This window comes from Capricornis sumatraensis, chromosome 3, assembly GCF_032405125.1.
Source record: "Capricornis sumatraensis isolate serow.1 chromosome 3, serow.2, whole genome shotgun sequence".
Taxonomy (NCBI): Eukaryota; Metazoa; Chordata; class Mammalia; order Artiodactyla; family Bovidae; genus Capricornis; species Capricornis sumatraensis.
This window is the reverse complement of record NC_091071.1, coordinates 43,826,181-43,893,966: the sequence shown is the minus strand read 5'-3', so window position 1 is coordinate 43,893,966 and position 67,786 is coordinate 43,826,181.

The following is a 67,786-nucleotide window of genomic DNA, read 5'->3' as shown; positions in this document are numbered from 1 at the left end:
ATTGCCTCTAATAGAGCCCTCACTGCTGGAGCGCTTGGCAGTGTGCAACCCACCGGCAACTAAGCCCTCCACAAGAAGGCCTGGGGACTAGGTGCAAAGGCAAGGCAGGAGTGGAGCTGAGGCCAGGAAGGCGCCAGTAGCATCTCCCAGTCTCGCGCAGCCTGCTCTTTCCTGGACTCGAAGCCTAGCCGCGAGGCAAGTCTGGGCAAGGCTCGCCCAGGGCAGAGCAGCCTCACGCCAGCAACTCTACCAGATTAGGCCTCTGAGCAGACCTGGAGCTCTGCCGTACTGGGGGCGCACTCGGCTCCGCCCAAGAAGTGATTTCAGCTGCACGCAGCTGGGCTGCCTCCTCTTCCCCCGAGGAGGCTCGCTTCCCGCATGCTGTGCACTAGGCTTCCAGGCGGGGGCGCCCCGCGCCTCCTACAGGTCTTGACTCAGGAGCTGCTTCCCTGAGCTGGGGCTGAGGACCGGAGCCCAGACACGCAGGGGCAGGCCCCAACCACCTGCACACGTCTCTGCTGGGGAGGAGAGCACTAGGGAAATGACGTCTGTCAGGCACCTGCTGGGAGCTCACGGAGTCAGCCGCCCGGTGTGTGGGGCTGCAGACCCTAGCCAGGGGCACTGTGAGCCTTGTGCTCTCCGTGCTGTGCTGAGTCAGGGCGGTCAAGCGACCGCTGGAGGAGCCCTGCAGTTGCCCTCCCATTGCCTCTAATAGAGCCCTCACTGCTGGACCTCTTGGCAGTGTGCAACACACCGGCCCCTAAACCTTCCAAAAGGACGCCTTTGAACTAGGTGCAAAGGCAAGGCAGGAGCGGAGCTGAGGCCAGGAAGGCGCCAGTGGCCTCTCCCAGCATCGCACAGCCTGCTCCTTCCTGGGCAGGAAGGCTAGCAGCGCGGCAAGCCTGGGCAAGTCTCGCACTGGGCAGAGCTGCCTCGCGCAAGGAACCTTACTAGATCCAGCCTCTGAGCAGAGCTAGAGCTCTGCCGTACTGGAGGCGCACTCAGCTCCGCCCAAGCAGGGATTGCAGGTGCAAGTGGCTTGGCTCCCTCGACTCTTCCCAAGGAGGCTCGCATCCCCGCGTACTGTGCACATGGCTTCCCGACAGGGAGGCCCCGCGCCTCCTGAAGGTCTTGGCTCAGGGGCTGCTTCAACTGAGCTGGGGCTGTAGGCGGGAGCCCAGACACGCAGGGGCAGGCCCCAACCACCTGCACACGTCTCTGCTGGGGAGGAGAGCACTAGGGAAATGACGTCTGTCAGGCACCTTCTGGGCTCTCACGGAGTCAGCCTCCGGGTGTGTGGGGCCGCAGACCCCAGCCAGGGGCCCTGTGAGCCTTGTGCTCTCCGTGCTGTGCTGAGTCTGGGCGGTCAAGCAACCGCTGGAGGAGCCCTGCAGTTGCCCTCCCATTGCCACTAATAGAGCCCTCACTGCTGGAGCGCTTGGCAGTGTGCAACCCATCGGCAACTAAGCCCTCCGCAAGGACGCCCGGGGACTAGGTGCAAAGGCAAGGCAGGAGTGGAGCTGAGGCCAGGAAGGAGCCAGTCGCGTCTCCCAGTCTCGCGCAGTCTGCTCCTTCCTGGTCAGGAAGCCGAACTGCGAGGCAAGTCTGGGCAAGGCTCGCCCAGGCCAGAGCAGCCTCACGCCAGGAACTCTGGCAGATCGGGCCTCTGAGCAGAGCTGGAGCTCTGCCGTACTGGAAGCGAACTCGGCTCCACCCAAGCAGTGATTTCAGCTGCACGCAGCTGGGCTGCCTCCTCTTCCCCCGAGGAGGCTCGCTTCCCGCATGCTGTGCACTAAGCTTCCATGCGGGGGCGCCCCGCGCCTCCTGCAGGTCTTGGCTCAGGGGCTGCTTCCCCTGAGCTGGGGATGGGAGCGGGAGCCCAGACACGCAGGGCCTGGCCCCAACCACTTGCACACGTCTCTGCTGGGGAGGAGAGCGCTAGGGAAATGACGTCTGTCAGGTAACTTCTGGGCGCCCACGGAGTCAGCCTCCGGGTGTGTGGGGCTGCAGACCACAGACAGGGGCCCTGTGAGCCTTGTGCTCTCCGTGTGGCGCTGATTCTGGGCGGCCAAGCAACCGCTGGAGGAGCCCTGCAGTTGCCCTCCCCTTCCCTCTAATAGAGCCCTGACTGCTGGAGCGCTTAGCAGTGTGCTAGGCACCAGCCCCTAAGCCCTCCCCAAGGACGCCTGAAGCCTGGGTGCAAAGGCAAGGCAGGAGCGGAGCTGAGGCCAGGAAGGCGCCAGTGGCCTCTCCCAGCATCGCACAGCCTGCTCCTTCCTGGGCAGGAAGGCTAGCAGCGCGGCAAGCCTGGGCAAGTCTCGCACTGGGCAGAGCTGCCTCGCGCAAGGAACCTTACTAGATCCAGCCTCTGAGCAGAGCTAGAGCTCTGCCGTACTGGAGGCGCACTCAGCTCCGCCCAAGCAGGGATTGCAGGTGCAAGTGGCTTGGCTCCCTCGACTCTTCCCAAGGAGGCTCGCATCCCCGCGTACTGTGCACATGGCTTCCCGACAGGGAGGCCCCGCGCCTCCTGAAGGTCTTGGCTCAGGGGCTGCTTCAACTGAGCTGGGGCTGTAGGCGGGAGCCCAGACACGCAGGGGCAGGCCCCAACCACCTGCACACGTCTCTGCTGGGGAGGAGAGCACTAGGGAAATGACGTCTGTCAGGCACCTTCTGGGCGCTCACGGAGTCAGCCTCCGGGTGTGTGGGGCCGCAGACCCCAGCCAGGGGCCCTGTGAGCCTTGTGCTCTCCGTGCTGTGCTGAGTCTGGGCGGTCAAGCAACCGCTGGAGGAGCCCTGCAGTTGCCCTCCCATTGCCTCTAATAGAGCCCTCACTGCTGGAGCGCTTGGCAGTGTGCAACCCACCGGCAACTAAGCCCTCCACAAGAAGGCCTGGGGACTAGGTGCAAAGGCAAGGCAGGAGTGGAGCTGAGGCCAGGAAGGCGCCAGTAGCATCTCCCAGTCTCGCGCAGCCTGCTCTTTCCTGGACTGGAAGCCTAGCCGCGAGGCAAGTCTGGGCAAGGCTCGCCCAGGGCAGAGCAGCCTCACGCCAGCAACTCTACCAGATTAGGCCTCTGAGCAGACCTGGAGCTCTGCCGTACTGGGGGCGCACTCGGCTCCGCCCAAGAAGTGATTTCAGCTGCACGCAGCTGGGCTGCCTCCTCTTCCCCCGAGGAGGCTCGCTTCCCGCATGCTGTGCACTAGGCTTCCAGGCGGGGGCGCCCCGCGCCTCCTACAGGTCTTGACTCAGGAGCTGCTTCCCTGAGCTGGGGCTGAGGACCGGAGCCCAGACACGCAGGGGCAGGCCCCAACCACCTGCACACGTCTCTGCTGGGGAGGAGAGCACTAGGGAAATGACGTCTGTCAGGCACCTGCTGGGAGCTCACGGAGTCAGCCGCCCGGTGTGTGGGGCTGCAGACCCTAGCCAGGGGCACTGTGAGCCTTGTGCTCTCCGTGCTGTGCTGAGTCAGGGCGGTCAAGCGACCGCTGGAGGAGCCCTGCAGTTGCCCTCCCATTGCCTCTAATAGAGCCCTCACTGCTGGACCTCTTGGCAGTGTGCAACACACCGGCCCCTAAACCTTCCAAAAGGACGCCTTTGAACTAGGTGCAAAGGCAAGGCAGGAGCGGAGCTGAGGCCAGGAAGGCGCCAGTGGCCTCTCCCAGCATCGCACAGCCTGCTCCTTCCTGGGCAGGAAGGCTAGCAGCGCGGCAAGCCTGGGCAAGTCTCGCACTGGGCAGAGCTGCCTCGCGCAAGGAACCTTACTAGATCCAGCCTCTGAGCAGAGCTAGAGCTCTGCCGTACTGGAGACGCACTCAGCTCCGCCCAAGCAGGGATTGCAGGTGCAAGTGGCTTGGCTCCCTCGACTCTTCCCAAGGAGGCTCGCATCCCCGCGTACTGTGCACATGGCTTCCCGACAGGGAGGCCCCGCGCCTCCTGAAGGTCTTGGCTCAGGGGCTGCTTCAACTGAGCTGGGGCTGTAGGCGGGAGCCCAGACACGCAGGGGCAGGCCCCAACCACCTGCACACGTCTCTGCTGGGGAGGAGAGCACTAGGGAAATGACGTCTGTCAGGCACCTTCTGGGCTCTCACGGAGTCAGCCTCCGGGTGTGTGGGGCCGCAGACCCCAGCCAGGGGCCCTGTGAGCCTTGTGCTCTCCGTGCTGTGCTGAGTCTGGGCGGTCAAGCAACCGCTGGAGGAGCCCTGCAGTTGCCCTCCCATTGCCACTAATAGAGCCCTCACTGCTGGAGCGCTTGGCAGTGTGCAACCCATCGGCAACTAAGCCCTCCGCAAGGACGCCCGGGGACTAGGTGCAAAGGCAAGGCAGGAGTGGAGCTGAGGCCAGGAAGGAGCCAGTCGCGTCTCCCAGTCTCGCGCAGTCTGCTCCTTCCTGGTCAGGAAGCCGAACTGCGAGGCAAGTCTGGGCAAGGCTCGCCCAGGCCAGAGCAGCCTCACGCCAGGAACTCTGGCAGATCGGGCCTCTGAGCAGAGCTGGAGCTCTGCCGTACTGGAAGCGAACTCGGCTCCACCCAAGCAGTGATTTCAGCTGCACGCAGCTGGGCTGCCTCCTCTTCCCCCGAGGAGGCTCGCTTCCCGCATGCTGTGCACTAAGCTTCCAGGCGGGGGCGCCCCGCGCCTCCTGCAGGTGTTGGCTCAGGGGCTGCTTCCCCTGAGCTGGGGATGGGAGCGGGAGCCCAGACACGCAGGGCCTGGCCCCAACCACTTGCACACGTCTCTGCTGGGGAGGAGAGCGCTAGGGAAATGACGTCTGTCAGGTAACTTCTGGGCGCCCACGGAGTCAGCCTCCGGGTGTGTGGGGCTGCAGACCACAGACAGGGGCCCTGTGAGCCTTGTGCTCTCCGTGTGGCGCTGAGTCTGGGCGGCCAAGCAACCGCTGGAGGAGCCCTGCAGTTGCCCTCCCCTTCCCTCTAATAGAGCCCTGACTGCTGGAGCGCTTAGCAGTGTGCTAGGCACCAGCCCCTAAGCCCTCCCCAAGGACGCCTGAAGCCTGGGTGCAAAGGCAAGGCAGGAGCGGAGCTGAGGCCAGGAAGGCGCCAGTGGCCTCTCCCAGCATCGCACAGCCTGCTCCTTCCTGGGCAGGAAGGCTAGCAGCGCGGCAAGCCTGGGCAAGTCTCGCACTGGGCAGAGCTGCCTCGCGCAAGGAACCTTACTAGATCCAGCCTCTGAGCAGAGCTAGAGCTCTGCCGTACTGGAGGCGCACTCAGCTCCGCCCAAGCAGGGATTGCAGGTGCAAGTGGCTTGGCTCCCTCGACTCTTCCCAAGGAGGCTCGCATCCCCGCGTACTGTGCACATGGCTTCCCGACAGGGAGGCCCCGCGCCTCCTGAAGGTCTTGGCTCAGGGGCTGCTTCAACTGAGCTGGGGCTGTAGGCGGGAGCCCAGACACGCAGGGGCAGGCCCCAACCACCTGCACACGTCTCTGCTGGGGAGGAGAGCACTAGGGAAATGACGTCTGTCAGGCACCTTCTGGGCGCTCACGGAGTCAGCCTCCGGGTGTGTGGGGCCGCAGACCCCAGCCAGGGGCCCTGTGAGCCTTGTGCTCTCCGTGCTGTGCTGAGTCTGGGCGGTCAAGCAACCGCTGGAGGAGCCCTGCAGTTGCCCTCCCATTGCCTCTAATAGAGCCCTCACTGCTGGAGCGCTTGGCAGTGTGCAACCCACCGGCAACTAAGCCCTCCACAAGAAGGCCTGGGGACTAGGTGCAAAGGCAAGGCAGGAGTGGAGCTGAGGCCAGGAAGGCGCCAGTAGCATCTCCCAGTCTCGCGCAGCCTGCTCTTTCCTGGACTGGAAGCCTAGCCGCGAGGCAAGTCTGGGCAAGGCTCGCCCAGGGCAGAGCAGCCTCACGCCAGCAACTCTACCAGATTAGGCCTCTGAGCAGACCTGGAGCTCTGCCGTACTGGGGGCGCACTCGGCTCCGCCCAAGAAGTGATTTCAGCTGCACGCAGCTGGGCTGCCTCCTCTTCCCCCGAGGAGGCTCGCTTCCCGCATGCTGTGCACTAGGCTTCCAGGCGGGGGCGCCCCGCGCCTCCTACAGGTCTTGACTCAGGAGCTGCTTCCCTGAGCTGGGGCTGAGGACCGGAGCCCAGACACGCAGGGGCAGGCCCCAACCACCTGCACACGTCTCTGCTGGGGAGGAGAGCACTAGGGAAATGACGTCTGTCAGGCACCTGCTGGGCGCTCACGGAGTCAGCCGCCCGGTGTGTGGGGCTGCAGACCCTAGCCAGGGGCACTGTGAGCCTTGTGCTCTCCGTGCTGTGCTGAGTCAGGGCGGTCAAGCGACCGCTGGAGGAGCCCTGCAGTTGCCCTCCCATTGCCTCTAATAGAGCCCTCACTGCTGGACCTCTTGGCAGTGTGCAACACACTGGCCCCTAAACCTTCCAAAAGGACGCCTTTGAACTAGGTGCAAAGGCAAGGCAGGAGCGGAGCTGAGGCCAGGAAGGCGCCAGTGGCCTCTCCCAGCATCGCACAGCCTGCTCCTTCCTGGGCAGGAAGGCTAGCAGCGCGGCAAGCCTGGGCAAGTCTCGCACTGGGCAGAGCTGCCTCGCGCAAGGAACCTTACTAGATCCAGCCTCTGAGCAGAGCTAGAGCTCTGCCGTACTGGAGGCGCACTCAGCTCCGCCCAAGCAGGGATTGCAGGTGCAAGTGGCTTGGCTCCCTCGACTCTTCCCAAGGAGGCTCGCATCCCCGCGTACTGTGCACATGGCTTCCCGACAGGGAGGCCCCGCGCCTCCTGAAGGTCTTGGCTCAGGGGCTGCTTCAACTGAGCTGGGGCTGTAGGCGGGAGCCCAGACACGCAGGGGCAGGCCCCAACCACCTGCACACGTCTCTGCTGGGGAGGAGAGCACTAGGGAAATGACGTCTGTCAGGCACCTTCTGGGCTCTCACGGAGTCAGCCTCCGGGTGTGTGGGGCCGCAGACCCCAGCCAGGGGCCCTGTGAGCCTTGTGCTCTCCGTGCTGTGCTGAGTCTGGGCGGTCAAGCAACCGCTGGAGGAGCCCTGCAGTTGCCCTCCCATTGCCACTAATAGAGCCCTCACTGCTGGAGCGCTTGGCAGTGTGCAACCCATCGGCAACTAAGCCCTCCGCAAGGACGCCCGGGGACTAGGTGCAAAGGCAAGGCAGGAGTGGAGCTGAGGCCAGGAAGGAGCCAGTCGCGTCTCCCAGTCTCGCGCAGTCTGCTCCTTCCTGGTCAGGAAGCCGAACTGCGAGGCAAGTCTGGGCAAGGCTCGCCCAGGCCAGAGCAGCCTCACGCCAGGAACTCTGGCAGATCGGGCCTCTGAGCAGAGCTGGAGCTCTGCCGTACTGGAAGCGAACTCGGCTCCACCCAAGCAGTGATTTCAGCTGCACGCAGCTGGGCTGCCTCCTCTTCCCCCGAGGAGGCTCGCTTCCCGCATGCTGTGCACTAAGCTTCCAGGCGGGGGCGCCCCGCGCCTCCTGCAGGTCTTGGCTCAGGGGCTGCTTCCCCTGAGCTGGGGATGGGAGCGGGAGCCCAGACACGCAGGGCCTGGCCCCAACCACTTGCACACGTCTCTGCTGGGGAGGAGAGCGCTAGGGAAATGACGTCTGTCAGGTAACTTCTGGGCGCCCACGGAGTCAGCCTCCGGGTGTGTGGGGCTGCAGACCACAGACAGGGGCCCTGTGAGCCTTGTGCTCTCCGTGTGGCGCTGAGTCTGGGCGGCCAAGCAACCGCTGGAGGAGCCCTGCAGTTGCCCTCCCCTTCCCTCTAATAGAGCCCTGACTGCTGGAGCGCTTAGCAGTGTGCTAGGCACCAGCCCCTAAGCCCTCCCCAAGGACGCCTGAAGCCTGGGTGCAAAGGCAAGGCAGGAGCGGAGCTGAGGCCAGGAAGGCGCCAGTGGCCTCTCCCAGCATCGCACAGCCTGCTCCTTCCTGGGCAGGAAGGCTAGCAGCGCGGCAAGCCTGGGCAAGTCTCGCACTGGGCAGAGCTGCCTCGCGCAAGGAACCTTACTAGATCCAGCCTCTGAGCAGAGCTAGAGCTCTGCCGTACTGGAGGCGCACTCAGCTCCGCCCAAGCAGGGATTGCAGGTGCAAGTGGCTTGGCTCCCTCGACTCTTCCCAAGGAGGCTCGCATCCCCGCGTACTGTGCACATGGCTTCCCGACAGGGAGGCCCCGCGCCTCCTGAAGGTCTTGGCTCAGGGGCTGCTTCAACTGAGCTGGGGCTGTAGGCGGGAGCCCAGACACGCAGGGGCAGGCCCCAACCACCTGCACACGTCTCTGCTGGGGAGGAGAGCACTAGGGAAATGACGTCTGTCAGGCACCTTCTGGGCGCTCACGGAGTCAGCCTCCGGGTGTGTGGGGCCGCAGACCCCAGCCAGGGGCCCTGTGAGCCTTGTGCTCTCCGTGCTGTGCTGAGTCTGGGCGGTCAAGCAACCGCTGGAGGAGCCCTGCAGTTGCCCTCCCATTGCCTCTAATAGAGCCCTCACTGCTGGAGCGCTTGGCAGTGTGCAACCCACCGGCAACTAAGCCCTCCACAAGAAGGCCTGGGGACTAGGTGCAAAGGCAAGGCAGGAGTGGAGCTGAGGCCAGGAAGGCGCCAGTAGCATCTCCCAGTCTCGCGCAGCCTGCTCTTTCCTGGACTGGAAGCCTAGCCGCGAGGCAAGTCTGGGCAAGGCTCGCCCAGGGCAGAGCAGCCTCACGCCAGCAACTCTACCAGATTAGGCCTCTGAGCAGACCTGGAGCTCTGCCGTACTGGGGGCGCACTCGGCTCCGCCCAAGAAGTGATTTCAGCTGCACGCAGCTGGGCTGCCTCCTCTTCCCCCGAGGAGGCTCGCTTCCCGCATGCTGTGCACTAGGCTTCCAGGCGGGGGCGCCCCGCGCCTCCTACAGGTCTTGACTCAGGAGCTGCTTCCCTGAGCTGGGGCTGAGGACCGGAGCCCAGACACGCAGGGGCAGGCCCCAACCACCTGCACACGTCTCTGCTGGGGAGGAGAGCACTAGGGAAATGACGTCTGTCAGGCACCTGCTGGGAGCTCACGGAGTCAGCCGCCCGGTGTGTGGGGCTGCAGACCCTAGCCAGGGGCACTGTGAGCCTTGTGCTCTCCGTGCTGTGCTGAGTCAGGGCGGTCAAGCGACCGCTGGAGGAGCCCTGCAGTTGCCCTCCCATTGCCTCTAATAGAGCCCTCACTGCTGGACCTCTTGGCAGTGTGCAACACACCGGACCCTAAACCTTCCAAAAGGACGCCTTTGAACTAGGTGCAAAGGCAAGGCAGGAGCGGAGCTGAGGCCAGGAAGGCGCCAGTGGCCTCTCCCAGCATCGCACAGCCTGCTCCTTCCTGGGCAGGAAGGCTAGCAGCGCGGCAAGCCTGGGCAAGTCTCGCACTGGGCAGAGCTGCCTCGCGCAAGGAACCTTACTAGATCCAGCCTCTGAGCAGAGCTAGAGCTCTGCCGTACTGGAGGCGCACTCAGCTCCGCCCAAGCAGGGATTGCAGGTGCAAGTGGCTTGGCTCCCTCGACTCTTCCCAAGGAGGCTCGCATCCCCGCGTACTGTGCACATGGCTTCCCGACAGGGAGGCCCCGCGCCTCCTGAAGGTCTTGGCTCAGGGGCTGCTTCAACTGAGCTGGGGCTGTAGGCGGGAGCCCAGACACGCAGGGGCAGGCCCCAACCACCTGCACACGTCTCTGCTGGGGAGGAGAGCACTAGGGAAATGACGTCTGTCAGGCACCTTCTGGGCGCTCACGGAGTCAGCCTCCGGGTGTGTGGGGCCGCAGACCCCAGCCAGGGGCCCTGTGAGCCTTGTGCTCTCCGTGCTGTGCTGAGTCTGGGCGGTCAAGCAACCGCTGGAGGAGCCCTGCAGTTGCCCTCCCATTGCCTCTAATAGAGCCCTCACTGCTGGAGCGCTTGGCAGTGTGCAACCCACCGGCAACTAAGCCCTCCACAAGAAGGCCTGGGGACTAGGTGCAAAGGCAAGGCAGGAGTGGAGCTGAGGCCAGGAAGGCGCCAGTAGCATCTCCCAGTCTCGCGCAGCCTGCTCTTTCCTGGACTCGAAGCCTAGCCGCGAGGCAAGTCTGGGCAAGGCTCGCCCAGGGCAGAGCAGCCTCACGCCAGCAACTCTACCAGATTAGGCCTCTGAGCAGACCTGGAGCTCTGCCGTACTGGGGGCGCACTCGGCTCCGCCCAAGAAGTGATTTCAGCTGCACGCAGCTGGGCTGCCTCCTCTTCCCCCGAGGAGGCTCGCTTCCCGCATGCTGTGCACTAGGCTTCCAGGCGGGGGCGCCCCGCGCCTCCTACAGGTCTTGACTCAGGAGCTGCTTCCCTGAGCTGGGGCTGAGGACCGGAGCCCAGACACGCAGGGGCAGGCCCCAACCACCTGCACACGTCTCTGCTGGGGAGGAGAGCACTAGGGAAATGACGTCTGTCAGGCACCTGCTGGGCGCTCACGGAGTCAGCCGCCCGGTGTGTGGGGCTGCAGACCCTAGCCAGGGGCACTGTGAGCCTTGTGCTCTCCGTGCTGTGCTGAGTCAGGGCGGTCAAGCGACCGCTGGAGGAGCCCTGCAGTTGCCCTCCCATTGCCTCTAATAGAGCCCTCACTGCTGGACCTCTTGGCAGTGTGCAACACACCGGCCCCTAAACCTTCCAAAAGGACGCCTTTGAACTAGGTGCAAAGGCAAGGCAGGAGCGGAGCTGAGGCCAGGAAGGCGCCAGTGGCCTCTCCCAGCATCGCACAGCCTGCTCCTTCCTGGGCAGGAAGGCTAGCAGCGCGGCAAGCCTGGGCAAGTCTCGCACTGGGCAGAGCTGCCTCGCGCAAGGAACCTTACTAGATCCAGCCTCTGAGCAGAGCTAGAGCTCTGCCGTACTGGAGGCGCACTCAGCTCCGCCCAAGCAGGGATTGCAGGTGCAAGTGGCTTGGCTCCCTCGACTCTTCCCAAGGAGGCTCGCATCCCCGCGTACTGTGCACATGGCTTCCCGACAGGGAGGCCCCGCGCCTCCTGAAGGTCTTGGCTCAGGGGCTGCTTCAACTGAGCTGGGGCTGTAGGCGGGAGCCCAGACACGCAGGGGCAGGCCCCAACCACCTGCACACGTCTCTGCTGGGGAGGAGAGCACTAGGGAAATGACGTCTGTCAGGCACCTTCTGGGCGCTCACGGAGTCAGCCTCCGGGTGTGTGGGGCCGCAGACCCCAGCCAGGGGCCCTGTGAGCCTTGTGCTCTCCGTGCTGTGCTGAGTCTGGGCGGTCAAGCAACCGCTGGAGGAGCCCTGCAGTTGCCCTCCCATTGCCACTAATAGAGCCCTCACTGCTGGAGCGCTTGGCAGTGTGCAACCCATCGGCAACTAAGCCCTCCGCAAGGACGCCCGGGGACTAGGTGCAAAGGCAAGGCAGGAGTGGAGCTGAGGCCAGGAAGGAGCCAGTCGCGTCTCCCAGTCTCGCGCAGTCTGCTCCTTCCTGGTCAGGAAGCCGAACTGCGAGGCAAGTCTGGGCAAGGCTCGCCCAGGCCAGAGCAGCCTCACGCCAGGAACTCTGGCAGATCGGGCCTCTGAGCAGAGCTGGAGCTCTGCCGTACTGGAAGCGAACTCGGCTCCACCCAAGCAGTGATTTCAGCTGCACGCAGCTGGGCTGCCTCCTCTTCCCCCGAGGAGGCTCGCTTCCCGCATGCTGTGCACTAAGCTTCCAGGCGGGGGCGCCCCGCGCCTCCTGCAGGTCTTGGCTCAGGGGCTGCTTCCCCTGAGCTGGGGATGGGAGCGGGAGCCCAGACACGCAGGGCCTGGCCCCAACCACTTGCACACGTCTCTGCTGGGGAGGAGAGCGCTAGGGAAATGACGTCTGTCAGGTAACTTCTGGGCGCCCACGGAGTCAGCCTCCGGGTGTGTGGGGCTGCAGACCACAGACAGGGGCCCTGTGAGCCTTGTGCTCTCCGTGTGGCGCTGAGTCTGGGCGGCCAAGCAACCGCTGGAGGAGCCCTGCAGTTGCCCTCCCCTTCCCTCTAATAGAGCCCTGACTGCTGGAGCGCTTAGCAGTGTGCTAGGCACCAGCCCCTAAGCCCTCCCCAAGGACGCCTGAAGCCTGGGTGCAAAGGCAAGGCAGGAGCGGAGCTGAGGCCAGGAAGGCGCCAGTGGCCTCTCCCAGCATCGCACAGCCTGCTCCTTCCTGGGCAGGAAGGCTAGCAGCGCGGCAAGCCTGGGCAAGTCTCGCACTGGGCAGAGCTGCCTCGCGCAAGGAACCTTACTAGATCCAGCCTCTGAGCAGAGCTAGAGCTCTGCCGTACTGGAGGCGCACTCAGCTCCGCCCAAGCAGGGATTGCAGGTGCAAGTGGCTTGGCTCCCTCGACTCTTCCCAAGGAGGCTCGCATCCCCGCGTACTGTGCACATGGCTTCCCGACAGGGAGGCCCCGCGCCTCCTGAAGGTCTTGGCTCAGGGGCTGCTTCAACTGAGCTGGGGCTGTAGGCGGGAGCCCAGACACGCAGGGGCAGGCCCCAACCACCTGCACACGTCTCTGCTGGGGAGGAGAGCACTAGGGAAATGACGTCTGTCAGGCACCTTCTGGGCGCTCACGGAGTCAGCCTCCGGGTGTGTGGGGCCGCAGACCCCAGCCAGGGGCCCTGTGAGCCTTGTGCTCTCCGTGCTGTGCTGAGTCTGGGCGGTCAAGCAACCGCTGGAGGAGCCCTGCAGTTGCCCTCCCATTGCCTCTAATAGAGCCCTCACTGCTGGAGCGCTTGGCAGTGTGCAACCCACCGGCAACTAAGCCCTCCACAAGAAGGCCTGGGGACTAGGTGCAAAGGCAAGGCAGGAGTGGAGCTGAGGCCAGGAAGGCGCCAGTAGCATCTCCCAGTCTCGCGCAGCCTGCTCTTTCCTGGACTGGAAGCCTAGCCGCGAGGCAAGTCTGGGCAAGGCTCGCCCAGGGCAGAGCAGCCTCACGCCAGCAACTCTACCAGATTAGGCCTCTGAGCAGACCTGGAGCTCTGCCGTACTGGGGGCGCACTCGGCTCCGCCCAAGAAGTGATTTCAGCTGCACGCAGCTGGGCTGCCTCCTCTTCCCCCGAGGAGGCTCGCTTCCCGCATGCTGTGCACTAGGCTTCCAGGCGGGGGCGCCCCGCGCCTCCTACAGGTCTTGACTCAGGAGCTGCTTCCCTGAGCTGGGGCTGAGGACCGGAGCCCAGACACGCAGGGGCAGGCCCCAACCACCTGCACACGTCTCTGCTGGGGAGGAGAGCACTAGGGAAATGACGTCTGTCAGGCACCTGCTGGGAGCTCACGGAGTCAGCCGCCCGGTGTGTGGGGCTGCAGACCCTAGCCAGGGGCACTGTGAGCCTTGTGCTCTCCGTGCTGTGCTGAGTCAGGGCGGTCAAGCGACCGCTGGAGGAGCCCTGCAGTTGCCCTCCCATTGCCTCTAATAGAGCCCTCACTGCTGGACCTCTTGGCAGTGTGCAACACACCGGCCCCTAAACCTTCCAAAAGGACGCCTTTGAACTAGGTGCAAAGGCAAGGCAGGAGCGGAGCTGAGGCCAGGAAGGCGCCAGTGGCCTCTCCCAGCATCGCACAGCCTGCTCCTTCCTGGGCAGGAAGGCTAGCAGCGCGGCAAGCCTGGGCAAGTCTCGCACTGGGCAGAGCTGCCTCGCGCAAGGAACCTTACTAGATCCAGCCTCTGAGCAGAGCTAGAGCTCTGCCGTACTGGAGGCGCACTCAGCTCCGCCCAAGCAGGGATTGCAGGTGCAAGTGGCTTGGCTCCCTCGACTCTTCCCAAGGAGGCTCGCATCCCCGCGTACTGTGCACATGGCTTCCCGACAGGGAGGCCCCGCGCCTCCTGAAGGTCTTGGCTCAGGGGCTGCTTCAACTGAGCTGGGGCTGTAGGCGGGAGCCCAGACACGCAGGGGCAGGCCCCAACCACCTGCACACGTCTCTGCTGGGGAGGAGAGCACTAGGGAAATGACGTCTGTCAGGCACCTTCTGGGCGCTCACGGAGTCAGCCTCCGGGTGTGTGGGGCCGCAGACCCCAGCCAGGGGCCCTGTGAGCCTTGTGCTCTCCGTGCTGTGCTGAGTCTGGGCGGTCAAGCAACCGCTGGAGGAGCCCTGCAGTTGCCCTCCCATTGCCTCTAATAGAGCCCTCACTGCTGGAGCGCTTGGCAGTGTGCAACCCACCGGCAACTAAGCCCTCCACAAGAAGGCCTGGGGACTAGGTGCAAAGGCAAGGCAGGAGTGGAGCTGAGGCCAGGAAGGCGCCAGTAGCATCTCCCAGTCTCGCGCAGCCTGCTCTTTCCTGGACTGGAAGCCTAGCCGCGAGGCAAGTCTGGGCAAGGCTCGCCCAGGGCAGAGCAGCCTCACGCCAGCAACTCTACCAGATTAGGCCTCTGAGCAGACCTGGAGCTCTGCCGTACTGGGGGCGCACTCGGCTCCGCCCAAGAAGTGATTTCAGCTGCACGCAGCTGGGCTGCCTCCTCTTCCCCCGAGGAGGCTCGCTTCCCGCATGCTGTGCACTAGGCTTCCAGGCGGGGGCGCCCCGCGCCTCCTACAGGTCTTGACTCAGGAGCTGCTTCCCTGAGCTGGGGCTGAGGACCGGAGCCCAGACACGCAGGGGCAGGCCCCAACCACCTGCACACGTCTCTGCTGGGGAGGAGAGCACTAGGGAAATGACGTCTGTCAGGCACCTGCTGGGCGCTCACGGAGTCAGCCGCCCGGTGTGTGGGGCTGCAGACCCTAGCCAGGGGCACTGTGAGCCTTGTGCTCTCCGTGCTGTGCTGAGTCAGGGCGGTCAAGCGACCGCTGGAGGAGCCCTGCAGTTGCCCTCCCATTGCCTCTAATAGAGCCCTCACTGCTGGACCTCTTGGCAGTGTGCAACACACCGGCCCCTAAACCTTCCAAAAGGACGCCTTTGAACTAGGTGCAAAGGCAAGGCAGGAGCGGAGCTGAGGCCAGGAAGGCGCCAGTGGCCTCTCCCAGCATCGCACAGCCTGCTCCTTCCTGGGCAGGAAGGCTAGCAGCGCGGCAAGCCTGGGCAAGTCTCGCACTGGGCAGAGCTGCCTCGCGCAAGGAACCTTACTAGATCCAGCCTCTGAGCAGAGCTAGAGCTCTGCCGTACTGGAGGCGCACTCAGCTCCGCCCAAGCAGGGATTGCAGGTGCAAGTGGCTTGGCTCCCTCGACTCTTCCCAAGGAGGCTCGCATCCCCGCGTACTGTGCACATGGCTTCCCGACAGGGAGGCCCCGCGCCTCCTGAAGGTCTTGGCTCAGGGGCTGCTTCAACTGAGCTGGGGCTGTAGGCGGGAGCCCAGACACGCAGGGGCAGGCCCCAACCACCTGCACACGTCTCTGCTGGGGAGGAGAGCACTAGGGAAATGACGTCTGTCAGGCACCTTCTGGGCGCTCACGGAGTCAGCCTCCGGGTGTGTGGGGCCGCAGACCCCAGCCAGGGGCCCTGTGAGCCTTGTGCTCTCCGTGCTGTGCTGAGTCTGGGCGGTCAAGCAACCGCTGGAGGAGCCCTGCAGTTTCCCTCCCATTGCCACTAATAGAGCCCTCACTGCTGGAGCGCTTGGCAGTGTGCAACCCATCGGCAACTAAGCCCTCCGCAAGGACGCCCGGGGACTAGGTGCAAAGGCAAGGCAGGAGTGGAGCTGAGGCCAGGAAGGAGCCAGTCGCGTCTCCCAGTCTCGCGCAGTCTGCTCCTTCCTGGTCAGGAAGCCGAACTGCGAGGCAAGTCTGGGCAAGGCTCGCCCAGGCCAGAGCAGCCTCACGCCAGGAACTCTGGCAGATCGGGCCTCTGAGCAGAGCTGGAGCTCTGCCGTACTGGAAGCGAACTCGGCTCCACCCAAGCAGTGATTTCAGCTGCACGCAGCTGGGCTGCCTCCTCTTCCCCCGAGGAGGCTCGCTTCCCGCATGCTGTGCACTAAGCTTCCAGGCGGGGGCGCCCCGCGCCTCCTGCAGGTGTTGGCTCAGGGGCTGCTTCCCCTGAGCTGGGGATGGGAGCGGGAGCCCAGACACGCAGGGCCTGGCCCCAAACACTTGCACACGTCTCTGCTGGGGAGGAGAGCGCTAGGGAAATGACGTCTGTCAGGTAACTTCTGGGCGCCCACGGAGTCAGCCTCCGGGTGTGTGGGGCTGCAGACCACAGACAGGGGCCCTGTGAGCCTTGTGCTCTCCGTGTGGCGCTGAGTCTGGGCGGCCAAGCAACCGCTGGAGGAGCCCTGCAGTTGCCCTCCCCTTCCCTCTAATAGAGCCCTGACTGCTGGAGCGCTTAGCAGTGTGCTAGGCACCAGCCCCTAAGCCCTCCCCAAGGCCGCCTGAAGCCTGGGTGCAAAGGCAAGGCAGGAGCGGAGCTGAGGCCAGGAAGGCGCCAGTGGCCTCTCCCAGCATCGCACAGCCTGCTCCTTCCTGGGCAGGAAGGCTAGCAGCGCGGCAAGCCTGGGCAAGTCTCGCACTGGGCAGAGCTGCCTCGCGCAAGGAACCTTACTAGATCCAGCCTCTGAGCAGAGCTAGAGCTCTGCCGTACTGGAGGCGCACTCAGCTCCGCCCAAGCAGGGATTGCAGGTGCAAGTGGCTTGGCTCCCTCGACTCTTCCCAAGGAGGCTCGCATCCCCGCGTACTGTGCACATGGCTTCCCGACAGGGAGGCCCCGCGCCTCCTGAAGGTCTTGGCTCAGGGGCTGCTTCAACTGAGCTGGGGCTGTAGGCGGGAGCCCAGACACGCAGGGGCAGGCCCCAACCACCTGCACACGTCTCTGCTGGGGAGGAGAGCACTAGGGAAATGACGTCTGTCAGGCACCTTCTGGGCGCTCACGGAGTCAGCCTCCGGGTGTGTGGGGCCGCAGACCCCAGCCAGGGGCCCTGTGAGCCTTGTGCTCTCCGTGCTGTGCTGAGTCTGGGCGGTCAAGCAACCGCTGGAGGAGCCCTGCAGTTGCCCTCCCATTGCCTCTAATAGAGCCCTCACTGCTGGAGCGCTTGGCAGTGTGCAACCCACCGGCAACTAAGCCCTCCACAAGAAGGCCTGGGGACTAGGTGCAAAGGCAAGGCAGGAGTGGAGCTGAGGCCAGGAAGGCGCCAGTAGCATCTCCCAGTCTCGCGCAGCCTGCTCTTTCCTGGACTGGAAGCCTAGCCGCGACGCAAGTCTGGGCAAGGCTCGCCCAGGGCAGAGCAGCCTCACGCCAGCAACTCTACCAGATTAGGCCTCTGAGCAGACCTGGAGCTCTGCCGTACTGGGGGCGCACTCGGCTCCGCCCAAGAAGTGATTTCAGCTGCACGCAGCTGGGCTGCCTCCTCTTCCCCCGAGGAGGCTCGCTTCCCGCATGCTGTGCACTAGGCTTCCAGGCGGGGGCGCCCCGCGCCTCCTACAGGTCTTGACTCAGGAGCTGCTTCCCTGAGCTGGGGCTGAGGACCGGAGCCCAGACACGCAGGGGCAGGCCCCAACCACCTGCACACGTCTCTGCTGGGGAGGAGAGCACTAGGGAAATGACGTCTGTCAGGCACCTGCTGGGCGCTCACGGAGTCAGCCGCCCGGTGTGTGGGGCTGCAGACCCTAGCCAGGGGCACTGTGAGCCTTGTGCTCTCCGTGCTGTGCTGAGTCAGGGCGGTCAAGCGACCGCTGGAGGAGCCCTGCAGTTGCCCTCCCATTGCCTCTAATAGAGCCCTCACTGCTGGACCTCTTGGCAGTGTGCAACACAAAGGCCCCTAAACCTTCCAAAAGGACGCCTTTGAACTAGGTGCAAAGGCAAGGCAGGAGCGGAGCTGAGGCCAGGAAGGCGCCAGTGGCCTCTCCCAGCATCGCACAGCCTGCTCCTTCCTGGGCAGGAAGGCTAGCAGCGCGGCAAGCCTGGGCAAGTCTCGCACTGGGCAGAGCTGCCTCGCGCAAGGAACCTTACTAGATCCAGCCTCTGAGCAGAGCTAGAGCTCTGCCGTACTGGAGGCGCACTCAGCTCCGCCCAAGCAGGGATTGCAGGTGCAAGTGGCTTGGCTCCCTCGACTCTTCCCAAGGAGGCTCGCATCCCCGCGTACTGTGCACATGGCTTCCCGACAGGGAGGCCCCGCGCCTCCTGAAGGTCTTGGCTCAGGGGCTGCTTCAACTGAGCTGGGGCTGTAGGCGGGAGCCCAGACACGCAGGGGCAGGCCCCAACCACCTGCACACGTCTCTGCTGGGGAGGAGAGCACTAGGGAAATGACGTCTGTCAGGCACCTTCTGGGCGCTCACGGAGTCAGCCTCCGGGTGTGTGGGGCCGCAGACCCCAGCCAGGGGCCCTGTGAGCCTTGTGCTCTCCGTGCTGTGCTGAGTCTGGGCGGTCAAGCAACCGCTGGAGGAGCCCTGCAGTTGCCCTCCCATTGCCTCTAATAGAGCCCTCACTGCTGGAGCGCTTGGCAGTGTGCAACCCACCGGCAACTAAGCCCTCCACAAGAAGGCCTGGGGACTAGGTGCAAAGGCAAGGCAGGAGTGGAGCTGAGGCCAGGAAGGCGCCAGTAGCATCTCCCAGTCTCGCGCAGCCTGCTCTTTCCTGGACTGGAAGCCTAGCCGCGAGGCAAGTCTGGGCAAGGCTCGCCCAGGGCAGAGCAGCCTCACGCCAGCAACTCTACCAGATTAGGCCTCTGAGCAGACCTGGAGCTCTGCCGTACTGGGGGCGCACTCGGCTCCGCCCAAGAAGTGATTTCAGCTGCACGCAGCTGGGCTGCCTCCTCTTCCCCCGAGGAGGCTCGCTTCCCGCATGCTGTGCACTAGGCTTCCAGGCGGGGGCGCCCCGCGCCTCCTACAGGTCTTGACTCAGGAGCTGCTTCCCTGAGCTGGGGCTGAGGACCGGAGCCCAGACACGCAGGGGCAGGCCCCAACCACCTGCACACGTCTCTGCTGGGGAGGAGAGCACTAGGGAAATGACGTCTGTCAGGCACCTGCTGGGCGCTCACGGAGTCAGCCGCCCGGTGTGTGGGGCTGCAGACCCTAGCCAGGGGCACTGTGAGCCTTGTGCTCTCCGTGCTGTGCTGAGTCAGGGCGGTCAAGCGACCGCTGGAGGAGCCCTGCAGTTGCCCTCCCATTGCCTCTAATAGAGCCCTCACTGCTGGACCTCTTGGCAGTGTGCAACACACCGGCCCCTAAACCTTCCAAAAGGACGCCTTTGAACTAGGTGCAAAGGCAAGGCAGGAGCGGAGCTGAGGCCAGGAAGGCGCCAGTGGCCTCTCCCAGCATCGCACAGCCTGCTCCTTCCTGGGCAGGAAGGCTAGCAGCGCGGCAAGCCTGGGCAAGTCTCGCACTGGGCAGAGCTGCCTCGCGCAAGGAACCTTACTAGATCCAGCCTCTGAGCAGAGCTAGAGCTCTGCCGTACTGGAGGCGCACTCAGCTCCGCCCAAGCAGGGATTGCAGGTGCAAGTGGCTTGGCTCCCTCGACTCTTCCCAAGGAGGCTCGCATCCCCGCGTACTGTGCACATGGCTTCCCGACAGGGAGGCCCCGCGCCTCCTGAAGGTCTTGGCTCAGGGGCTGCTTCAACTGAGCTGGGGCTGTAGGCGGGAGCCCAGACACGCAGGGGCAGGCCCCAACCACCTGCACACGTCTCTGCTGGGGAGGAGAGCACTAGGGAAATGACGTCTGTCAGGCACCTTCTGGGCGCTCACGGAGTCAGCCTCCGGGTGTGTGGGGCCGCAGACCCCAGCCAGGGGCCCTGTGAGCCTTGTGCTCTCCGTGCTGTGCTGAGTCTGGGCGGTCAAGCAACCGCTGGAGGAGCCCTGCAGTTGCCCTCCCATTGCCTCTAATAGAGCCCTCACTGCTGGAGCGCTTGGCAGTGTGCAACCCACCGGCAACTAAGCCCTCCACAAGAAGGCCTGGGGACTAGGTGCAAAGGCAAGGCAGGAGTGGAGCTGAGGCCAGGAAGGCGCCAGTAGCATCTCCCAGTCTCGCGCAGCCTGCTCTTTCCTGGACTGGAAGCCTAGCCGCGAGGCAAGTCTGGGCAAGGCTCGCCCAGGGCAGAGCAGCCTCACGCCAGCAACTCTACCAGATTAGGCCTCTGAGCAGACCTGGAGCTCTGCCGTACTGGGGGCGCACTCGGCTCCGCCCAAGAAGTGATTTCAGCTGCACGCAGCTGGGCTGCCTCCTCTTCCCCCGAGGAGGCTCGCTTCCCGCATGCTGTGCACTAGGCTTCCAGGCGGGGGCGCCCCGCGCCTCCTACAGGTCTTGACTCAGGAGCTGCTTCCCTGAGCTGGGGCTGAGGACCGGAGCCCAGACACGCAGGGGCAGGCCCCAACCACCTGCACACGTCTCTGCTGGGGAGGAGAGCACTAGGGAAATGACGTCTGTCAGGCACCTGCTGGGCGCTCACGGAGTCAGCCGCCCGGTGTGTGGGGCTGCAGACCCTAGCCAGGGGCACTGTGAGCCTTGTGCTCTCCGTGCTGTGCTGAGTCAGGGCGGTCAAGCGACCGCTGGAGGAGCCCTGCAGTTGCCCTCCCATTGCCTCTAATAGAGCCCTCACTGCTGGACCTCTTGGCAGTGTGCAACACACCGGCCCCTAAACCTTCCAAAAGGACGCCTTTGAACTAGGTGCAAAGGCAAGGCAGGAGCGGAGCTGAGGCCAGGAAGGCGCCAGTGGCCTCTCCCAGCATCGCACAGCCTGCTCCTTCCTGGGCAGGAAGGCTAGCAGCGCGGCAAGCCTGGGCAAGTCTCGCACTGGGCAGAGCTGCCTCGCGCAAGGAACCTTACTAGATCCAGCCTCTGAGCAGAGCTAGAGCTCTGCCGTACTGGAGGCGCACTCAGCTCCGCCCAAGCAGGGATTGCAGGTGCAAGTGGCTTGGCTCCCTCGACTCTTCCCAAGGAGGCTCGCATCCCCGCGTACTGTGCACATGGCTTCCCGACAGGGAGGCCCCGCGCCTCCTGAAGGTCTTGGCTCAGGGGCTGCTTCAACTGAGCTGGGGCTGTAGGCGGGAGCCCAGACACGCAGGGGCAGGCCCCAACCACCTGCACACGTCTCTGCTGGGGAGGAGAGCACTAGGGAAATGACGTCTGTCAGGCACCTTCTGGGCGCTCACGGAGTCAGCCTCCGGGTGTGTGGGGCCGCAGACCCCAGCCAGGGGCCCTGTGAGCCTTGTGCTCTCCGTGCTGTGCTGAGTCTGGGCGGTCAAGCAACCGCTGGAGGAGCCCTGCAGTTGCCCTCCCATTGCCACTAATAGAGCCCTCACTGCTGGAGCGCTTGGCAGTGTGCAACCCATCGGCAACTAAGCCCTCCGCAAGGACGTCTGGGGACTAGGTGCAAAGGCAAGGCAGGAGTGGAGCTGAGGCCAGGAAGGAGCCAGTCGCGTCTCCCAGTCTCGCGCAGTCTGCTCCTTCCTGGTCAGGAAGCCGAACTGCGAGGCAAGTCTGGGCAAGGCTCGCCCAGGCCAGAGCAGCCTCACGCCAGGAACTCTGGCAGATCGGGCCTTTAGCAGAGCTGGAGCTCTGCCGTACTGGAAGCGAACTCGGCTCCACCCAAGCAGTGATTTCAGCCGCACGCAGCTGGGCTGCCTCCTCTTCCCCCGAGGAGGCTCGCTTCCCGCATGCTGTGCACTAAGCTTCCAGGCGGGGGCGCCCCGCGCCTCCTGCAGGTCTTTGCTCAGGGGCTGCTTCCCCTGAGCTGGGGATGGGAGCGGGAGCCCAGACACGCAGGGGCAGGCCCCAACCACCTGCACACGTCTCTGCTGGGGAGGAGAGCACTAGGGAAATGACGTCTGTCAGGCACCTTCTGGGCGCTCACGGAGTCAGCCTCCGGGTGTGTGGGGCCGCAGACCCCAGCCAGGGGCCCTGTGAGCCTTGTGCTCTCCGTGCTGTGCTGAGTCTGGGCGGTCAAGCAACCGCTGGAGGAGCCCTGCAGTTGCCCTCCCATTGCCTCTAATAGAGCCCTCACTGCTGGAGCGCTTGGCAGTGTGCAACCCACCGGCAACTAAGCCCTCCACAAGAAGGCCTGGGGACTAGGTGCAAAGGCAAGGCAGGAGTGGAGCTGAGGCCAGGAAGGCGCCAGTAGCATCTCCCAGTCTCGCGCAGCCTGCTCTTTCCTGGACTGGAAGCCTAGCCGCGAGGCAAGTCTGGGCAAGGCTCGCCCAGGGCAGAGCAGCCTCACGCCAGCAACTCTACCAGATTAGGCCTCTGAGCAGACCTGGAGCTCTGCCGTACTGGGGGCGCACTCGGCTCCGCCCAAGAAGTGATTTCAGCTGCACGCAGCTGGGCTGCCTCCTCTTCCCCCGAGGAGGCTCGCTTCCCGCATGCTGTGCACTAGGCTTCCAGGCGGGGGCGCCCCGCGCCTCCTACAGGTCTTGACTCAGGAGCTGCTTCCCTGAGCTGGGGCTGAGGACTGGAGCCCAGACACGCAGGGGCAGGCCCCAACCACCTGCACACGTCTCTGCTGGGGAGGAGAGCACTAGGGAAATGACGTCTGTCAGGCACCTGCTGGGCGCTCACGGAGTCAGCCGCCCGGTGTGTGGGGCTGCAGACCCTAGCCAGGGGCACTGTGAGCCTTGTGCTCTCCGTGCTGTGCTGAGTCAGGGCGGTCAAGCGACCGCTGGAGGAGCCCTGCAGTTGCCCTCCCACTGCCTCTAATAGAGCCCTCACTGCTGGACCTCTTGGCAGTGTGCAACACACCGGCCCCTAAACCTTCCAAAAGGACGCCTTTGAACTAGGTGCAAAGGCAAGGCAGGAGCGGAGCTGAGGCCAGGAAGGCGCCAGTGGCCTCTCCCAGCATCGCACAGCCTGCTCCTTCCTGGGCAGGAAGGCTAGCAGCGCGGCAAGCCTGGGCAAGTCTCGCACTGGGCAGAGCTGCCTCGCGCAAGGAACCTTACTAGATCCAGCCTCTGAGCAGAGCTAGAGCTCTGCCGTACTGGAGGCGCACTCAGCTTCGCCCAAGCAGGGATTGCAGGTGCAAGTGGCTTGGCTCCCTCGACTCTTCCCAAGGAGGCTCGCATCCCCGCGTACTGTGCACATGGCTTCCCGACAGGGAGGCCCCGCGCCTCCTGAAGGTCTTGGCTCAGGGGCTGCTTCAACTGAGCTGGGGCTGTAGGCGGGAGCCCAGACACGCAGGGGCAGGCCCCAACCACCTGCACACGTCTCTGCTGGGGAGGAGAGCGCTAGGGAAATGACGTCTGTCAGGTAACTTCTGGGAGCCTACGGAGTCAGCCTCCGGGTGTGTGGGGCTGCAGACCACAGACAGGGGCCCTGTGAGCCTTGTGCTCTCCGTGTGGCGCTGAGTCTGGGCGGCCAAGCAACCGCTGGAGGAGCCCTGCAGTTGCCCTCCCATTGCCACTAATAGAGCCCTCACTGCTGGAGCGCTTGGCAGTGTGCAACCCATCGGCAACTAAGCCCTCCGCAAGGACGCCCGGGGACTAGGTGCAAAGGCAAGGCAGGAGTGGAGCTGAGGCCAGGAAGGAGCCAGTCGCGTCTCCCAGTCTCGCGCAGTCTGCTCCTTCCTGGTCAGGAAGCCGAAGTGCGAGGCAAGTCTGGGCAAGGCTCGCCCAGGCCAGAGCAGCCTCACGCCAGGAACTCTGGCAGATCGGGCCTCTGAGCAGAGCTGGAGCTCTGCCGTACTGGAAGCGAACTCGGCTCCACCCAAGCAGTGATTTCAGCTGCACGCAGCTGGGCTGCCTCCTCTTCCCCCGAGGAGGCTCGCTTCCTGCATGCTGTGCACTAAGCTTCCAGGCGGGGGCGCCCCGCGCCTCCTGCAGGTCTTGGCTCAGGGGCTGCTTCCCCTGAGCTGGGGATGGAGCGGGAGCCCAGACACGCAGGGCCTGGCCCCAACCACTTGCACACGTCTCTGCTGGGGAGGAGAGCGCTAGGGAAATGACGTCTGTCAGGTAACTTCTGGGCGCCCACGGAGTCAGCCTCCGGGTGTGTGGGGCTGCAGACCACAGACAGGGGCCCTGTGAGCCTTGTGCTCTCCGTGTGGCGCTGAGTCTGGGCAGCCAAGCAACCGCTGGAGGAGCCCTGCAGTTGCCCTCCCCTTCCCTCTAATAGAGCCCTGACTGCTGGAGCGCTTAGCAGTGTGCTAGGCACCAGCCCCTAAGCCCTCCTCAAGGACGCCTGAAGCCTGGGTGCAAAGGCAAGGCAGGAGCGGAGCTGAGGCCAGGAAGGCGCCAGTGGCCTCTCCCAGCATCGCACAGCCTGCTCCTTCCTGGGCAGGAAGGCTAGCAGCGCGGCAAGCCTGGGCAAGTCTCGCACTGGGCAGAGCTGCCTCGCGCAAGGAACCTTACTAGATCCAGCCTCTGAGCAGAGCTAGAGCTCTGCCGTACTGGAGGCGCACTCAGCTCCGCCCAAGCAGGGATTGCAGGTGCAAGTGGCTTGGCTCCCTCGACTCTTCCCAAGGAGGCTCGCATCCCCGCGTACTGTGCACATGGCTTCCCGACAGGGAGGCCCCGCGCCTCCTGAAGGTCTTGGCTCAGGGGCTGCTTCAACTGAGCTGGGGCTGTAGGCGGGAGCCCAGACACGCAGGGGCAGGCCCCAACCACCTGCACACGTCTCTGCTGGGGAGGAGAGCACTAGGGAAATGACGTCTGTCAGGCACCTTCTGGGCGCTCACGGAGTCAGCCTCCGGGTGTGTGGGGCCGCAGACCCCAGCCAGGGGCCCTGTGAGCCTTGTGCTCTCCGTGCTGTGCTGAGTCTGGGCGGTCAAGCAACCGCTGGAGGAGCCCTGGAGTTGCCCTCCCATTGCCTCTAATAGAGCCCTCACTGCTGGAGCGCTTGGCAGTGTGCAACCCACCAGCAACTAAGCCCTCCACAAGAAGGCCTGGGGACTAGGTGCAAAGGCAAGGCAGGAGTGGAGCTGAGGCCAGGAAGGCGCCAGTAGCATCTCCCAGTCTCGCGCAGCCTGCTCTTTCCTGGACTGGAAGCCTAGCCGCGAGGCAAGTCTGGGCAAGGCTCGCCCAGGGCAGAGCAGCCTCACGCCAGCAACTCTACCAGATTAGGCCTCTGAGCAGACCTGGAGCTCTGCCGTACTGGGGGCGCACTCGGCTCCGCCCAAGAAGTGATTTCAGCTGCACGCAGCTGGGCTGCCTCCTCTTCCCCCGAGGAGGCTCGCTTCCCGCATGCTGTGCACTAGGCTTCCAGGCGGGGGCGCCCCGCGCCTCCTACAGGTCTTGACTCAGGAGCTGCTTCCCTGAGCTGGGGCTGAGGACCGGAGCCCAGACACGCAGGGGCAGGCCCCAACCACCTGCACACGTCTCTGCTGGGGAGGAGAGCACTAGGGAAATGACGTCTGTCAGGCACCTGCTGGGAGCTCACGGAGTCAGCCGCCCGGTGTGTGGGGCTGCAGACCCTAGCCAGGGGCACTGTGAGCCTTGTGCTCTCCGTGCTGTGCTGAGTCAGGGCGGTCAAGCGACCGCTGGAGGAGCCCTGCAGTTGCCCTCCCATTGCCTCTAATAGAGCCCTCACTGCTGGACCTCTTGGCAGTGTGCAACACACCGGCCCCTAAACCTTCCAAAAGGACGCCTTTGAACTAGGTGCAAAGGCAAGGCAGGAGCGGAGCTGAGGCCAGGAAGGCGCCAGTGGCCTCTCCCAGCATCGCACAGCCTGCTCCTTCCTGGGCAGGAAGGCTAGCAGCGCGGCAAGCCTGGGCAAGTCTCGCACTGGGCAGAGCTGCCTCGCGCAAGGAACCTTACTAGATCCAGCCTCTGAGCAGAGCTAGAGCTCTGCCGTACTGGAGGCGCACTCAGCTTCGCCCAAGCAGGGATTGCAGGTGCAAGTGGCTTGGCTCCCTCGACTCTTCCCAAGGAGGCTCGCATCCCCGCGTACTGTGCACATGGCTTCCCGACAGGGAGGCCCCGCGCCTCCTGAAGGTCTTGGCTCAGGGGCTGCTTCAACTGAGCTGGGGCTGTAGGCGGGAGCCCAGACACGCAGGGGCAGGCCCCAACCACCTGCACACGTCTCTGCTGGGGAGGAGAGCGCTAGCGAAATGACGTCTGTCAGGTAACTTCTGGGCGACCACGGAGTCAGCCTCCGGGTGTGTGGGGCTGCAGACCACAGACAGGGGCCCTGTGAGCCTTGTGCTCTCCGTGTGGCGCTGAGTCTGGGCGGCCAAGCAACCGCTGGAGGAGCCCTGCAGTTGCCCTCCCATTGCCACTAATAGAGCCCTCACTGCTGGAGCGCTTGGCAGTGTGCAACCCATCGGCAACTAAGCCCTCCGCAAGGACGCCCGGGGACTAGGTGCAAAGGCAAGGCAGGAGTGGAGCTGAGGCCAGGAAGGAGCCAGTCGCGTCTCCCAGTCTCGCGCAGTCTGCTCCTTCCTGGTCAGGAAGCCGAAGTGCGAGGCAAGTCTGGGCAAGGCTCGCCCAGGCCAGAGCAGCCTCACGCCAGGAACTCTGGCAGATCGGGCCTCTGAGCAGAGCTGGAGCTCTGCCGTACTGGAAGCGAACTCGGCTCCACCCAAGCAGTGATTTCAGCTGCACGCAGCTGGGCTGCCTCCTCTTCCCCCGAGGAGGCTCGCTTCCTGCATGCTGTGCACTAAGCTTCCAGGCGGGGGCGCCCCGCGCCTCCTGCAGGTCTTGGCTCAGGGGCTGCTTCCCCTGAGCTGGGGATGGGAGCGGGAGCCCAGACACGCAGGGCCTGGCCCCAACCACTTGCACACGTCTCTGCTGGGGAGGAGAGCGCTAGGGAAATGACGTCTGTCAGGTAACTTCTGGGCGCCCACGGAGTCAGCCTCCGGGTGTGTGGGGCTGCAGACCACAGACAGGGGCCCTGTGAGCCTTGTGCTCTCCGTGTGGCGCTGAGTCTGGGCGGCCAAGCAACCGCTGGAGGAGCCCTGCAGTTGCCCTCCCCTTCCCTCTAATAGAGCCCTGACTGCTGGAGCGCTTAGCAGTGTGCTAGGCACCAGCCCCTAAGCCCTCCTCAAGACGCCTGAAGCCTGGGTGCAAAGGCAAGGCAGGAGCGGAGCTGAGGCCAGGAAGGCGCCAGTGGCCTCTCCCAGCATCGCACAGCCTGCTCCTTCCTGGGCAGGAAGGCTAGCAGCGCAGCAAGCCTGGGCAAGTCTCGCACTGGGCAGAGCTGCCTCGCGCAAGGAACCTTACTAGATCCAGCCTCTGAGCAGAGCTAGAGCTCTGCCGTACTGGAGGCGCACTCAGCTCCGCCCAAGCAGGGATTGCAGGTGCAAGTGGCTTGGCTCCCTCGACTCTTCCCAAGGAGGCTCGCATCCCCGCGTACTGTGCACATGGCTTCCCGACAGGGAGGCCCCGCGCCTCCTGAAGGTCTTGGCTCAGGGGCTGCTTCAACTGAGCTGGGGCTGTAGGCGGGAGCCCAGACACGCAGGGGCAGGCCCCAACCACCTGCACACGTCTCTGCTGGGGAGGAGAGCACTAGGGAAATGACGTCTGTCAGGCACCTTCTGGGCGCTCACGGAGTCAGCCTCCGGGTGTGTGGGGCCGCAGACCCCAGCCAGGGGCCCTGTGAGCCTTGTGCTCTCCGTGCTGTGCTGAGTCTGGGCGGTCAAGCAACCGCTGGAGGAGCCCTGGAGTTGCCCTCCCATTGCCTCTAATAGAGCCCTCACTGCTGGAGCGCTTGGCAGTGTGCAACCCACCAGCAACTAAGCCCTCCACAAGAAGGCCTGGGGACTAGGTGCAAAGGCAAGGCAGGAGTGGAGCTGAGGCCAGGAAGGCGCCAGTAGCATCTCCCAGTCTCGCGCAGCCTGCTCTTTCCTGGACTGGAAGCCTAGCCGCGAGGCAAGTCTGGGCAAGGCTCGCCCAGGGCAGAGCAGCCTCACGCCAGCAACTCTACCAGATTAGGCCTCTGAGCAGACCTGGAGCTCTGCCGTACTGGGGGCGCACTCGGCTCCGCCCAAGAAGTGATTTCAGCTGCACGCAGCTGGGCTGCCTCCTCTTCCCCCGAGGAGGCTCGCTTCCCGCATGCTGTGCACTAGGCTTCCAGGCGGGGGCGCCCCGCCCCTCCTACAGGTCTTGACTCAGGAGCTGCTTCCCTGAGCTGGGGCTGAGGACCGGAGCCCAGACACGCAGGGGCAGGCCCCAACCACCTGCACACGTCTCTGCTGGGGAGGAGAGCACTAGGGAAATGACGTCTGTCAGGCACCTGCTGGGAGCTCACGGAGTCAGCCGCCCGGTGTGTGGGGCTGCAGACCCTAGCCAGGGGCACTGTGAGCCTTGTGCTCTCCGTGCTGTGCTGAATCAGGGCGGTCAAGCGACCGCTGGAGGAGCCCTGCAGTTGCCCTCCCATTGCCTCTAATAGAGCCCTCACTGCTGGACCTCTTGGCAGTGTGCAACACACCGGCCCCTAAACCTTCCAAAAGGACGCCTTTGAACTAGGTGCAAAGGCAAGGCAGGAGCGGAGCTGAGGCCAGGAAGGCGCCAGTGGCCTCTCCCAGCATCGCACAGCCTGCTCCTTCCTGGGCAGGAAGGCTAGCAGCGCGGCAAGCCTGGGCAAGTCTCGCACTGGGCAGAGCTGCCTCGCGCAAGGAACCTTACTAGATCCAGCCTCTGAGCAGAGCTAGAGCTCTGCCGTACTGGAGGCGCACTCAGCTCCGCCCAAGCAGGGATTGCAGGTGCAAGTGGCTTGGCTCCCTCGACTCTTCCCAAGGAGGCTCGCATCCCCGCGTACTGTGCACATGGCTTCCCGACAGGGAGGCCCCGCGCCTCCTGAAGGTCTTGGCTCAGGGGCTGCTTCAACTGAGCTGGGGCTGTAGGCAGGAGCCCAGACACGCCGGAGCAGGCCCCAACCACCTGCACACGTCTCTGCTGGGGAGGAGAGCGCTAGGGAAATGACGTCTGTCAGGTAAATTCTGGGCGCCCACGGAGTCAGCCTCCGAGTGTGTGGGGCTGCAGACCACAGACAGGGGCCCTGTGAGCCTTGTGCTCTCCGTGTGGCGCTGAGTCTGGGCGGCCAAGCAACCGCTGGAGGAGCCCTGCAGTTGCCCTCCCATTGCCACTAATAGAGCCCTCACTGCTGGAGCGCTTGGCAGTGTGCAACCCATCGGCAACTAAGCCCTCCGCAAGGACGCCCGGGGACTAGGTGCAAAGGCAAGGCAGGAGTGGAGCTGAGGCCAGGAAGGAGCCAGTCGCGTCTCCCAGTCTCGCGCAGTCTGCTCCTTCCTGGTCAGGAAGCCGAAGTGCGAGGCAAGTCTGGGCAAGGCTCGCCCAGTCCAGAACAGCCTCACGCCAGGAACTCTGGTAGATCGGGCCTCTGAGCAGAGCTGGAGCTCTGCCGTACTGGAAGCGAACTCGGCTCCACCCAAGCAGTGATTTCAGCTGCACGCAGCTGGGCTGCCTCCTCTTCCCCCGAGGAGGCTCGTTTCCCGCATGCTGTGCACTAAGCTTCCAGGCGGGGGCGCCCCGCGCCTCCTGCAGGTCTTGGCTCAGGGGCTGCTTCCCCTGAGCTGGGGATGGGAGCGGGAGCCCAGACACGCAGGGCCTGGCCCCAACCACTTGCACACGTCTCTGCTGGGGAGGAGAGCGCTAGGGAAATGACGTCTGTCAGGTAACTTCTGGGCGCCCACGGAGTCAGCCTCCGGGTGTGTGGGGCTGCAGACCACAGACAGGGGCCCTGTGAGCCTTGTGCTCTCCGTGTGGCGCTGAGTCTGGGCGGCCAAGCAACCGCTGGAGGAGCCCTGCAGTTGCCCTCCCCTTCCCTCTAATAGAGCCCTGACTGCTGGAGCGCTTAGCAGTGTGCTAGGCACCAGCCCCTAAGCCCTCCCCAAGGAGGCCTGAAGCCTGGGTGCAAAGGCAAGGCAGGAGCGGAGCTGAGGCCAAGAAGGCGCCAGTGGCCTCTCCCAGCATCGCACAGCCTGCTCCTTCCTGGGCAGGAAGGCTAGCAGCGCGGCAAGCCTGGGCAAGTCTCGCACTGGGCAGAGCTGCCTCGCGCAAGGAACCTTACTAGATCCAGCCTCTGAGCAGAGCTAGAGCTCTGCCGTACTGGAGGCGCACTCAGCTCCGCCCAAGCAGGGATTGCAGGTGCAAGTGGCTTGGCTCCCTCGACTCTTCCCAAGGAGGCTCGCATCCCCGCGTACTGTGCACATGGCTTCCCGACAGGGAGGCCCCGCGCCTCCTGAAGGTCTTGGCTCAGGGGCTGCTTCAACTGAGCTGGGGCTGTAGGCGGGAGCCCAGACACGCAGGGGCAGGCCCCAACCACCTGCACACGTCTCTGCTGGGGAGGAGAGCACTAGGGAAATGACGTCTGTCAGGCACCTTCTGGGCGCTCACGGAGTCAGCCTCCGGGTGTGTGGGGCCGCAGACCCCAGCCAGGGGCCCTGTGAGCCTTGTGCTCTCCGTGCTGTGCTGAGTCTGGGCGGTCAAGCAACCGCTGGAGGAGCCCTGCAGTTGCCCTCCCATTGCCTCTAATAGAGCCCTCACTGCTGGAGCGCTTGGCAGTGTGCAACCCACCGGCAACTAAGCCCTCCGCAAGGACGCCCGGGGACTAGGTGCAAAGGCAAGGCAGGAGTGGAGCTGAGGCCAGGAAGGAGCCAGTCGCGTCTCCCAGTCTCGCGCAGTCTGCTCCTTCCTGGACTGGAAGCCTAGCCGCGAGGCAAGTCTGGGCAAGGCTCGCCCAGGGCAGAGCAGCCTCACGCCAGCAACTCTACCAGATTAGGCCTCTGAGCAGACCTGTAGCTCTGCCGTACTGGGGGCGCACTCGGCTCCGCCCAAGAAGTGATTTCAGCTGCACGCAGCTGGGCTGCCTCCTCTTCCCCCGAGGAGGCTCGCTTCCCGCATGCTGTGCACTAGGCTTCCAGGCGGGGGCGCCCCGCGCCTCCTACAGGTCTTGACTCAGGAGCTGCTTCCCTGAGCTGGGGCTGAGGACCGGAGCCCAGACACGCAGGGGCAGGCCCCAACCACCTGCACACGTCTCTGCTGGGGAGGAGAGCACTAGGGAAATGACGTCTGTCAGGCACCTGCTGGGCGCTCACGGAGTCAGCCGCCCGGTGTGTGGGGCTGCAGACCCTAGCCAGGGGCACTGTGAGCCTTGTGCTCTCCGTGCTGTGCTGAGTCAGGGCGGTCAAGCGACCGCTGGAGGAGCCCTGCAGTTGCCCTCCCATTGCCTCTAATAGAGCCCTCACTGCTGGACCTCTTGGCAGTGTGCAACACACCGGCCCCTAAACCTTCCAAAAGGACGCCTTTGAACTAGGTGCAAAGGCAAGGCAGGAGCGGAGCTGAGGCCAGGAAGGCGCCAGTGGCCTCTCCCAGCATCGCACAGCCTGCTCCTTCCTGGGCAGGAAGGCTAGCAGCGCGGCAAGCCTGGGCAAGTCTCGCACTGGGCAGAGCTGCCTCGCGCAAGGAACCTTACTAGATCCAGCCTCTGAGCAGAGCTAGAGCTCTGCCGTACTGGAGGCGCACTCAGCTCCGCCCAAGCAGGGATTGCAGGTGCAAGTGGCTTGGCTCCCTCGACTCTTCCCAAGGAGGCTCGCATCCCCGCGTACTGTGCACATGGCTTCCCGACAGGGAGGCCCCGCGCCTCCTGAAGGTCTTGGCTCAGGGGCTGCTTCAACTGAGCTGGGGCTGTAGGCGGGAGCCCAGACACGCAGGGGCAGGCCCCAACCACCTGCACACGTCTCTGCTGGGGAGGAGAGCACTAGGGAAATGACGTCTGTCAGGCACCTTCTGGGCGCTCACGGAGTCAGCCTCCGGGTGTGTGGGGCCGCAGACCCCAGCCAGGGGCCCTGTGAGCCTTGTGCTCTCCGTGCTGTGCTGAGTCTGGGCGGTCAAGCAACCGCTGGAGGAGCCCTGCAGTTGCCCTCCCTTTGCCACTAATAGAGCCCTCACTGCTGGAGCGCTTGGCAGTGTGCAACCCATCGGCAACTAAGCCCTCCGCAAGGACGTCCGGGGACTAGGTGCAAAGGCAAGGCAGGAGTGGAGCTGAGGCCAGGAAGGAGCCAGTCGCGTCTCCCAGTCTCGCGCAGTCTGCTCCTTCCTGGTCAGGAAGCCGAACTGCGAGGCAAGTCTGGGCAAGGCTCGCCCAGGCCAGAGCAGCCTCACGCCAGGAACTCTGGCAGATCGGGCCTCTGAGCAGAGCTGGAGCTCTGCCGTACTGGAAGCGAACTCGGCTCCACCCAAGCAGTGATTTCAGCTGCACGCAGCTGGGCTGCCTCCTCTTCCCCCGAGGAGGCTCGCTTCCTGCATGCTGTGCACTAAGCTTCCAGGCGGGGGCGCCCCGCGCCTCCTGCAGGTCTTGGCTCAGGGGCTGCTTCCCCTGAGCTGTGGATGGGAGCGGGAGCCCAGACACGCAGGGCCTGGCCCCAACCACTTGCACACGTCTCTGCTGGGGAGGAGAGCGCTAGGGAAATGACGTCTGTCAGGTAACTTCTGGGCGCCCACGGAGTCAGCCTCCGGGTGTGTGGGGCTGCAGACCACAGACAGGGGCCCTGTGAGCCTTGTGCTCTCCGTGTGGCGCTGAGTCTGGGCGGCCAAGCAACCGCTGGAGGAGCCCTGCAGTTGCCCTCCCCTTCCCTCTAATAGAGCCCTGACTGCTGGAGCGCTTAGCAGTGTGCTAGGCACCAGCCCCTAAGCCCTCCCCAAGGACGCCTGAGGCCTGGGTGCAAAGGCAAGGCAGGAGCGGAGCTGAGGCCAGGAAGGCGCCAGTGGCCTCTCCCAGCATCGCACAGCCTGCTCCTTCCTGGGCAGGAAGGCTAGCAGCGCGGCAAGCCTGGGCAAGTCTCGCACTGGGCAGAGCTGCCTCGCGCAAGGAACCTTACTAGATCCAGCCTCTGAGCAGAGCTAGAGCTCTGCCGTACTGGAGGCGCACTCAGCTCCGCCCAAGCAGGGATTGCAGGTGCAAGTGGCTTGGCTCCCTCGACTCTTCCCAAGGAGGCTCGCATCCCCGCGTACTGTGCACATGGCTTCCCGACAGGGAGGCCCCGCGCCTCCTGAAGGTCTTGGCTCAGGGGCTGCTTCAACTGAGCTGGGGCTGTAGGCGGGAGCCCAGACACGCAGGGGCAGGCCCCAACCACCTGCACACGTCTCTGCTGGGGAGGAGAGCACTAGGGAAATGACGTCTGTCAGGCACCTTCTGGGCGCTCACGGAGTCAGCCTCCGGGTGTGTGGGGCCGCAGACCCCAGCCAGGGGCCCTGTGAGCCTTGTGCTCTCCGTGCTGTGCTGAGTCTGGGCGGTCAAGCAACCGCTGGAGGAGCCCTGCAGTTGCCCTCCCATTGCCTCTAATAGAGCCCTCACTGCTGGAGCGCTTGGCAGTGTGCAACCCACCGGCAACTAAGCCCTCCACAAGAAGGCCTGGGGACTAGGTGCAAAGGCAAGGCAGGAGTGGAGCTGAGGCCAGGAAGGCGCCAGTAGCATCTCCCAGTCTCGCGCAGCCTGCTCTTTCCTGGACTGGAAGCCTAGCCGCGAGGCAAGTCTGGGCAAGGCTCGCCCAGGGCAGAGCAGCCTCACGCCAGCAACTCTACCAGATTAGGCCTCTGAGCAGACCTGGAGCTCTGCCGTACTGGGGGCGCACTCGGCTCCGCCCAAGAAGTGATTTCAGCTGCACGCAGCTGGGCTGCCTCCTCTTCCCCCGAGGAGGCTCGCTTCCCGCATGCTGTGCACTAGGCTTCCAGGCGGGGGCGCCCCGCGCCTCCTACAGGTCTTGACTCAGGAGCTGCTTCCCTGAGCTGGGGCTGAGGACCGGAGCCCAGACACGCAGGGGCAGGCCCCAACCACCTGCACACGTCTCTGCTGGGGAGGAGAGCACTAGGGAAATGACGTCTGTCAGGCACCTGCTGGGCGCTCACGGAGTCAGCCGCCCGGTGTGTGGGGCTGCAGACCCTAGCCAGGGGCACTGTGAGCCTTGTGCTCTCCGTGCTGTGCTGAGTCAGGGCGGTCAAGCGACCGCTGGAGGAGCCCTGCAGTTGCCCTCCCATTGCCTCTAATAGAGCCCTCACTGCTGGACCTCTTGGCAGTGTGCAACACACCGGCCCCTAAACCTTCCAAAAGGACGCCTTTGAACTAGGTGCAAAGGCAAGGCAGGAGCGGAGCTGAGGCCAGGAAGGCGCCAGTGGCCTCTCCCAGCATCGCACAGCCTGCTCCTTCCTGGGCAGGAAGGCTAGCAGCGCGGCAAGCCTGGGCAAGTCTCGCACTGGGCAGAGCTGCCTCGCGCAAGGAACCTTACTAGATCCAGCCTCTGAGCAGAGCTAGAGCTCTGCCGTACTGGAGGCGCACTCAGCTCCGCCCAAGCAGGGATTGCAGGTGCAAGTGGCTTGGCTCCCTCGACTCTTCCCAAGGAGGCTCGCATCCCCGCGTACTGTGCACATGGCTTCCCGACAGGGAGGCCCCGCGCCTCCTGAAGGTCTTGGCTCAGGGGCTGCTTCAACTGAGCTGGGGCTGTAGGCGGGAGCCCAGACACGCAGGGGCAGGCCCCAACCACCTGCACACGTCTCTGCTGGGGAGGAGAGCACTAGGGAAATGACGTCTGTCAGGCACCTTCTGGGCTCTCACGGAGTCAGCCTCCGGGTGTGTGGGGCCGCAGACCCCAGCCAGGGGCCCTGTGAGCCTTGTGCTCTCCGTGCTGTGCTGAGTCTGGGCGGTCAAGCAACCGCTGGAGGAGCCCTGCAGTTGCCCTCCCATTGCCACTAATAGAGCCCTCACTGCTGGAGCGCTTGGCAGTGTGCAACCCATCGGCAACTAAGCCCTCCGCAAGGACGCCCGGGGACTAGGTGCAAAGGCAAGGCAGGAGTGGAGCTGAGGCCAGGAAGGAGCCAGTCGCGTCTCCCAGTCTCGCGCAGTCTGCTCCTTCCTGGTCAGGAAGCCGAACTGCGAGGCAAGTCGGGGCAAGGCTCGCCCAGGCCAGAGCAGCCTCACGCCAGGAACTCTGGCAGATCGGGCCTCTGAGCAGAGCTGGAGCTCTGCCGTACTGGAAGCGAACTCGGCTCCACCCAAGCAGTGATTTCAGCTGCACGCAGCTGGGCTGCCTCCTCTTCCCCCGAGGAGGCTCGCTTCCCGCATGCTGTGCACTAAGCTTCCAGGCGGGGGCGCCCCGCGCCTCCTGCAGGTCTTGGCTCAGGGGCTGCTTCCCCTGAGCTGGGGATGGGAGCGGGAGCCCAGACACGCAGGGCCTGGCCCCAACCACTTGCACACGTCTCTGCTGGGGAGGAGAGCGCTAGGGAAATGACGTCTGTCAGGTAACTTCTGGGCGCCCACGGAGTCAGCTTCCGGGTGTGTGGGGCTGCAGACCACAGACAGGGGCCCTGTGAGCCTTGTGCTCTCCGTGTGGCGCTGAGTCTGGGCGGCCAAGCAACCGCTGGAGGAGCCCTGCAGTTGCCCTCCCCTTCCCTCTAATAGAGCCCTGACTGCTGGAGCGCTTAGCAGTGTGCTAGGCACCAGCCCCTAAGCCCTCCCCAAGGACGCCTGAAGCCTGGGTGCAAAGGCAAGGCAGGAGCGGAGCTGAGGCCAGGAAGGCGCCAGTGGCCTCTCCCAGCATCGCACAGCCTGCTCCTTCCTGGGCAGGAAGGCTAGCAGCGCGGCAAGCCTGGGCAAGTCTCGCACTGGGCAGAGCTGCCTCGCGCAAGGAACCTTACTAGATCCAGCCTCTGAGCAGAGCTAGAGCTCTGCCGTACTGGAGGCGCACTCAGCTCCGCCCAAGCAGGGATTGCAGGTGCAAGTGGCTTGGCTCCCTCGACTCTTCCCAAGGAGGCTCGCATCCCCGCGTACTGTGCACATGGCTTCCCGACAGGGAGGCCCCGCGCCTCCTGAAGGTCTTGGCTCAGGGGCTGCTTCAACTGAGCTGGGGCTGTAGGCGGGAGCCCAGACACGCAGGGGCAGGCCCCAACCACCTGCACACGTCTCTGCTGGGGAGGAGAGCACTAGGGAAATGACGTCTGTCAGGCACCTTCTGGGCGCTCACGGAGTCAGCCTCCGGGTGTGTGGGGCCGCAGACCCCAGCCAGGGGCCCTGTGAGCCTTGTGCTCTCCGTGCTGTGCTGAGTCTGGGCGGTCAAGCAACCGCTGGAGGAGCCCTGCAGTTGCCCTCCCATTGCCTCTAATAGAGCCCTCACTGCTGGAGCGCTTGGCAGTGTGCAACCCACCGGCAACTAAGCCCTCCACAAGAAGGCCTGGGGACTAGGTGCAAAGGCAAGGCAGGAGTGGAGCTGAGGCCAGGAAGGCGCCAGTAGCATCTCCCAGTCTCGCGCAGCCTGCTCTTTCCTGGACTGGAAGCCTAGCCGCGAGGCAAGTCTGGGCAAGGCTCGCCCAGGGCAGAGCAGCCTCACGCCAGCAACTCTACCAGATTAGGCCTCTGAGCAGACCTGGAGCTCTGCCGTACTGGGGGCGCACTCGGCTCCGCCCAAGAAGTGATTTCAGCTGCACGCAGCTGGGCTGCCTCCTCTTCCCCCGAGGAGGCTCGCTTCCCGCATGCTGTGCACTAGGCTTCCAGGCGGGGGCGCCCCGCGCCTCCTACAGGTCTTGACTCAGGAGCTGCTTCCCTGAGCTGGGGCTGAGGACCGGAGCCCAGACACGCAGGGGCAGGCCCCAACCACCTGCACACGTCTCTGCTGGGGAGGAGAGCACTAGGGAAATGACGTCTGTCAGACACCTGCTGGGCGCTCACGGAGTCAGCCGCCCGGTGTGTGGGGCTGCAGACCCTAGCCAGGGGCACTGTGAGCCTTGTGCTCTCCGTGCTGTGCTGAGTCAGGGCGGTCAAGCGACCGCTGGAGGAGCCCTGCAGTTGCCCTCCCATTGCCTCTAATAGAGCCCTCACTGCTGGACCTCTTGGCAGTGTGCAACACACCGGCCCCTAAACCTTCCAAAAGGACGCCTTTGAACTAGGTGCAAAGGCAAGGCAGGAGCGGAGCTGAGGCCAGGAAGGCGCCAGTGGCCTCTCCCAGCATCGCACAGCCTGCTCCTTCCTGGGCAGGAAGGCTAGCAGCGCGGCAAGCCTGGGCAAGTCTCGCACTGGGCAGAGCTGCCTCGCGCAAGGAACCTTACTAGATCCAGCCTCTGAGCAGAGCTAGAGCTCTGCCGTACTGGAGGCGCACTCAGCTCCGCCCAAGCAGGGATTGCAGGTGCAAGTGGCTTGGCTCCCTCGACTCTTCCCAAGGAGGCTCGCATCCCCGCGTACTGTGCACATGGCTTCCCGACAGGGAGGCCCCGCGCCTCCTGAAGGTCTTGGCTCAGGGGCTGCTTCAACTGAGCTGGGGCTGTAGGCGGGAGCCCAGACACGCAGGGGCAGGCCCCAACCACCTGCACACGTCTCTGCTGGGGAGGAGAGCACTAGGGAAATGACGTCTGTCAGGCACCTTCTGGGCGCTCACGGAGTCAGCCTCCGGGTGTGTGGGGCCGCAGACCCCAGCCAGGGGCCCTGTGAGCCTTGTGCTCTCCGTGCTGTGCTGAGTCTGGGCGGTCAAGCAACCGCTGGAGGAGCCCTGCAGTTGCCCTCCCATTGCCACTAATAGAGCCCTCACTGCTGGAGCGCTTGGCAGTGTGCAACCCATCGGCAACTAAGCCCTCCGCAAGGACGCCCGGGGACTAGGTGCAAAGGCAAGGCAGGAGTGGAGCTGAGGCCAGGAAGGAGCCAGTCGCGTCTCCCAGTCTCGCGCAGTCTGCTCCTTCCTGGTCAGGAAGCCGAACTGCGAGGCAAGTCTGGGCAAGGCTCGCCCAGGCCAGAGCAGCCTCACGCCAGGAACTCTGGCAGATCGGGCCTCTGAGCAGAGCTGGAGCTCTGCCGTACTGGAAGCGAACTCGGCTCCACCCAAGCAGTGATTTCAGCTGCACGCAGCTGGGCTGCCTCCTCTTCCCCCGAGGAGGCTCGCTTCCCGCATGCTGTGCACTAAGCTTCCAGGCGGGGGCGCCCCGCGCCTCCTGCAGGTCTTGGCTCAGGGGCTGCTTCCCCTGAGCTGGGGATGGGAGCGGGAGCCCAGACACGCAGGGCCTGGCCCCAACCACTTGCACACGTCTCTGCTGGGGAGGAGAGCGCTAGGGAAATGACGTCTGTCAGGTAACTTCTGGGCGCCCACGGAGTCAGCCTCCGGGTGTGTGGGGCTGCAGACCACAGACAGGGGCCCTGTGAGCCTTGTGCTCTCCGTGTGGCGCTGAGTCTGGGCGGCCAAGCAACCGCTGGAGGAGCCCTGCAGTTGCCCTCCCCTTCCCTCTAATAGAGCCCTGACTGCTGGAGCGCTTAGCAGTGTGCTAGGCACCAGCCCCTAAGCCCTCCACAAGGAAGCCTGAAGCCTGGGTGCAAAGGCAAGGCAGGAGCGGAGCTGAGGCCAGGAAGGCGCCAGTGGCCTCTCCCAGCATCGCACAGCCTGCTCCTTCCTGGGCAGGAAGGCTAGCAGCGCGGCAAGCCTGGGCAAGTCTCGCACTGGGCAGAGCTGCCTCGCGCAAGGAACCTTACTAGATCCAGCCTCTGAGCAGAGCTAGAGCTCTGCCGTACTGGAGGCGCACTCAGCTCCGCCCAAGCAGGGATTGCAGGTGCAAGTGGCTTGGCTCCCTCGACTCTTCCCAAGGAGGCTCGCATCCCCGCGTACTGTGCACATGGCTTCCCGACAGGGAGGCCCCGCGCCTCCTGAAGGTCTTGGCTCAGGGGCTGCTTCAACTGAGCTGGGGCTGTAGGCGGGAGCCCAGACACGCAGGGGCAGGCCCCAACCACCTGCACACGTCTCTGCTGGGGAGGAGAGCACTAGGGAAATGACGTCTGTCAGGCACCTTCTGGGCGCTCACGGAGTCAGCCTCCGGGTGTGTGGGGCCGCAGACCCCAGCCAGGGGCCCTGTGAGCCTTGTGCTCTCCGTGCTGTGCTGAGTCTGGGCGGTCAAGCAACCGCTGGAGGAGCCCTGCAGTTGCCCTCCCATTGCCACTAATAGAGCCCTCACTGCTGGAGCGCTTGGCAGTGTGCAACCCATCGGCAACTAAGCCCTCCGCAAGGACGCCCGGGGACTAGGTGCAAAGGCAAGGCAGGAGTGGAGCTGAGGCCAGGAAGGAGCCAGTCGCGTCTCCCAGTCTCGCGCAGTCTGCTCCTTCCTGGTCAGGAAGCCGAACTGCGAGGCAAGTCTGGGCAAGGCTCGCCCAGGCCAGAGCAGCCTCACGCCAGGAACTCTGGCAGATCGGGCCTCTGAGCAGAGCTGGAGCTCTGCCGTACTGGAAGCGAACTCGGCTCCACCCAAGCAGTGATTTCAGCTGCACGCAGCTGGGCTGCCTCCTCTTCCCCCGAGGAGGCTCGTTTCCCGCATGCTGTGCACTAAGCTTCCAGGCGGGGGCGCCCCGCGCCTCCTGCAGGTCTTGGCTCAGGGGCTGCTTCCCCTGAGCTGGGGATGGGAGCGGGAGCCCAGACACGCAGGGCCTGGCCCCAACCACTTGCACACGTCTCTGCTGGGGAGGAGAGCGCTAGGGAAATGACGTCTGTCAGGTAACTTCTGGGCGCCCACGGAGTCAGCCTCCGGGTGTGTGGGGCTGCAGACCACAGACAGGGGCCCTGTGAGCCTTGTGCTCTCCGTGTGGCGCTGAGTCTGGGCGGCCAAGCAACCGCTGGAGGAGCCCTGCAGTTGCCCTCCCCTTCCCTCTAATAGAGCCCTGACTGCTGGAGCGCTTAGCAGTGTGCTAGGCACCAGCCCCTAAGCCCTCCCCAAGGAGGCCTGAAGCCTGGGTGCAAAGGCAAGGCAGGAGCGGAGCTGAGGCCAAGAAGGCGCCAGTGGCCTCTCCCAGCATCGCACAGCCTGCTCCTTCCTGGGCAGGAAGGCTAGCAGCGCGGCAAGCCTGGGCAAGTCTCGCACTGGGCAGAGCTGCCTCGCGCAAGGAACCTTACTAGATCCAGCCTCTGAGCAGAGCTAGAGCTCTGCCGTACTGGAGGCGCACTCAGCTCCGCCCAAGCAGGGATTGCAGGTGCAAGTGGCTTGGCTCCCTCGACTCTTCCCAAGGAGGCTCGCATCCCCGCGTACTGTGCACATGGCTTCCCGACAGGGAGGCCCCGCGCCTCCTGAAGGTCTTGGCTCAGGGGCTGCTTCAACTGAGCTGGGGCTGTAGGCGGGAGCCCAGACACGCAGGGGCAGGCCCCAACCACCTGCACACGTCTCTGCTGGGGAGGAGAGCACTAGGGAAATGACGTCTGTCAGGCACCTTCTGGGCGCTCACGGAGTCAGCCTCCGGGTGTGTGGGGCCGCAGACCCCAGCCAGGGGCCCTGTGAGCCTTGTGCTCTCCGTGCTGTGCTGAGTCTGGGCGGTCAAGCAACCGCTGGAGGAGCCCTGCAGTTGCCCTCCCATTGCCTCTAATAGAGCCCTCACTGCTGGAGCGCTTGGCAGTGTGCAACCCACCGGCAACTAAGCCCTCCGCAAGGACGCCCGGGGACTAGGTGCAAAGGCAAGGCAGGAGTGGAGCTGAGGCCAGGAAGGAGCCAGTCGCGTCTCCCAGTCTCGCGCAGTCTGCTCCTTCCTGGACTGGAAGCCTAGCCGCGAGGCAAGTCTGGGCAAGGCTCGCCCAGGGCAGAGCAGCCTCACGCCAGCAACTCTACCAGATTAGGCCTCTGAGCAGACCTGTAGCTCTGCCGTACTGGGGGCGCACTCGGCTCCGCCCAAGAAGTGATTTCAGCTGCACGCAGCTGGGCTGCCTCCTCTTCCCCCGAGGAGGCTCGCTTCCCGCATGCTGTGCACTAGGCTTCCAGGCGGGGGCGCCCCGCGCCTCCTACAGGTCTTGACTCAGGAGCTGCTTCCCTGAGCTGGGGCTGAGGACCGGAGCCCAGACACGCAGGGGCAGGCCCCAACCACCTGCACACGTCTCTGCTGGGGAGGAGAGCACTAGGGAAATGACGTCTGTCAGGCACCTGCTGGGCGCTCACGGAGTCAGCCGCCCGGTGTGTGGGGCTGCAGACCCTAGCCAGGGGCACTGTGAGCCTTGTGCTCTCCGTGCTGTGCTGAGTCAGGGCGGTCAAGCGACCGCTGGAGGAGCCCTGCAGTTGCCCTCCCATTGCCTCTAATAGAGCCCTCACTGCTGGACCTCTTGGCAGTGTGCAACACACCGGCCCCTAAACCTTCCAAAAGGACGCCTTTGAACTAGGTGCAAAGGCAAGGCAGGAGCGGAGCTGAGGCCAGGAAGGCGCCAGTGGCCTCTCCCAGCATCGCACAGCCTGCTCCTTCCTGGGCAGGAAGGCTAGCAGCGCGGCAAGCCTGGGCAAGTCTCGCACTGGGCAGAGCTGCCTCGCGCAAGGAACCTTACTAGATCCAGCCTCTGAGCAGAGCTAGAGCTCTGCCGTACTGGAGGCGCACTCAGCTCCGCCCAAGCAGGGATTGCAGGTGCAAGTGGCTTGGCTCCCTCGACTCTTCCCAAGGAGGCTCGCATCCCCGCGTACTGTGCACATGGCTTCCCGACAGGGAGGCCCCGCGCCTCCTGAAGGTCTTGGCTCAGGGGCTGCTTCAACTGAGCTGGGGCTGTAGGCGGGAGCCCAGACACGCAGGGGCAGGCCCCAACCACCTGCACACGTCTCTGCTGGGGAGGAGAGCACTAGGGAAATGACGTCTGTCAGGCACCTTCTGGGCGCTCACGGAGTCAGCCTCCGGGTGTGTGGGGCCGCAGACCCCAGCCAGGGGCCCTGTGAGCCTTGTGCTCTCCGTGCTGTGCTGAGTCTGGGCGGTCAAGCAACCGCTGGAGGAGCCCTGCAGTTGCCCTCCCTTTGCCACTAATAGAGCCCTCACTGCTGGAGCGCTTGGCAGTGTGCAACCCATCGGCAACTAAGCCCTCCGCAAGGACGTCCGGGGACTAGGTGCAAAGGCAAGGCAGGAGTGGAGCTGAGGCCAGGAAGGAGCCAGTCGCGTCTCCCAGTCTCGCGCAGTCTGCTCCTTCCTGGTCAGGAAGCCGAACTGCGAGGCAAGTCTGGGCAAGGCTCGCCCAGGCCAGAGCAGCCTCACGCCAGGAACTCTGGCAGATCGGGCCTCTGAGCAGAGCTGGAGCTCTGCCGTACTGGAAGCGAACTCGGCTCCACCCAAGCAGTGATTTCAGCTGCACGCAGCTGGGCTGCCTCCTCTTCCCCCGAGGAGGCTCGCTTCCTGCATGCTGTGCACTAAGCTTCCAGGCGGGGGCGCCCCGCGCCTCCTGCAGGTCTTGGCTCAGGGGCTGCTTCCCCTGAGCTGTGGATGGGAGCGGGAGCCCAGACACGCAGGGCCTGGCCCCAACCACTTGCACACGTCTCTGCTGGGGAGGAGAGCGCTAGGGAAATGACGTCTGTCAGGTAACTTCTGGGCGCCCACGGAGTCAGCCTCCGGGTGTGTGGGGCTGCAGACCACAGACAGGGGCCCTGTGAGCCTTGTGCTCTCCGTGTGGCGCTGAGTCTGGGCGGCCAAGCAACCGCTGGAGGAGCCCTGCAGTTGCCCTCCCCTTCCCTCTAATAGAGCCCTGACTGCTGGAGCGCTTAGCAGTGTGCTAGGCACCAGCCCCTAAGCCCTCCCCAAGGAGGCCTGAAGCCTGGGTGCAAAGGCAAGGCAGGAGCGGAGCTGAGGCCAAGAAGGCGCCAGTGGCCTCTCCCAGCATCGCACAGCCTGCTCCTTCCTGGGCAGGAAGGCTAGCAGCGCGGCAAGCCTGGGCAAGTCTCGCACTGGGCAGAGCTGCCTCGCGCAAGGAACCTTACTAGATCCAGCCTCTGAGCAGAGCTAGAGCTCTGCCGTACTGGAGGCGCACTCAGCTCCGCCCAAGCAGGGATTGCAGGTGCAAGTGGCTTGGCTCCCTCGACTCTTCCCAAGGAGGCTCGCATCCCCGCGTACTGTGCACATGGCTTCCCGACAGGGAGGCCCCGCGCCTCCTGAAGGTCTTGGCTCAGGGGCTGCTTCAACTGAGCTGGGGCTGTAGGCGGGAGCCCAGACACGCAGGGGCAGGCCCCAACCACCTGCACACGTCTCTGCTGGGGAGGAGAGCACTAGGGAAATGACGTCTGTCAGGCACCTTCTGGGCGCTCACGGAGTCAGCCTCCGGGTGTGTGGGGCCGCAGACCCCAGCCAGGGGCCCTGTGAGCCTTGTGCTCTCCGTGCTGTGCTGAGTCTGGGCGGTCAAGCAACCGCTGGAGGAGCCCTGCAGTTGCCCTCCCATTGCCTCTAATAGAGCCCTCACTGCTGGAGCGCTTGGCAGTGTGCAACCCACCGGCAACTAAGCCCTCCGCAAGGACGCCCGGGGACTAGGTGCAAAGGCAAGGCAGGAGTGGAGCTGAGGCCAGGAAGGAGCCAGTCGCGTCTCCCAGTCTCGCGCAGTCTGCTCCTTCCTGGACTGGAAGCCTAGCCGCGAGGCAAGTCTGGGCAAGGCTCGCCCAGGGCAGAGCAGCCTCACGCCAGCAACTCTACCAGATTAGGCCTCTGAGCAGACCTGTAGCTCTGCCGTACTGGGGGCGCACTCGGCTCCGCCCAAGAAGTGATTTCAGCTGCACGCAGCTGGGCTGCCTCCTCTTCCCCCGAGGAGGCTCGCTTCCCGCATGCTGTGCACTAGGCTTCCAGGCGGGGGCGCCCCGCGCCTCCTACAGGTCTTGACTCAGGAGCTGCTTCCCTGAGCTGGGGCTGAGGACCGGAGCCCAGACACGCAGGGGCAGGCCCCAACCACCTGCACACGTCTCTGCTGGGGAGGAGAGCACTAGGGAAATGACGTCTGTCAGGCACCTGCTGGGCGCTCACGGAGTCAGCCGCCCGGTGTGTGGGGCTGCAGACCCTAGCCAGGGGCACTGTGAGCCTTGTGCTCTCCGTGCTGTGCTGAGTCAGGGCGGTCAAGCGACCGCTGGAGGAGCCCTGCAGTTGCCCTCCCATTGCCTCTAATAGAGCCCTCACTGCTGGACCTCTTGGCAGTGTGCAACACACCGGCCCCTAAACCTTCCAAAAGGACGCCTTTGAACTAGGTGCAAAGGCAAGGCAGGAGCGGAGCTGAGGCCAGGAAGGCGCCAGTGGCCTCTCCCAGCATCGCACAGCCTGCTCCTTCCTGGGCAGGAAGGCTAGCAGCGCGGCAAGCCTGGGCAAGTCTCGCACTGGGCAGAGCTGCCTCGCGCAAGGAACCTTACTAGATCCAGCCTCTGAGCAGAGCTAGAGCTCTGCCGTACTGGAGGCGCACTCAGCTCCGCCCAAGCAGGGATTGCAGGTGCAAGTGGCTTGGCTCCCTCGACTCTTCCCAAGGAGGCTCGCATCCCCGCGTACTGTGCACATGGCTTCCCGACAGGGAGGCCCCGCGCCTCCTGAAGGTCTTGGCTCAGGGGCTGCTTCAACTGAGCTGGGGCTGTAGGCGGGAGCCCAGACACGCAGGGGCAGGCCCCAACCACCTGCACACGTCTCTGCTGGGGAGGAGAGCACTAGGGAAATGACGTCTGTCAGGCACCTTCTGGGCGCTCACGGAGTCAGCCTCCGGGTGTGTGGGGCCGCAGACCCCAGCCAGGGGCCCTGTGAGCCTTGTGCTCTCCGTGCTGTGCTGAGTCTGGGCGGTCAAGCAACCGCTGGAGGAGCCCTGCAGTTGCCCTCCCTTTGCCACTAATAGAGCCCTCACTGCTGGAGCGCTTGGCAGTGTGCAACCCATCGGCAACTAAGCCCTCCGCAAGGACGTCCGGGGACTAGGTGCAAAGGCAAGGCAGGAGTGGAGCTGAGGCCAGGAAGGAGCCAGTCGCGTCTCCCAGTCTCGCGCAGTCTGCTCCTTCCTGGTCAGGAAGCCGAACTGCGAGGCAAGTCTGGGCAAGGCTCGCCCAGGCCAGAGCAGCCTCACGCCAGGAACTCTGGCAGATCGGGCCTCTGAGCAGAGCTGGAGCTCTGCCGTACTGGAAGCGAACTCGGCTCCACCCAAGCAGTGATTTCAGCTGCACGCAGCTGGGCTGCCTCCTCTTCCCCCGAGGAGGCTCGCTTCCTGCATGCTGTGCACTAAGCTTCCAGGCGGGGGCGCCCCGCGCCTCCTGCAGGTCTTGGCTCAGGGGCTGCTTCCCCTGAGCTGTGGATGGGAGCGGGAGCCCAGACACGCAGGGCCTGGCCCCAACCACTTGCACACGTCTCTGCTGGGGAGGAGAGCGCTAGGGAAATGACGTCTGTCAGGTAACTTCTGGGCGCCCACGGAGTCAGCCTCCGGGTGTGTGGGGCTGCAGACCACAGACAGGGGCCCTGTGAGCCTTGTGCTCTCCGTGTGGCGCTGAGTCTGGGCGGCCAAGCAACCGCTGGAGGAGCCCTGCAGTTGCCCTCCCCTTCCCTCTAATAGAGCCCTGACTGCTGGAGCGCTTAGCAGTGTGCTAGGCACCAGCCCCTAAGCCCTCCCCAAGGACGCCTGAGGCCTGGGTGCAAAGGCAAGGCAGGAGCGGAGCTGAGGCCAGGAAGGCGCCAGTGGCCTCTCCCAGCATCGCACAGCCTGCTCCTTCCTGGGCAGGAAGGCTAGCAGCGCGGCAAGCCTGGGCAAGTCTCGCACTGGGCAGAGCTGCCTCGCGCAAGGAACCTTACTAGATCCAGCCTCTGAGCAGAGCTAGAGCTCTGCCGTACTGGAGGCGCACTCAGCTCCGCCCAAGCAGGGATTGCAGGTGCAAGTGGCTTGGCTCCCTCGACTCTTCCCAAGGAGGCTCGCATCCCCGCGTACTGTGCACATGGCTTCCCGACAGGGAGGCCCCGCGCCTCCTGAAGGTCTTGGCTCAGGGGCTGCTTCAACTGAGCTGGGGCTGTAGGCGGGAGCCCAGACACGCAGGGGCAGGCCCCAACCACCTGCACACGTCTCTGCTGGGGAGGAGAGCACTAGGGAAATGACGTCTGTCAGGCACCTTCTGGGCGCTCACGGAGTCAGCCTCCGGGTGTGTGGGGCCGCAGACCCCAGCCAGGGGCCCTGTGAGCCTTGTGCTCTCCGTGCTGTGCTGAGTCTGGGCGGTCAAGCAACCGCTGGAGGAGCCCTGCAGTTGCCCTCCCATTGCCTCTAATAGAGCCCTCACTGCTGGAGCGCTTGGCAGTGTGCAACCCACCGGCAACTAAGCCCTCCACAAGAAGGCCTGGGGACTAGGTGCAAAGGCAAGGCAGGAGTGGAGCTGAGGCCAGGAAGGCGCCAGTAGCATCTCCCAGTCTCGCGCAGCCTGCTCTTTCCTGGACTGGAAGCCTAGCCGCGAGGCAAGTCTGGGCAAGGCTCGCCCAGGGCAGAGCAGCCTCACGCCAGCAACTCTACCAGATTAGGCCTCTGAGCAGACCTGGAGCTCTGCCGTACTGGGGGCGCACTCGGCTCCGCCCAAGAAGTGATTTCAGCTGCACGCAGCTGGGCTGCCTCCTCTTCCCCCGAGGAGGCTCGCTTCCCGCATGCTGTGCACTAGGCTTCCAGGCGGGGGCGCCCCGCGCCTCCTACAGGTCTTGACTCAGGAGCTGCTTCCCTGAGCTGGGGCTGAGGACCGGAGCCCAGACACGCAGGGGCAGGCCCCAACCACCTGCACACGTCTCTGCTGGGGAGGAGAGCACTAGGGAAATGACGTCTGTCAGGCACCTGCTGGGCGCTCACGGAGTCAGCCGCCCGGTGTGTGGGGCTGCAGACCCTAGCCAGGGGCACTGTGAGCCTTGTGCTCTCCGTGCTGTGCTGAGTCAGGGCGGTCAAGCGACCGCTGGAGGAGCCCTGCAGTTGCCCTCCCATTGCCTCTAATAGAGCCCTCACTGCTGGACCTCTTGGCAGTGTGCAACACACCGGCCCCTAAACCTTCCAAAAGGACGCCTTTGAACTAGGTGCAAAGGCAAGGCAGGAGCGGAGCTGAGGCCAGGAAGGCGCCAGTGGCCTCTCCCAGCATCGCACAGCCTGCTCCTTCCTGGGCAGGAAGGCTAGCAGCGCGGCAAGCCTGGGCAAGTCTCGCACTGGGCAGAGCTGCCTCGCGCAAGGAACCTTACTAGATCCAGCCTCTGAGCAGAGCTAGAGCTCTGCCGTACTGGAGGCGCACTCAGCTCCGCCCAAGCAGGGATTGCAGGTGCAAGTGGCTTGGCTCCCTCGACTCTTCCCAAGGAGGCTCGCATCCCCGCGTACTGTGCACATGGCTTCCCGACAGGGAGGCCCCGCGCCTCCTGAAGGTCTTGGCTCAGGGGCTGCTTCAACTGAGCTGGGGCTGTAGGCGGGAGCCCAGACACGCAGGGGCAGGCCCCAACCACCTGCACACGTCTCTGCTGGGGAGGAGAGCACTAGGGAAATGACGTCTGTCAGGCACCTTCTGGGCTCTCACGGAGTCAGCCTCCGGGTGTGTGGGGCCGCAGACCCCAGCCAGGGGCCCTGTGAGCCTTGTGCTCTCCGTGCTGTGCTGAGTCTGGGCGGTCAAGCAACCGCTGGAGGAGCCCTGCAGTTGCCCTCCCATTGCCACTAATAGAGCCCTCACTGCTGGAGCGCTTGGCAGTGTGCAACCCATCGGCAACTAAGCCCTCCGCAAGGACGCCCGGGGACTAGGTGCAAAGGCAAGGCAGGAGTGGAGCTGAGGCCAGGAAGGAGCCAGTCGCGTCTCCCAGTCTCGCGCAGTCTGCTCCTTCCTGGTCAGGAAGCTGAACTGCGAGGCAAGTCGGGGCAAGGCTCGCCCAGGCCAGAGCAGCCTCACGCCAGGAACTCTGGCAGATCGGGCCTCTGAGCAGAGCTGGAGCTCTGCCGTACTGGAAGCGAACTCGGCTCCACCCAAGCAGTGATTTCAGCTGCACGCAGCTGGGCTGCCTCCTCTTCCCCCGAGGAGGCTCGCTTCCCGCATGCTGTGCACTAAGCTTCCAGGCGGGGGCGCCCCGCGCCTCCTGCAGGTCTTGGCTCAGGGGCTGCTTCCCCTGAGCTGGGGATGGGAGCGGGAGCCCAGACACGCAGGGCCTGGCCCCAACCACTTGCACACGTCTCTGCTGGGGAGGAGAGCGCTAGGGAAATGACGTCTGTCAGGTAACTTCTGGGCGCCCACGGAGTCAGCTTCCGGGTGTGTGGGGCTGCAGACCACAGACAGGGGCCCTGTGAGCCTTGTGCTCTCCGTGTGGCGCTGAGTCTGGGCGGCCAAGCAACCGCTGGAGGAGCCCTGCAGTTGCCCTCCCCTTCCCTCTAATAGAGCCCTGACTGCTGGAGCGCTTAGCAGTGTGCTAGGCACCAGCCCCTAAGCCCTCCCCAAGGACGCCTGAAGCCTGGGTGCAAAGGCAAGGCAGGAGCGGAGCTGAGGCCAGGAAGGCGCCAGTGGCCTCTCCCAGCATCGCACAGCCTGCTCCTTCCTGGGCAGGAAGGCTAGCAGCGCGGCAAGCCTGGGCAAGTCTCGCACTGGGCAGAGCTGCCTCGCGCAAGGAACCTTACTAGATCCAGCCTCTGAGCAGAGCTAGAGCTCTGCCGTACTGGAGGCGCACTCAGCTCCGCCCAAGCAGGGATTGCAGGTGCAAGTGGCTTGGCTCCCTCGACTCTTCCCAAGGAGGCTCGCATCCCCGCGTACTGTGCACATGGCTTCCCGACAGGGAGGCCCCGCGCCTCCTGAAGGTCTTGGCTCAGGGGCTGCTTCAACTGAGCTGGGGCTGTAGGCGGGAGCCCAGACACGCAGGGGCAGGCCCCAACCACCTGCACACGTCTCTGCTGGGGAGGAGAGCACTAGGGAAATGACGTCTGTCAGGCACCTTCTGGGCGCTCACGGAGTCAGCCTCCGGGTGTGTGGGGCCGCAGACCCCAGCCAGGGGCCCTGTGAGCCTTGTGCTCTCCGTGCTGTGCTGAGTCTGGGCGGTCAAGCAACCGCTGGAGGAGCCCTGCAGTTGCCCTCCCATTGCCTCTAATAGAGCCCTCACTGCTGGAGCGCTTGGCAGTGTGCAACCCACCGGCAACTAAGCCCTCCACAAGAAGGCCTGGGGACTAGGTGCAAAGGCAAGGCAGGAGTGGAGCTGAGGCCAGGAAGGCGCCAGTAGCATCTCCCAGTCTCGCGCAGCCTGCTCTTTCCTGGACTGGAAGCCTAGCCGCGAGGCAAGTCTGGGCAAGGCTCGCCCAGGGCAGAGCAGCCTCACGCCAGCAACTCTACCAGATTAGGCCTCTGAGCAGACCTGGAGCTCTGCCGTACTGGGGGCGCACTCGGCTCCGCCCAAGAAGTGATTTCAGCTGCACGCAGCTGGGCTGCCTCCTCTTCCCCCGAGGAGGCTCGCTTCCCGCATGCTGTGCACTAGGCTTCCAGGCGGGGGCGCCCCGCGCCTCCTACAGGTCTTGACTCAGGAGCTGCTTCCCTGAGCTGGGGCTGAGGACCGGAGCCCAGACACGCAGGGGCAGGCCCCAACCACCTGCACACGTCTCTGCTGGGGAGGAGAGCACTAGGGAAATGACGTCTGTCAGGCACCTGCTGGGCGCTCACGGAGTCAGCCGCCCGGTGTGTGGGGCTGCAGACCCTAGCCAGGGGCACTGTGAGCCTTGTGCTCTCCGTGCTGTGCTGAGTCAGGGCGGTCAAGCGACCGCTGGAGGAGCCCTGCAGTTGCCCTCCCATTGCCTCTAATAGAGCCCTCACTGCTGGACCTCTTGGCAGTGTGCAACACACCGGCCCCTAAACCTTCCAAAAGGACGCCTTTGAACTAGGTGCAAAGGCAAGGCAGGAGCGGAGCTGAGGCCAGGAAGGCGCCAGTGGCCTCTCCCAGCATCGCACAGCCTGCTCCTTCCTGGGCAGGAAGGCTAGCAGCGCGGCAAGCCTGGGCAAGTCTCGCACTGGGCAGAGCTGCCTCGCGCAAGGAACCTTACTAGATCCAGCCTCTGAGCAGAGCTAGAGCTCTGCCGTACTGGAGGCGCACTCAGCTCCGCCCAAGCAGGGATTGCAGGTGCAAGTGGCTTGGCTCCCTCGACTCTTCCCAAGGAGGCTCGCATCCCCGCGTACTGTGCACATGGCTTCCCGACAGGGAGGCCCCGCGCCTCCTGAAGGTCTTGGCTCAGGGGCTGCTTCAACTGAGCTGGGGCTGTAGGCGGGAGCCCAGACACGCAGGGGCAGGCCCCAACCACCTGCACACGTCTCTGCTGGGGAGGAGAGCACTAGGGAAATGACGTCTGTCAGGCACCTTCTGGGCGCTCACGGAGTCAGCCTCCGGGTGTGTGGGGCCGCAGACCCCAGCCAGGGGCCCTGTGAGCCTTGTGCTCTCCGTGCTGTGCTGAGTCTGGGCGGTCAAGCAACCGCTGGAGGAGCCCTGCAGTTGCCCTCCCATTGCCACTAATAGAGCCCTCACTGCTGGAGCGCTTGGCAGTGTGCAACCCATCGGCAACTAAGCCCTCCGCAAGGACGCCCGGGGACTAGGTGCAAAGGCAAGGCAGGAGTGGAGCTGAGGCCAGGAAGGAGCCAGTCGCGTCTCCCAGTCTCGCGCAGTCTGCTCCTTCCTGGTCAGGAAGCCGAACTGCGAGGCAAGTCTGGGCAAGGCTCGCCCAGGCCAGAGCAGCCTCACGCCAGGAACTCTGGCAGATCGGGCCTCTGAGCAGAGCTGGAGCTCTGCCGTACTGGAAGCGAACTCGGCTCCACCCAAGCAGTGATTTCAGCTGCACGCAGCTGGGCTGCCTCCTCTTCCCCCGAGGAGGCTCGCTTCCCGCATGCTGTGCACTAAGCTTCCAGGCGGGGGCGCCCCGCGCCTCCTGCAGGTGTTGGCTCAGGGGCTGCTTCCCCTGAGCTGTGGATGGGAGCGGGAGCCCAGACACGCAGGGCCTGGCCCCAAACACTTGCACACGTCTCTGCTGGGGAGGAGAGCGCTAGGGAAATGACGTCTGTCAGGTAACTTCTGGGCGCCCACGGAGTCAGCCTCCGGGTGTGTGGGGCTGCAGACCACAGACAGGGGCCCTGTGAGCCTTGTGCTCTCCGTGCGGCGCTGAGTCTGGGCGGCCAAGCAACCGCTGGAGGAGCCCTGCAGTTGCCCTCCCCTTCCCTCTAATAGAGCCCTGACTGCTGGAGCGCTTAGCAGTGTGCTAGGCACCAGCCCCTAAGCCCTCCCCAAGGACGCCTGAGGCCTGGGTGCAAAGGCAAGGCAGGAGCGGAGCTGAGGCCAGGAAGGCGCCAGTGGCCTCTCCCAGCATCGCACAGCCTGCTCCTTCCTGGGCAGGAAGGCTAGCAGCGCGGCAAGCCTGGGCAAGTCTCGCACTGGGCAGAGCTGCCTCGCGCAAGGAACCTTACTAGATCCAGCCTCTGAGCAGAGCTAGAGCTCTGCCGTACTGGAGGCGCACTCAGCTCCGCCCAAGCAGGGATTGCAGGTGCAAGTGGCTTGGCTCCCTCGACTCTTCCCAAGGAGGCTCGCATCCCCGCGTACTGTGCACATGGCTTCCCGACAGGGAGGCCCCGCGCCTCCTGAAGGTCTTGGCTCAGGGGCTGCTTCAACTGAGCTGGGGCTGTAGGCGGGAGCCCAGACACGCAGGGGCAGGCCCCAACCACCTGCACACGTCTCTGCTGGGGAGGAGAGCACTAGGGAAATGACGTCTGTCAGGCACCTTCTGGGCGCTCACGGAGTCAGCCTCCGGGTGTGTGGGGCCGCAGACCCCAGCCAGGGGCCCTGTGAGCCTTGTGCTCTCCGTGCTGTGCTGAGTCTGGGCGGTCAAGCAACCGCTGGAGGAGCCCTGCAGTTGCCCTCCCATTGCCTCTAATAGAGCCCTCACTGCTGGAGCGCTTGGCAGTGTGCAACCCACCGGCAACTAAGCCCTCCACAAGAAGGCCTGGGGACTAGGTGCAAAGGCAAGGCAGGAGTGGAGCTGAGGCCAGGAAGGCGCCAGTAGCATCTCCCAGTCTCGCGCAGCCTGCTCTTTCCTGGACTGGAAGCCTAGCCGCGAGGCAAGTCTGGGCAAGGCTCGCCCAGGGCAGAGCAGCCTCACGCCAGCAACTCTACCAGATTAGGCCTCTGAGCAGGCCTGGAGCTCTGCCGTACTGGGGGCGCACTCGGCTCCGCCCAAGAAGTGATTTCAGCTGCACGCAGCTGGGCTGCCTCCTCTTCCCCCGAGGAGGCTCGCTTCCCGCATGCTGTGCACTAGGCTTCCAGGCGGGGGCGCCCCGCGCCTCCTACAGGTCTTGACTCAGGAGCTGCTTCCCTGAGCTGGGGCTGAGGACCGGAGCCCAGACACGCAGGGGCAGGCCCCAACCACCTGCACACGTCTCTGCTGGGGAGGAGAGCACTAGGGAAATGACGTCTGTCAGGCACCTGCTGGGCGCTCACGGAGTCAGCCGCCCGGTGTGTGGGGCTGCAGACCCTAGCCAGGGGCACTGTGAGCCTTGTGCTCTCCGTGCTGTGCTGAGTCAGGGCGGTCAAGCGACCGCTGGAGGAGCCCTGCAGTTGCCCTCCCATTGCCTCTAATAGAGCCCTCACTGCTGGACCTCTTGGCAGTGTGCAACACACCGGCCCCTAAGCCTTCCAAAAGGACGCCTTTGAACTAGGTGCAAAGGCAAGGCAGGAGCGGAGCTGAGGCCAGGAAGGCGCCAGTGGCCTCTCCCAGCATCGCACAGCCTGCTCCTTCCTGGGCAGGAAGGCTAGCAGCGCGGCAAGCCTGGGCAAGTCTCGCACTGGGCAGAGCTGCCTCGCGCAAGGAACCTTACTAGATCCAGCCTCTGAGCAGAGCTAGAGCTCTGCCGTACTGGAGGCGCACTCAGCTCCGCCCAAGCAGGGATTGCAGGTGCAAGTGGCTTGGCTCCCTCGACTCTTCCCAAGGAGGCTCGCATCCCCGCGTACTGTGCACATGGCTTCCCGACAGGGAGGCCCCGCGCCTCCTGAAGGTCTTGGCTCAGGGGCTGCTTCAACTGAGCTGGGGCTGTAGGCGGGAGCCCAGACACGCAGGGGCAGGCCCCAACCACCTGCACACGTCTCTGCTGGGGAGGAGAGCACTAGGGAAATGACGTCTGTCAGGCACCTTCTGGGCGCTCACGGAGTCAGCCTCCGGGTGTGTGGGGCCGCAGACCCCAGCCAGGGGCCCTGTGAGCCTTGTGCTCTCCGTGCTGTGCTGAGTCTGGGCGGTCAAGCAACCGCTGGAGGAGCCCTGCAGTTGCCTTCCCATTGTCACTAATAGAGCCCTCACTGCTGGAGCGCTTGGCAGTGTGCAACCCACCGGCAACTAAGCCCTCCACAAGGACGCCCGGGGACTAGGTGCAAAGGCAAGGCAGGAGTGGAGCTGAGGCCAGGAAGGAGCCAGTCGCGTCTCCCAGTCTCGCGCAGTCTGCTCCTTCCTGGTCAGGAAGCCGAACTGCGAGGCAAGTCTGGGCAAGGCTCGCCCAGGCCAGAGCAGCCTCACGCCAGGAACTCTGGCAGATCGGGCCTCTGAGCAGAGCTGGAGCTCTGCCGTACTGGAAGCAAACTCGGCTCCACCCAAGCAGTGATTTCAGCCGCACGCAGCTGGGCTGCCTCCTCTTCCCCCGAGGAGGCTCGCTTCCCGCATGCTGTGCACTAAGCTTCCAGGCGGGGGCGCCCCGCGCCTCCTGTAGGTCTTGGCTCAGGGGCTGCTTCCCCTGAGCTGGGGATGGGAGCGGGAGCCCAGACACGCAGGGCCTGGCCCCAACCACTTGCACACGTCTCTGCTGGGGAGGAGAGCGCTAGGGAAATGACGTCTGTCAGGTAACTTCTGGGCGCCCACGGAGTCAGCCTCCGGGTGTGTGGGGCTGCAGACCACAGACAGGGGCCCTGTGAGCCTTGTGCTCTCCGTGTGGCGCTGAGTCTGGGCGGCCAAGCAACCGCTGGAGGAGCCCTGCAGTTGCCCTCCCCTTCCCTCTAATAGAGCCCTGACTGCTGGAGCGCTTAGCAGTGTGCTAGGCACCAGCCCCTAAGCCCTCCTCAAGGACGCCTGAAGCCTGGGTGCAAAGGCAAGGCAGGAGCGGAGCTGAGGCCAGGAAGGCGCCAGTGGCCTCTCCCAGCATCGCACAGCCTGCTCCTTCCTGGGCAGGAAGGCTAGCAGCGCAGCAAGCCTGGGCAAGTCTCGCACTGGGCAGAGCTGCCTCGCGCAAGGAACCTTACTAGATCCAGCCTCTGAGCAGAGCTAGAGCTCTGCCGTACTGGAGGCGCACTCAGCTCCGCCCAAGCAGGGATTGCAGGTGCAAGTGGCTTGGCTCCCTCGACTCTTCCCAAGGAGGCTCGCATCCCCGCGTACTGTGCACATGGCTTCCCGACAGGGAGGCCCCGCGCCTCCTGAAGGTCTTGGCTCAGGGGCTGCTTCAACTGAGCTGGGGCTGTAGGCGGGAGCCCAGACACGCAGGGGCAGGCCCCAACCACCTGCACACGTCTCTGCTGGGGAGGAGAGCACTAGGGAAATGACGTCTGTCAGGCACCTTCTGGGCGCTCACGGAGTCAGCCTCCGGGTGTGTGGGGCCGCAGACCCCAGCCAGGGGCCCTGTGAGCCTTGTGCTCTCCGTGCTGTGCTGAGTCTGGGCGGTCAAGCAACCGCTGGAGGAGCCCTGGAGTTGCCCTCCCATTGCCTCTAATAGAGCCCTCACTGCTGGAGCGCTTGGCAGTGTGCAACCCACCGGCAACTAAGCCCTCCACAAGAAGGCCTGGGGACTAGGTGCAAAGGCAAGGCAGGAGTGGAGCTGAGGCCAGGAAGGCGCCAGTAGCCTCTCCCAGTCTCGCGCAGCCTGCTCTTTCCTGGACTGGAAGCCTAGCCGCGAGGCAAGTCTGGGCAAGGCTCGCCCAGGGCAGAGCAGCCTCACGCCAGCAACTCTACCAGATTAGGCCTCTGAGCAGACCTGGAGCTCTGCCGTACTGGGGGCGCACTCGGCTCCGCCCAAGAAGTGATTTCAGCTGCACGCAGCTGGGCTGCCTCCTCTTCCCCCGAGGAGGCTCGCTTCCCGCATGCTGTGCACTAGGCTTCCAGGCGGGGGCGCCCCGCGCCTCCTACAGGTCTTGACTCAGGAGCTGCTTCCCTGAGCTGGGGCTGAGGACCGGAGCCCAGACACGCAGGGGCAGGCCCCAACCACCTGCACACGTCTCTGCTGGGGAGGAGAGCACTAGGGAAATGACGTCTGTCAGGCACCTGCTGGGAGCTCACGGAGTCAGCCGCCCGGTGTGTGGGGCTGCAGACCCTAGCCAGGGGCACTGTGAGCCTTGTGCTCTCCGTGCTGTGCTGAGTCAGGGCGGTCAAGCGACCGCTGGAGGAGCCCTGCAGTTGCCCTCCCATTGCCTCTAATAGAGCCCTCACTGCTGGACCTCTTGGCAGTGTGCAACACACCGGCCCCTAAACCTTCCAAAAGGACGCCTTTGAACTAGGTGCAAAGGCAAGGCAGGAGCGGAGCTGAGGCCAGGAAGGCGCCAGTGGCCTCTCCCAGCATCGCACAGCCTGCTCCTTCCTGGGCAGGAAGGCTAGCAGCGCGGCAAGCCTGGGCAAGTCTCGCACTGGGCAGAGCTGCCTCGCGCAAGGAACCTTACTAGATCCAGCCTCTGAGCAGAGCTAGAGCTCTGCCGTACTGGAGGCGCACTCAGCTCCGCCCAAGCAGGGATTGCAGGTGCAAGTGGCTTGGCTCCCACGACTCTTCCCAAGGAGGCTCGCATCCCCGCGTACTGTGCACATGGCTTCCCGACAGGGAGGCCCCGCGCCTCCTGAAGGTCTTGGCTCAGGGGCTGCTTCAACTGAGCTGGGGCTGTAGGCGGGAGCCCAGACACGCAGGGGCAGGCCCCAACCACCTGCACACGTCTCTGCTGGGGAGGAGAGCACTAGGGAAATGACGTCTGTCAGGCACCTTCTGGGCGCTCACGGAGTCAGCCTCCGGGTGTGTGGGGCCGCAGACCCCAGCCAGGGGCCCTGTGAGCCTTGTGCTCTCCGTGCTGTGCTGAGTCTGGGCGGTCAAGCAACCGCTGGAGGAGCCCTGCAGTTGCCCTCCCATTGCCACTAATAGAGCCCTCACTGCTGGAGCGCTTGGCAGTGTGCAACCCATCGGCAACTAAGCCCTCCGCAAGGACGCCCGGGGACTAGGTGCAAAGGCAAGGCAGGAGTGGAGCTGAGGCCAGGAAGGAGCCAGTCGCGTCTCCCAGTCTCGCGCAGTCTGCTCCTTCCTGGTCAGGAAGCCGAACTGCGAGGCAAGTCTGGGCAAGGCTCGCCCAGGCCAGAGCAGCCTCACGCCAGGAACTCTGGCAGATCGGGCCTCTGAGCAGAGCTGGAGCTCTGCCGTACTGGAAGCGAACTCGGCTCCACCCAAGCAGTGATTTCAGCTGCACGCAGCTGGGCTGCCTCCTCTTCCCCCGAGGAGGCTCGCTTCCCGCATGCTGTGCACTAAGCTTCCAGGCGGGGGCGCCCCGCGCCTCCTGCAGGTCTTGGCTCAGGGGCTGCTTCCCCTGAGCTGGGGATGGGAGCGGGAGCCCAGACACGCAGGGCCTGGCCCCAACCACTTGCACACGTCTCTGCTGGGGAGGAGAGCGCTAGGGAAATGACGTCTGTCAGGTAACTTCTGGGCGCACACGGAGTCAGCCTCCGGGTGTGTGGGGCTGCAGACCACAGACAGGGGCCCTGTGAGCCTTGTGCTCTCCGTGCGGCGCTGAGTCTGGGCGGCCAAGCAACCGCTGGAGGAGCCCTGCAGTTGCCCTCCCCTTCCCTCTAATAGAGCCCTGACTGCTGGAGCGCTTAGCAGTGTGCTAGGCACCAGCCCCTAAGCCCTCCCCAAGGACGCCTGAGGCCTGGGTGCAAAGGCAAGGCAGGAGCGGAGCTGAGGCCAGGAAGGCGCCAGTGGCCTCTCCCAGCATCGCACAGCCTGCTCCTTCCTGGGCAGGAAGGCTAGCAGCGCGGCAAGCCTGGGCAAGTCTCGCACTGGGCAGAGCTGCCTCGCGCAAGGAACCTTACTAGATCCAGCCTCTGAGCAGAGCTAGAGCTCTGCCGTACTGGAGGCGCACTCAGCTCCGCCCAAGCAGGGATTGCAGGTGCAAGTGGCTTGGCTCCCTCGACTCTTCCCAAGGAGGCTCGCATCCCCGCGTACTGTGCACATGGCTTCCCGACAGGGAGGCCCCGCGCCTCCTGAAGGTCTTGGCTCAGGGGCTGCTTCAACTGAGCTGGGGCTGTAGGCGGGAGCCCAGACACGCAGGGGCAGGCCCCAACCACCTGCACACGTCTCTGCTGGGGAGGAGAGCACTAGGGAAATGACGTCTGTCAGGCACCTTCTGGGCGCTCACGGAGTCAGCCTCCGGGTGTGTGGGGCCGCAGACCCCAGCCAGGGGCCCTGTGAGCCTTGTGCTCTCCGTGCTGTGCTGAGTCTGGGCGGTCAAGCAACCGCTGGAGGAGCCCTGCAGTTGCCCTCCCATTGCCACTAATAGAGCCCTCACTGCTGGAGCGCTTGGCAGTGTGCAGCCCATCGGCAACTAAGCCCTCCGCAAGGACGCCCGGGGACTAGGTGCAAAGGCAAGGCAGGAGTGGAGCTGAGGCCAGGAAGGAGCCAGTCGCGTCTCCCAGTCTCGCGCAGTCTGCTCCTTCCTGGTCAGGAAGCCGAACTGCGAGGCAAGTCTGGGCAAGGCTCGCCCAGGCCAGAGCAGCCTCACGCCAGGAACTCTGGCAGATCGGGCCTCTGAGCAGAGCTGGAGCTCTGCCGTACTGGAAGCGAACTCGGCTCCACCCAAGCAGTGATTTCAGCTGCACGAAGCTGGGCTGCCTCCTCTTCCCCCGAGGAGGCTCGCTTCCCGCATGCTGTGCACTAAGCTTCCAGGCGGGGGCGCCCCGCGCCTCCTGCAGGTCTTGGCTCAGGGGCTGCTTCCCCTGAGCTGGGGATGGGAGCGGGAGCCCAGACACGCAGGGCCTGGCCCCAACCACTTGCACACGTCTCTGCTGGGGAGGAGAGCGCTAGGGAAATGACGTCTGTCAGGTAACTTCTGGGCGCCCACGGAGTCAGCCTCCGGGTGTGTGGGGCTGCAGACCACAGACAGGGGCCCTGTGAGCCTTGTGCTCTCCGTGCGGCGCTGAGTCTGGGCGGCCAAGCAACCGCTGGAGGAGCCCTGCAGTTGCCCTCCCCTTCCCTCTAATAGAGCCCTGACTGCTGGAGCGCTTAGCAGTGTGCTAGGCACCAGCCCCTAAGCCCTCCCCAAGGACGCCTGAGGCCTGGGTGCAAAGGCAAGGCAGGAGCGGAGCTGAGGCCAGGAAGGCGCCAGTGGCCTCTCCCAGCATCGCACAGCCTGCTCCTTCCTGGGCAGGAAGGCTAGCAGCGCGGCAAGCCTGGGCAAGTCTCGCACTGGGCAGAGCTGCCTCGCGCAAGGAACCTTACTAGATCCAGCCTCTGAGCAGAGCTAGAGCTCTGCCGTACTGGAGGCGCACTCAGCTCCGCCCAAGCAGGGATTGCAGGTGCAAGTGGCTTGGCTCCCTCGACTCTTCCCAAGGAGGCTCGCATCCCCGCGTACTGTGCACATGGCTTCCCGACAGGGAGGCCCCGCGCCTCCTGAAGGTCTTGGCTCAGGGGCTGCTTCAACTGAGCTGGGGCTGTAGGCGGGAGCCCAGACACGCAGGGGCAGGCCCCAACCACCTGCACACGTCTCTGCTGGGGAGGAGAGCACTAGGGAAATGACGTCTGTCAGGCACCTTCTGGGCGCTCACGGAGTCAGCCTCCGGGTGTGTGGGGCCGCAGACCCCAGCCAGGGGCCCTGTGAGCCTTGTGCTCTCCGTGCTGTGCTGAGTCTGGGCGGTCAAGCAACCGCTGGAGGAGCCCTGCAGTTGCCCTCCCATTGCCTCTAATAGAGCCCTCACTGCTGGAGCGCTTGGCAGTGTGCAACCCACCGGCAACTAAGCCCTCCACAAGAAGGCCTGGGGACTAGGTGCAAAGGCAAGGCAGGAGTGGAGCTGAGGCCAGGAAGGCGCCAGTAGCATCTCCCAGTCTCGCGCAGCCTGCTCTTTCCTGGACTGGAAGCCTAGCCGCGAGGCAAGTCTGGGCAAGGCTCGCCCAGGGCAGAGCAGCCTCACGCCAGCAACTCTACCAGATTAGGCCTCTGAGCAGACCTGGAGCTCTGCCGTACTGGGGGCGCACTCGGCTCCGCCCAAGAAGTGATTTCAGCTGCACGCAGCTGGGCTGCCTCCTCTTCCCCCGAGGAGGCTCGCTTCCCGCATGCTGTGCACTAGGCTTCCAGGCGGGGGCGCCCCGCGCCTCCTACAGGTCTTGACTCAGGAGCTGCTTCCCTGAGCTGGGGCTGAGGACCGGAGCCCAGACACGCAGGGGCAGGCCCCAACCACCTGCACACGTCTCTGCTGGGGAGGAGAGCACTAGGGAAATGACGTCTGTCAGACACCTGCTGGGCGCTCACGGAGTCAGCCGCCCGGTGTGTGGGGCTGCAGACCCTAGCCAGGGGCACTGTGAGCCTTGTGCTCTCCGTGCTGTGCTGAGTCAGGGCGGTCAAGCGACCGCTGGAGGAGCCCTGCAGTTGCCCTCCCATTGCCTCTAATAGAGCCCTCACTGCTGGACCTCTTGGCAGTGTGCAACACACCGGCCCCTAAACCTTCCAAAAGGACGCCTTTGAACTAGGTGCAAAGGCAAGGCAGGAGCGGAGCTGAGGCCAGGAAGGCGCCAGTGGCCTCTCCCAGCATCGCACAGCCTGCTCCTTCCTGGGCAGGAAGGCTAGCAGCGCGGCAAGCCTGGGCAAGTCTCGCACTGGGCAGAGCTGCCTCGCGCAAGGAACCTTACTAGATCCAGCCTCTGAGCAGAGCTAGAGCTCTGCCGTACTGGAGGCGCACTCAGCTCCGCCCAAGCAGGGATTGCAGGTGCAAGTGGCTTGGCTCCCTCGACTCTTCCCAAGGAGGCTCGCATCCCCGCGTACTGTGCACATGGCTTCCCGACAGGGAGGCCCCGCGCCTCCTGAAGGTCTTGGCTCAGGGGCTGCTTCAACTGAGCTGGGGCTGTAGGCGGGAGCCCAGACACGCAGGGGCAGGCCCCAACCACCTGCACACGTCTCTGCTGGGGAGGAGAGCACTAGGGAAATGACGTCTGTCAGGCACCTTCTGGGCGCTCACGGAGTCAGCCTCCGGGTGTGTGGGGCCGCAGACCCCAGCCAGGGGCCCTGTGAGCCTTGTGCTCTCCGTGCTGTGCTGAGTCTGGGCGGTCAAGCAACCGCTGGAGGAGCCCTGCAGTTGCCCTCCCATTGCCACTAATAGAGCCCTCACTGCTGGAGCGCTTGGCAGTGTGCAACCCATCGGCAACTAAGCCCTCCGCAAGGACGCCCGGGGACTAGGTGCAAAGGCAAGGCAGGAGTGGAGCTGAGGCCAGGAAGGAGCCAGTCGCGTCTCCCAGTCTCGCGCAGTCTGCTCCTTCCTGGTCAGGAAGCCGAACTGCGAGGCAAGTCTGGGCAAGGCTCGCCCAGGCCAGAGCAGCCTCACGCCAGGAACTCTGGCAGATCGGGCCTCTGAGCAGAGCTGGAGCTCTGCCGTACTGGAAGCGAACTCGGCTCCACCCAAGCAGTGATTTCAGCTGCACGAAGCTGGGCTGCCTCCTCTTCCCCCGAGGAGGCTCGCTTCCCGCATGCTGTGCACTAAGCTTCCAGGCGGGGGCGCCCCGCGCCTCCTGCAGGTCTTGGCTCAGGGGCTGCTTCCCCTGAGCTGGGGATGGGAGCGGGAGCCCAGACACGCAGGGCCTGGCCCCAACCACTTGCACACGTCTCTGCTGGGGAGGAGAGCGCTAGGGAAATGACGTCTGTCAGGTAACTTCTGGGCGCCCACGGAGTCAGCCTCCGGGTGTGTGGGGCTGCAGACCACAGACAGGGGCCCTGTGAGCCTTGTGCTCTCCGTGCGGCGCTGAGTCTGGGCGGCCAAGCAACCGCTGGAGGAGCCCTGCAGTTGCCCTCCCCTTCCCTCTAATAGAGCCCTGACTGCTGGAGCGCTTAGCAGTGTGCTAGGCACCAGCCCCTAAGCCCTCCCCAAGGACGCCTGAGGCCTGGGTGCAAAGGCAAGGCAGGAGCGGAGCTGAGGCCAGGAAGGCGCCAGTGGCCTCTCCCAGCATCGCACAGCCTGCTCCTTCCTGGGCAGGAAGGCTAGCAGCGCGGCAAGCCTGGGCAAGTCTCGCACTGGGCAGAGCTGCCTCGCGCAAGGAACCTTACTAGATCCAGCCTCTGAGCAGAGCTAGAGCTCTGCCGTACTGGAGGCGCACTCAGCTCCGCCCAAGCAGGGATTGCAGGTGCAAGTGGCTTGGCTCCCTCGACTCTTCCCAAGGAGGCTCGCATCCCCGCGTACTGTGCACATGGCTTCCCGACAGGGAGGCCCCGCGCCTCCTGAAGGTCTTGGCTCAGGGGCTGCTTCAACTGAGCTGGGGCTGTAGGCGGGAGCCCAGACACGCAGGGGCAGGCCCCAACCACCTGCACACGTCTCTGCTGGGGAGGAGAGCACTAGGGAAATGACGTCTGTCAGGCACCTTCTGGGCGCTCACGGAGTCAGCCTCCGGGTGTGTGGGGCCGCAGACCCCAGCCAGGGGCCCTGTGAGCCTTGTGCTCTCCGTGCTGTGCTGAGTCTGGGCGGTCAAGCAACCGCTGGAGGAGCCCTGCAGTTGCCCTCCCATTGCCACTAATAGAGCCCTCACTGCTGGAGCGCTTGGCAGTGTGCAACCCATCGGCAACTAAGCCCTCCGCAAGGACGCCCGGGGACTAGGTGCAAAGGCAAGGCAGGAGTGGAGCTGAGGCCAGGAAGGAGCCAGTCGCGTCTCCCAGTCTCGCGCAGTCTGCTCCTTCCTGGTCAGGAAGCCGAACTGCGAGGCAAGTCTGGGCAAGGCTCGCCCAGGCCAGAGCAGCCTCACGCCAGGAACTCTGGCAGATCGGGCCTCTGAGCAGAGCTGGAGCTCTGCCGTACTGGAAGCGAACTCGGCTCCACCCAAGCAGTGATTTCAGCTGCACGAAGCTGGGCTGCCTCCTCTTCCCCCGAGGAGGCTCGCTTCCCGCATGCTGTGCACTAAGCTTCCAGGCGGGGGCGCCCCGCGCCTCCTGCAGGTCTTGGCTCAGGGGCTGCTTCCCCTGAGCTGGGGATGGGAGCGGGAGCCCAGACACGCAGGGCCTGGCCCCAACCACTTGCACACGTCTCTGCTGGGGAGGAGAGCGCTAGGGAAATGACGTCTGTCAGGTAACTTCTGGGCGCCCACGGAGTCAGCCTCCGGGTGTGTGGGGCTGCAGACCACAGACAGGGGCCCTGTGAGCCTTGTGCTCTCCGTGCGGCGCTGAGTCTGGGCGGCCAAGCAACCGCTGGAGGAGCCCTGCAGTTGCCCTCCCCTTCCCTCTAATAGAGCCCTGACTGCTGGAGCGCTTAGCAGTGTGCTAGGCACCAGCCCCTAAGCCCTCCCCAAGGACGCCTGAGGCCTGGGTGCAAAGGCAAGGCAGGAGCGGAGCTGAGGCCAGGAAGGCGCCAGTGGCCTCTCCCAGCATCGCACAGCCTGCTCCTTCCTGGGCAGGAAGGCTAGCAGCGCGGCAAGCCTGGGCAAGTCTCGCACTGGGCAGAGCTGCCTCGCGCAAGGAACCTTACTAGATCCAGCCTCTGAGCAGAGCTAGAGCTCTGCCGTACTGGAGGCGCACTCAGCTCCGCCCAAGCAGGGATTGCAGGTGCAAGTGGCTTGGCTCCCTCGACTCTTCCCAAGGAGGCTCGCATCCCCGCGTACTGTGCACATGGCTTCCCGACAGGGAGGCCCCGCGCCTCCTGAAGGTCTTGGCTCAGGGGCTGCTTCAACTGAGCTGGGGCTGTAGGCGGGAGCCCAGACACGCAGGGGCAGGCCCCAACCACCTGCACACGTCTCTGCTGGGGAGGAGAGCACTAGGGAAATGACGTCTGTCAGGCACCTTCTGGGCGCTCACGGAGTCAGCCTCCGGGTGTGTGGGGCCGCAGACCCCAGCCAGGGGCCCTGTGAGCCTTGTGCTCTCCGTGCTGTGCTGAGTCTGGGCGGTCAAGCAACCGCTGGAGGAGCCCTGCAGTTGCCCTCCCATTGCCTCTAATAGAGCCCTCACTGCTGGAGCGCTTGGCAGTGTGCAACCCACCGGCAACTAAGCCCTCCACAAGAAGGCCTGGGGACTAGGTGCAAAGGCAAGGCAGGAGTGGAGCTGAGGCCAGGAAGGCGCCAGTAGCATCTCCCAGTCTCGCGCAGCCTGCTCTTTCCTGGACTGGAAGCCTAGCCGCGAGGCAAGTCTGGGCAAGGCTCGCCCAGGGCAGAGCAGCCTCACGCCAGCAACTCTACCAGATTAGGCCTCTGAGCAGACCTGGAGCTCTGCCGTACTGGGGGCGCACTCGGCTCCGCCCAAGAAGTGATTTCAGCTGCACGCAGCTGGGCTGCCTCCTCTTCCCCCGAGGAGGCTCGCTTCCCGCATGCTGTGCACTAGGCTTCCAGGCGGGGGCGCCCCGCGCCTCCTACAGGTCTTGACTCAGGAGCTGCTTCCCTGAGCTGGGGCTGAGGACCGGAGCCCAGACACGCAGGGGCAGGCCCCAACCACCTGCACACGTCTCTGCTGGGGAGGAGAGCACTAGGGAAATGACGTCTGTCAGGCACCTGCTGGGCGCTCACGGAGTCAGCCGCCCGGTGTGTGGGGCTGCAGACCCTAGCCAGGGGCACTGTGAGCCTTGTGCTCTCCGTGCTGTGCTGAGTCAGGGCGGTCAAGCGACCGCTGGAGGAGCCCTGCAGTTGCCCTCCCATTGCCTCTAATAGAGCCCTCACTGCTGGACCTCTTGGCAGTGTGCAACACACCGGCCCCTAAACCTTCCAAAAGGACGCCTTTGAACTAGGTGCAAAGGCAAGGCAGGAGCGGAGCTGAGGCCAGGAAGGCGCCAGTGGCCTCTCCCAGCATCGCACAGCCTGCTCCTTCCTGGGCAGGAAGGCTAGCAGCGCGGCAAGCCTGGGCAAGTCTCGCACTGGGCAGAGCTGCCTCGCGCAAGGAACCTTACTAGATCCAGCCTCTGAGCAGAGCTAGAGCTCTGCCGTACTGGAGGCGCACTCAGCTCCGCCCAAGCAGGGATTGCAGGTGCAAGTGGCTTGGCTCCCTCGACTCTTCCCAAGGAGGCTCGCATCCCCGCGTACTGTGCACATGGCTTCCCGACAGGGAGGCCCCGCGCCTCCTGAAGGTCTTGGCTCAGGGGCTGCTTCAACTGAGCTGGGGCTGTAGGCGGGAGCCCAGACACGCAGGGGCAGGCCCCAACCACCTGCACACGTCTCTGCTGGGGAGGAGAGCACTAGGGAAATGACGTCTGTCAGGCACCTTCTGGGCGCTCACGGAGTCAGCCTCCGGGTGTGTGGGGCCGCAGACCCCAGCCAGGGGCCCTGTGAGCCTTGTGCTCTCCGTGCTGTGCTGAGTCTGGGCGGTCAAGCAACCGCTGGAGGAGCCCTGCAGTTGCCCTCCCATTGCCACTAATAGAGCCCTCACTGCTGGAGCGCTTGGCAGTGTGCAACCCATCGGCAACTAAGCCCTCCGCAAGGACGCCCGGGGACTAGGTGCAAAGGCAAGGCAGGAGTGGAGCTGAGGCCAGGAAGGAGCCAGTCGCGTCTCCCAGTCTCGCGCAGTCTGCTCCTTCCTGGTCAGGAAGCCGAACTGCGAGGCAAGTCTGGGCAAGGCTCGCCCAGGCCAGAGCAGCCTCACGCCAGGAACTCTGGCAGATCGGGCCTCTGAGCAGAGCTGGAGCTCTGCCGTACTGGAAGCGAACTCGGCTCCACCCAAGCAGTGATTTCAGCTGCACGAAGCTGGGCTGCCTCCTCTTCCCCCGAGGAGGCTCGCTTCCCGCATGCTGTGCACTAAGCTTCCAGGCGGGGGCGCCCCGCGCCTCCTGCAGGTCTTGGCTCAGGGGCTGCTTCCCCTGAGCTGGGGATGGGAGCGGGAGCCCAGACACGCAGGGCCTGGCCCCAACCACTTGCACACGTCTCTGCTGGGGAGGAGAGCGCTAGGGAAATGACGTCTGTCAGGTAACTTCTGGGCGCCCACGGAGTCAGCCTCCGGGTGTGTGGGGCTGCAGACCACAGACAGGGGCCCTGTGAGCCTTGTGCTCTCCGTGCGGCGCTGAGTATGGGCGGCCAAGCAACCGCTGGAGGAGCCCTGCAGTTGCCCTCCCCTTCCCTCTAATAGAGCCCTGACTGCTGGAGCGCTTAGCAGTGTGCTAGGCACCAGCCCCTAAGCCCTCCCCAAGGACGCCTGAGGCCTGGGTGCAAAGGCAAGGCAGGAGCGGAGCTGAGGCCAGGAAGGCGCCAGTGGCCTCTCCCAGCATCGCACAGCCTGCTCCTTCCTGGGCAGGAAGGCTAGCAGCGCGGCAAGCCTGGGCAAGTCTCGCACTGGGCAGAGCTGCCTCGCGCAAGGAACCTTACTAGATCCAGCCTCTGAGCAGAGCTAGAGCTCTGCCGTACTGGAGGCGCACTCAGCTCCGCCCAAGCAGGGATTGCAGGTGCAAGTGGCTTGGCTCCCTCGACTCTTCCCAAGGAGGCTCGCATCCCCGCGTACTGTGCACATGGCTTCCCGACAGGGAGGCCCCGCGCCTCCTGAAGGTCTTGGCTCAGGGGCTGCTTCAACTGAGCTGGGGCTGTAGGCGGGAGCCCAGACACGCAGGGGCAGGCCCCAACCACCTGCACACGTCTCTGCTGGGGAGGAGAGCACTAGGGAAATGACGTCTGTCAGGCACCTTCTGGGCGCTCACGGAGTCAGCCTCCGGGTGTGTGGGGCCGCAGACCCCAGCCAGGGGCCCTGTGAGCCTTGTGCTCTCCGTGCTGTGCTGAGTCTGGGCGGTCAAGCAACCGCTGGAGGAGCCCTGCAGTTGCCCTCCCATTGCCACTAATAGAGCCCTCACTGCTGGAGCGCTTGGCAGTGTGCAACCCATCGGCAACTAAGCCCTCCGCAAGGACGCCCGGGGACTAGGTGCAAAGGCAAGGCAGGAGTGGAGCTGAGGCCAGGAAGGAGCCAGTCGCGTCTCCCAGTCTCGCGCAGTCTGCTCCTTCCTGGTCAGGAAGCCGAACTGCGAGGCAAGTCTGGGCAAGGCTCGCCCAGGCCAGAGCAGCCTCACGCCAGGAACTCTGGCAGATCGGGCCTCTGAGCAGAGCTGGAGCTCTGCCGTACTGGAAGCGAACTCGGCTCCACCCAAGCAGTGATTTCAGCTGCACGAAGCTGGGCTGCCTCCTCTTCCCCCGAGGAGGCTCGCTTCCCGCATGCTGTGCACTAAGCTTCCAGGCGGGGGCACCCCACGCCTCCTGCAGGTCTTGGCTCAGGGGCTGCTTCCCCTGAGCTGGGGATGGGAGCGGGAGCCCAGACACGCAGGGCCTGGCCCCAACCACTTGCACACGTCTCTGCTGGGGAGGAGAGCGCTAGGGAAATGACGTCTGTCAGGTAACTTCTGGGCGCCCACGGAGTCAGCCTCCGGGTGTGTGGGGCTGCAGACCACAGACAGGGGCCCTGTGAGCCTTGTGCTCTCCGTGCGGCGCTGAGTCTGGGCGGCCAAGCAACCGCTGGAGGAGCCCTGCAGTTGCCCTCCCCTTCCCTCTAATAGAGCCCTGACTGCTGGAGCGCTTAGCAGTGTGCTAGGCACCAGCCCCTAAGCCCTCCCCAAGGACGCCTGAGGCCTGGGTGCAAAGGCAAGGCAGGAGCGGAGCTGAGGCCAGGAAGGCGCCAGTGGCCTCTCCCAGCATCGCACAGCCTGCTCCTTCCTGGGCAGGAAGGCTAGCAGCGCGGCAAGCCTGGGCAAGTCTCGCACTGGGCAGAGCTGCCTCGCGCAAGGAACCTCACTAGATCCAGCCTCTGAGCAGAGCTAGAGCTCTGCCGTACTGGAGGCGCACTCAGCTCCGCCCAAGCAGGGATTGCAGGTGCAAGTGGCTTGGCTCCCTCGACTCTTCCCAAGGAGGCTCGCATCCCCGCGTACTGTGCACATGGCTTCCCGACAGGGAGGCCCCGCGCCTCCTGAAGGTCTTGGCTCAGGGGCTGCTTCAACTGAGCTGGGGCTGTAGGCGGGAGCCCAGACACGCAGGGGCAGGCCCCAACCACCTGCACACGTCTCTGCTGGGGAGGAGAGCACTAGGGAAATGACGTCTGTCAGGCACCTTCTGGGCGCTCACGGAGTCAGGCTCCGGGTGTGTGGGGCCGCAGACCCCAGCCAGGGGCCCTGTGAGCCTTGTGCTCTCCGTGCTGTGCTGAGTCAGGGCGGTCAAGCGACCGCTGGAGGAGCCCTGCAGTTGCCCTCCCATTGCCTCTAATAGAGCCCTCACTGCTGGACCTCTTGGCAGTGTGCAACACACCGGCCCCTAAACCTTCCAAAAGGACGCCTTTGAACTAGGTGCAAAGGCAAGGCAGGAGCGGAGCTGAGGCCAGGAAGGCGCCAGTGGCCTCTCCCAGCATCGCACAGCCTGCTCCTTCCTGGGCAGGAAGGCTAGCAGCGCGGCAAGCCTGGGCAAGTCTCGCACTGGGCAGAGCTGCCTCGCGCAAGGAACCTTACTAGATCCAGCCTCTGAGCAGAGCTAGAGCTCTGCCGTACTGGAGGCGCACTCAGCTCCGCCCAAGCAGGGATTGCAGGTGCAAGTGGCTTGGCTCCCTCGACTCTTCCCAAGGAGGCTCGCATCCCCGCGTACTGTGCACATGGCTTCCCGACAGGGAGGCCCCGCGCCTCCTGAAGGTCTTGGCTCAGGGGCTGCTTCAACTGAGCTGGGGCTGTAGGCGGGAGCCCAGACACGCAGGGGCAGGCCCCAACCACCTGCACACGTCTCTGCTGGGGAGGAGAGCACTAGGGAAATGACGTCTGTCAGGCACCTTCTGGGCGCTCACGGAGTCAGCCTCCGGGTGTGTGGGGCCGCAGACCCCAGCCAGGGGCCCTGTGAGCCTTGTGCTCTCCGTGCTGTGCTGAGTCTGGGCGGTCAAGCAACCGCTGGAGGAGCCCTGCAGTTGCCCTCCCATTGCCACTAATAGAGCCCTCACTGCTGGAGCGCTTGGCAGTGTGCAACCCATCGGCAACTAAGCCCTCCGCAAGGACGCCCGGGGACTAGGTGCAAAGGCAAGGCAGGAGTGGAGCTGAGGCCAGGAAGGAGCCAGTCGCGTCTCCCAGTCTCGCGCAGTCTGCTCCTTCCTGGTCAGGAAGCCGAACTGCGAGGCAAGTCTGGGCAAGGCTCGCCCAGGCCAGAGCAGCCTCACGCCAGGAACTCTGGCAGATCGGGCCTCTGAGCAGAGCTGGAGCTCTGCCGTACTGGAAGCGAACTCGGCTCCACCCAAGCAGTGATTTCAGCTGCACGAAGCTGGGCTGCCTCCTCTTCCCCCGAGGAGGCTCGCTT